We start from the raw sequence: 51,366 nt of genomic DNA on the forward strand, positions 1-51,366 counted from the left end.
CAAAGGGTTGGAGAGCAACATGTTGCTCACGAGCTACTGGTTGGGGACCACTGCCCTAAGGCTTCACCGAATGCAAAAACAGATACGATGGCTGAACAAACCAGAGCTGACTGCAAACTCTGTAATAAAAAAACAGTACTTGTGCTTTAAAGAACTAAATGATACATTATAAAGGAACTAACTGTATAATCTTTATTTTCTTCTACGTCCCTCCATGTCAGTACACATGGGGCATTGCCCCTCCCAGACCTGGAGGTAGGACCTATAACATAGCCAATCAAAATTAATCATGACCTATAAGACCACATGACCTCCTCCTCACCACAGTTATTTTTTGTCCTACTGGACAGGGAGGTAGGATCTCCCTCCTCACTTTTTATTTTTTGTTGAATTTTGAGAGAAATCAAACACAGTTTTTGTTTTTCTTTTGCATTTTCTTTTTGTTTATTTATTTATTTATTTTTTACCTCTGTGTAGACACAGAGGGATGATTCCCAGGTAATGGAGAAGATTTTACCTGATGCCTCAAGACGCATAATCTGTAAATTATCGCTTATTGGGAAGAAATGCAGGTGTGGGCATATCCATGGTCCTAGCCCTGTGCTAAAATAGCCCCCCTGCTATATGCCCAGCGAGGCACAAGATTAAATCTAGTGCTTTTTGGGAAGAGACACAGTTGTGGGCTTCCCACATTATTACCTGTGAGCCTTTTGTTTTTTCTTCTGTATTTTTATTTATTTATTTATTTATTTTTGCTTATTTTTTACCTCTGTGTGGACACAGAGGGATGATTCCCAGGTAATGGAGAAGATTTTACCTGATGCCTCAAGACGCATAATCTGTAAATTATCGCTTATTGGGAAGAAATGCAGGTGTGGGCATACCCATGGTCCTAGCCCTGTGCTAAAACAGCCCCCCTGCTATATGCCAACGAGATACAAGATTCAATCTAGTGCTTTTTTGGGAACAGACACAGGTGTGGGCTTCCCACATTGTTACCTGTGAGCTTTTTGGACTCCCCTTTTCTTTTGAGTTATGTGAGACTTTACAGAACTTCTGCAAAAGGGCCGTGGGTATGCATATGGGCTAGTTATAACTGCCTGAAGCTGGTGAGTATGATTCTTCATTATCTACTGTGTGTAGTGCACTGGGAAGTCTGCATGCTAATTAGCTAATTATGTCCCTCAGCTGAGAGCTATTGGGGCTTTGGCTGGAGTTTCCATCCAGCTAATTAGCCACTCTGATAAGGTGCAGGTGACCCTTCGCCCCGTTTTGCTATTGCTCTTTAATATTTTAAGCCTTGTATGGGTGACCCTGCATCCTCTATGCAGACACAGAAGTTATATTGGCACCTCCAGGAAGGGCTAGAGGTTGCACTGCTCAAGCAGTATGGCACCTCCTTCCTTCTTATGAGTCTGCTCTTAACAAGCAGTGTTCCACCTGGATGTTCCTGCTGACAAGCCTGAGCTATCTGGTAAGGTGCCTGTGTTCCCCTGACTTCTTGTATTATCTGAAGTCTTATGTTGTGAGCTGGCATCCTCTGTGCAAAATACAGTATTGGCTCTTGCTACACTTTAAGTACTGGCTGGTGAATCCCTCTGCCTAAGCAGTGTGGTATCTGGATCCAGAGATTTTGATTTCTCAGTATCCATTGTATATTTGAAACTTTAATTTCACTGGGAAGTCGGCATGTTAATATGCTTAATATGTCCCTCAGCTGAAAGCTATCAGGGCTTTGGCTGGAGTTTCCATCAAGCTAACTAGTCACTATCTGGTAAGGTGCAGGTGTTCCTTTGGCCCATTTGCTATTGCTGTTTAATATTTTAAGTTTTGTATGGGTGAACCTGCATCCTCTTGGCTGACACAGTGGTTATATTGGCTCATGTGCTCAAGCAGTATGGCACCTCCTTCCTTTCTTATGAGTGCTCTTAACAAGCAGTGTTCCACTGGACTGGATATTCCTGCTGTCAAGTCTGAGCTATCTGGTAAGCTGCCTGTGTTCCTTCTTATATTATATGAAGTCGTATGTTGTGAGCTGGAGTCCTCTGTGCAAAATGCAGTTACACAATGTACTAAGTCTGCATGTTAATAAGCTAATTATGTCCCTCAGCTGAAAGCTATCCGGGTTCTAGCTGAAGTTTCCAACCTGCGGACTTTTCATTGCTATCAGGTAATGTGCAGATACTCCTCAGTTTGCTTCTGTTGTTTCTATTGTCCTCTGTGCAGACACAGAGATTATATTTGCCTTTTATTACACTGGGTGCTTGCAGGGTTGGCTGGAGGCTTGCACTGCTGAAGCAGTATTGTAGCCCCTTCCTTCCTTACATTGAGTCTGCTCAGTGCTGTAACCTGATGTCATTGGGCCCCACAGCAAATTCATTTTAGGGCCCCTAACATATCCAGAGGTTGTGCTTTTTTACCAATACGTATTGAATTTGCTCTTTATTTGGGCCTCATGGGTCCCTATACCTTTTGGGCCCACCTGCAGCCGCAGGGTCTGCTTCCTCTTTAGTTACGCCCCTGAGTCTGCTCCTTAGAAGCAGTCTGCCACCAAGGATCTGTCTGGATTATTCCTACTGTCTAGCGCATATTATCTGGTTAGGTGCCTGTATTCCTCTGACTTCTTGTATAGTTGTCATCTGAGGTCTTAGGTTTGTGAGCCCGAGTTCTCTTCGCAGACACAGTAGGCAAGTGTGCTCTTATTACACCTGGTATTTCCAGGACCGGCTAGGGGTTTGTTCTGCTGTAGCAGCATTGTACCCCATTTTTTCCTATGATGTTTCCACACTTAACAGGCAGTGTTCCGAGTTATATGGTGTATTTTTGTGTGATATAGGCCTTCTCTTAGATATTCTATTCCCATCTGGTGGCTTTTGTTGGGAGCTCAGTTGTAGTTATACTACATCTACTGAGTTTTTGTGACGGTAGGTTTCCCTTCTTTAATTGTTGGTAGATTAAAGGGCACTTACTGTTATGTCTATTGGCACCTTAACATGCTTGAAGCCAGCTTGTAGTCTATGGCCCTTTGTGTGGCCTCGGGCATCTCGCCAGGGAGCTGGGTTTGTGTGGCCTCTAGCTTTAATTATGGTCCTTGGCTTGGGTTAGAGCCCTTGTTTTGGTCCATGGCTTTTTACCATGGTCCTCGGCTCCTGGGTCTGCTGGCCTTTTACAAGGGCCCTTGTTCTGCTGTCCTGTTGCATGAGCCTTTGGCTCATGTGGTCTTTTACCCTTGGCGCATTTGTTTGGTTGTCCTTTTACCTGGGTTATTATGGCTACGGACCTGTTTTCATGGCCCTTAACTTAGGTGCTTGCTTGCCTTTTACCAGGGTTCTTGGGCTGTTGGCCTTTTCTGTGGCCCCTGGCTAAGGGGGCTGCTAGATTTTATTATAGTCCTTGTGGGCTTGTGGCCGCCAGTCTTGGCTGTGACCTATGGTGCATAGGTCACAGCCAGGCTGTGGTGGCTGATGGTTACTATTCTTGCTGTGGCCCTTGGTGGGCATGTCTGTTTGCCTTGCGGCAATCCTTGGCAGGACAACAGCCATTGGTTTTGTCTTGTCTGCAATCCTTGCAGGTATGGTTCTGGTTACACCAGCAGTAGGCATGATTGACTATTTGGTTGGATCTAGCATGGGTTGTACCATCAGCTGGTGTTTGCTCTGAGTTTCACAGCCCATAGCTAATTTTGTTGCTGATTGGTATTCAGCAGCTGATGTTGGTCATATGTTGGCTTACAGCTAACCTTTTCTTCTGCCTTACATGCATTGTTTTTGGTCTTGTATGCCACTGCTTATTATCAATAAGGCTGGCTTGTGGACCAGGGTTTTGCAAGTTCAACAACTGACGTGCTCCGTTGTTGCATGTATGGAAATTGACTTTTGTGTCAGGTGCCAGTGCAGTTGGTTACCTTGTCCCTAAGGGTGGCATTCACAATAGCTGGCTTATTTACTATTGCTTGTGTATTCGAATTCCACTCTGGTTTTTTGCAAACACTTCAGCTGACGGGCATCTTGGCCTGCTAGTGTGACAATGGCCTTGCACATCTATATTGGAATACATAATAGCTGGCTGGTCCACCACTGGTTGCATGTATGGTGGCTGGCTCTCTGCCAGTGGATTGTGCATCATTGCTGGTTGGTACCAGTTTTTGTAGGCTATAAGCTTCTGGCATGCCTGATTTTGGATTGTGATCCCAGCTGTTGGCTGGTTCAGTAGCTTCTATGTATGGTCACGGGTTTGGTTCAGTTTTTGCATAAACTGTAGCATTGTGCAGCTTGAGCTGTAGTGGCCTCGGCTTTTGTGGGTGTTTTCTAGAACTGTAATTGGCTTGGGTCCCATTGCTTGCTTATGTAGCAGTTGGCTGGGGCAACAGCATAGCTTACTGGTAGATGGCTTTAAGTCACATTGGTTGGTTCAGCAGCTTATCCTTGTGCTGTTGTATACCCAGTTTAGATTTGGTGGTTGGTGGAGCTACTGGGCTGTACCAGCTTGGCTCTACAATGGTTACAATGATATGCTGATTTATGATAACCCAGAGTTGGTGTTCATTTAGTTAAAGGGATACTGTCATGGGAAAAAAAAAAATTTCCAAAATGAATCAGTTAATAGTGCTGCTCCAGCAGAATTCTGCACTGAAATCCATTTCTCAAAAGAGCAAACAGATTTTTTTATATTCAATTTTGAAATCTGACATGGGGCTAGACATTTTGTCAATTTCCCAGCTGCCCCTGGTCATGTGACTTGTGCTCTGATAAACTTCAATCACTCTTTACTGCTGTACTGCAAGTTGGAGTGATATCACCCCCTCCCTTTCCCCCCCCAGCAGCCAAACAAAAGAACAATGGGAAGGTAAACAGATAACAGCTCACTAACACAAGATAACAGCTGCCTGGTAGATCTAAGAACAACACTCAATAGTAAAAACCCATGTCCCACTGGGACACATTCAGTTACATTGAGAAGGAAAAACAACAGCCTGCCAGAAAGCATTTCTCTCCTGAAGTGCAGGCACAAGTCACATGACATGGGGCAGCTGGGAAATGGACAAAATGTCTAGCCCCATGTCAGATTTCAAAATTGAATATAGAAAAATCTGTTTGCTCTTTTGAGAAATGGATTTCAATGCAGAATTCTGCTGGAGCAGCACTATTAACTGATTCATTTTGAAAAATTTTTTTTTTCCCATGACAGTATCCCTTTAAGTCTTCATTAGGTATTATTAGCATGCAGTTAGTGGATCTTGGACTGATCTCTGGTGTAGAGGTGACTCTGGTCAGCACTGGTTTGAGCTGCTTCCATTAAGATGCAGGACCAGGCTAATGTGGGCCAAGTCTTTTTAGGGCCACTTGCTATTGCTGAGGATCGTGTATTTCTCCAGCACTGGTGATAGATGCATTCAAGTTGTGTTTAGTTTCTGATCTGATTGATTTCTTGGTGGTTTCTAGGGTGTTTTAGTTCTGAGATGGCTATTGCCATCATTCTGGTTTTGTCCTAGGCACCTTTTTTGTTTTAACAGTTGCAGGATTTTTGTTCTTCCCCAGGTGGGGTTTTGTCAGATAACCATATTGCAGGTATCCCTCTAGTCACTGAGGGAACCTTTTTAAACAGAATATGTTTAGTCTTAATCTGCAATGCTTGATCCTCAAGTACCGGTCTCTGTAATTTTGTGGTTGATTTTGTAGCTCTTGTTAATCGTTTACCATGTCCTAGGACATGTTGTTATTGTGCCTTTTATCTATCCTTTTCAGGAGATATATTTATCAGCTCCCCTGTTGGATGGATGTGATGCTGGCCTTTTCTCAGGGCCTCCTTAGCATCAGTTTGGTTTTTGCATTATGTTGGTTATTCCCACCCCTTGTTTTCGGTGCATGGCTTGGTAGATCCCATGTGTACTGACATGGAGGGACGTAGAAGAAATAGAGAATTTTACTTACCTACTTGACGTAAATTCCTTTTCTGGCGTCCTTTAATCTCTCGCTCATAGTACTGGACATTCTCAATTTGGTAGAATGTAGCGAAGGGGACAGTGTGTATCTGTAAACTACCTTTATTTACTCATTTTCTCTGTAGAGTCCAGGAGAAGAAGAAACGGTAAAAGAAAAATTTCCACAAAATGTGCAAAATTTAATGTATATCTTTATTAAATCTATATTTTAGTCAAAAATGATTACAAATGGAGGAATATTGTAATTTTGGCTGGTTAGTACTCTAAAATTAGATGTCCATTTCTATTCTTGCAAACAGTGAATCACAACGTTATTAGATTATAAAAAGATCTTAGAAATACAGTATCTGTAGCAAAGATATAAACATTTCCCTGTGTTATTTAAAAAGCACGCATTACAGAGAGGACTGATTTACACAGGTGATCAGATGAAATGGGGGGGTACAAACCAGATCCTGTCTATGGCAAGGATGTGTCACAAATGAAATGCTGGGATCCTGATTCTGGATGGTGAGGCTCTGCAGGAGAATGCTTACTCAAGTATGTGCCCAACAGACTAATATAAAGGAGATAATTTGGCAACTTCACTTGTATGAACGACGAGTTAAAATTTATTTTTAGAATTTTCTGGACTATCCTGCCCATTCATATTTACTGGCATGGTTTAGCCACAAGAAATAGTTGACACAGTTTTTGTTTCCATCCACTGCTGTACATAAGTAAGGGGAACCTCCTGGCACATCCATGTTTAATGGAAACCATCTGACATTGGTAGAATGGTGATTATCCAGTAATACAGATATGGGACAGGTATTTTTGTAATTGGATCTCCATACCTAAATCTGCTAAAAAAAAGAATTTAAACATTAAACCCAGTAGGATTGTTTTGCCACCAAATGATTAATTACATGTTAGTTGGGATGATGTGCAAGGTATGGTTTTATTTTTACGGAGAAAAAGGACATTTTTTTTTATAAAGTCAATTATTCAATTAAAATGGAGCGATGACCTTTCTATAATTCTAAAATTTCTGGATCATGGATCCCCTATCCATACCAGTTGATTTCTATTAAAGTCAACAAGAGGCAGCATAAACAGTTGCCATGTTCCACAAGCTTTATCCTCTAGTCTAGATGAATACAGGTGTAAAGTGTATAAAGCACAAAACCAATTTAAATTTTTGTCTAATATTCCATTGTTTGCAGTCTGATTCAGTGTGTGTTCCACTCCTAAAGGAAATGAAAACCTTTAAAATAAAAAAATGTAAAATTAATCTTTTTCATTAACATTATTACTTTTCAGTGCTTTTAAAGTTATTTGTAAAAACAATTGATATTGAAAGCAGCATTGCTTAACTCCTTAACTTTTTAAACAATGTTGCCACAGTGTTGGTTCCCCAGCAAAGACAGGTTTTTTAATCAGCTGCCTTTTCTTACATTGTATCAACAGTCTGAGCCATCGGGGAAGAAATACTGAAATGCTTTCAGTAGCAAAACTTATATGGACAACTTAAAAACCATAGAAAATTTGTAATGAATGTATATTGCAAAATTGCGTGGAATAATGTTTTCTTTTATTATGCAAATTTTTATTTTGGGGTTGCCCTTTAATAATGTAACTTTTTGCTTGCCTGTTAAGTGCCCAAGACATGTGAAGTGACATCTGAAACCAACCGATATATCCTTTATTCTGTTACAACACTTCTTTCCAATGTGCATAGAAGAGGGAAAATAGTATCTAATATAAAATCCCTCAATCTCTAGAAAACTTGCTAAGCGGAGGGTGTGAATTTCTTTTTAACCTATAAAAGCAAGCTAATTGTACTTCGGAAAAAGAAAGACTGATTAAAAAGGTAAGGACAGGATTATCAATTCTATTCTGCAATTACAAAATGCTCTTAACCCTTGAGGCTGTGGGTATCTTGTTTCTTACTGTCCATCTATAACAGTGGAAAAACAGAAGATGTGATTTTGTGGTTTTATCTTTAGACATAAGACGCTACATCTCTCCCTGGTGCCAAGGACTTGGCCATTGAATTACCTGTCAAACTTCTACTCCGAAGAGCTGTTTTTAACCCCAGGGACTTTAAAGGTCACAGACAATAGCAATGCTTTTGGCTTTCTTGTGATTCACCAAGAAACCAGATATCTTTCACTATAAATTTAGCATGTACTTCTGGTTTGATAATCTATATCCATAAGCATAAAGAATAACAGTTGATGAAGCCAGAAGAAGATCAGGTTCTCTTTATGAAAATGAGCATTATTACATTACACAAGTTCTCATTTTACAACTAATCTAGATGTTTCTTTATTTTTCTATGATATCTTATACTGTTCTTCAGTTGTAATATTTTGTAAAGGATCACTGTGTGCCAAAAATGAAATGCCCATTGGAAGGTGTCTGTATTGTTAGATGTCATTCTATGGCAACAAGAGTGTAAACATTGGCTGTTTGTCACAAGAGACAGCTGTGTGTTGGATAAGATGCATGTGCTAATTCACCACAAGGCGAGTAGAATATTGTGCAAACCATTTAGTGCTGATGAAACTGTCTTAAAACATCTATGTAGCATTAGTACATATCTTACAACTAATATTACTAATATTATTATAATTATTAAGACCCTCTATCATTTTCAGGGCACAGTACAAATGGTCTGCAGTTTTTGTGTTCCAACCTGAAAAAGAAGAACTATAAACAAAAGATCATATAATGTACAAGTCTGTACAATCCCATACACTACCCTGCAGTATCAGTAATGCATAGATCATATAGCTCAGTTCTATTTCAAATAAGGCACAGCTGTATAGAAACCTGCTTCCCATTCTATCACATGTGATCTCAAGTTGTATCCTAAAACTTTTAAAATAATATTTGAACAACCAATAAGCTAATAAGGTCAAACCTGTGTCCTTCCTGAAAGTAAATGAAGAATGGGATCTGCAATCCAGAGTAAAACTGGAAGGGTGCAGTTTGCCAAAGTTTGTTTAAGAAAACAATGAAACACCAGACTCAAGGTAGAAATCCCACAAGAAAACAATCTATATCTTAAAATTCGTACAAAAATAACATTGGCATCATTGTTCTTCTTGTTCACTGCTTGTTAGTCCCTCTTCATGGACAACATTGTCCACATGATCCATTATCTAAAATACAAATAAGGCATGGTTACTGACTAATACAGCTCTGAATCCAAACACAAACATTATCCATCAAACAGGAGCAAGTGGTGCTGTTTCTGCAACATAGTTGGTTGATACTTATAAAGTCCCAGGAGGCCCAAGGTGATTGATTTGTGGGCAAATACTTAAAGGAACAGTTCAGTGTAAGAATAAAAACTGGGTAAATAGAGAGGCTGTGCAAAATGAAAAAAGTTTCTAATATAGTTAGTTAGCTAGAAATGTAATGTATAAAGGCTGGAGTGACTGGATGCCTAACATAATAGCCAGAAATCTACTTCCTGCTTTTCAGCTCTCTAACTCTGAGTTAATCAGCAACTTTAAGGGGGGCACATGGGACATATCTGTTCAGCGAGTTTGCAATTGATCCTTGGCATTCAGCTCAGATTCAAATGGAACAGATGACCCATGTGACCCCCTGAAGTCTCTGATTGGTTACTTCCTGGCAACCAATCAGTGGAAACCAAGAGAGCTACAAAGCAGGAAGTAGTGTTCTGGCGATTATGTTAGACATCCAGTCACTCCAGTCTTTATAGATTACATTTTTGGCTAACTAAATTAGAAACATTTTTTATTTTGCACAGGCTATCTATTTACCCAGTTTTTATTTTTATACTGAACAATTCCTTTAAGTGAGCTTAAAGATTCAAGAAACCAGAGAAAAGGGTAATTTTTTTTTTTGGAAAGACCAAGAACTAGTTTCTTATGACTTCTGCTATTGGTCTTGCCCCATTTCTTGGATACATAAAACCAGCCACCCAAATTATACATAATACTAGTCTCAGATATATGCACAATAATATAAATAAATCAATGCAAAAGGCAAAGATTTAGGTGTATGAGTAGTTATGTGTGGATCAGTCATAACTCAAGGGAGAGTTTTGGTATGGAGGTCTGCCTGTAACTGCTCAAAATGCATTTACTGGGCACTTGTCATTAAGCAGTATAACGGAGCCATGAGGGAGAAGCAGACAGGGGCACTTTGTCTGCACATGTTCTAGGTATGAGGGCGGCAGCAGGCAGGAAATAGCATATGTGTCACAGACCCTAAAGACTGTCAGAAGGAACATACAAATAATAATAAATTGCGTGAAATTGTCTGGAGAACTGTGGAACAATGTAATACCTCATAGCCGCCTCCATTCCAAAACTTCTTCATTTCTTTTCTCCTCCAGGCAATGACAGAGCTGGTGAGAAGTGTGCAAGGTACCAAATACAAAAGAGCTGGCTGTCCCATCCTCATCAATGTCAGAACAATGAATGTCACAACCATCCCTACAGCATAAGCTGCACAAATAGATTTCATGTAAGAAAACGTAAATAAGCAAGAAAAAAAATTACATTTTTGCAGGCTTTAATGTAACCTAACTGCTTAACAACCCACAGTTCATATAGAAGTAAAGGTGGATCATACATCATGAGATAAAACAAAACGGGAGTATGATCAGCACATGTCCAAAGAACAATGTGGGCCATATAACAAGCAGGTGCTGAGAAACACTGGGCAACACCAACATAAGCTATGCTATTATAATACATAAAGGATAACAGCAGTCTGGTGTTTTAAGACACGTAAAGCTTACATTTTCCTACCAATGTATATAAGTTGGGCATTTCTTCCGCACCCAAGTCACATCATTTGCATATACCCCCTCCATTTGCCAGCGCCATCAAATTTTCCTAAAACAAATAGCAGCTTTCATCCGGCGGCCATTTTCCCTCTGACACATCATCAGTAACATTGACATCGGCAAACAGGGCATGTATTCTGTAACATTCATACAATGCAGAATGCATCTTTACACAGGCACAACATACTTTGATAAAAAGTTCTGCTGGGGTTGAGCGCTGTAATGGTTAAGCTGAGCTCAGGAGAGGAGGTTAAAAGAAAAAAAAATAGGATCAGACAGCTAGACTTTCTTTTGGAACCAGCAATGCCATCTTTTATTGGCTGTTAGACTGGAGGGTGTGTTAAGTATTCTGAGCTGAGAAGAACTGAGCATGCTCATAAGTCAACAGCCAAAGCAAATTCCTGAGGGAGTAGGCTGAGGCGGTTATAGGAGGAGAAGGATTTCTAAGTGATTAATGGGATGCTGCAGCCTTACGGTGAACCTTTTAAAAACCAGAATGGCAGTTAAAGATTCCAAAGAGGCTGTTCACGGATTAAATTTTTGTGGACGGGTTTACATGTCTTTAAACCCTTTGCATGCTTAGACCTGCTGATCTTGCTGTGCCATGCAGTGTCAAAATATGCTGTCAGAATAGATTAAAAAAACCTGGAAACACAGAATATCCTATACTGGCCCACTGGTCATAGATTCTACGTTGCATAGGAATTAAAAGAAAGTGTGGCCAAAATCTTTATTTCTTTACAGAAATAGGAGAAGCTGAAGCTGGTTAGTACCACTTCATTACCTCACACAAATAATGTATCTGTGCTCTGATTAGGGCTGCTGTGTCACTTATCTATTGTGTGTTTATTATGATGTGTGAAGGGATATCACAGATTAAGAGTAATCACGCTCCCTAAAAGTAAACCCCTCTGGAGAAACAGAGAGCTGCTATTGCTAAATCACCAACAGTAGTGGCTATCTGGTAATCAGTCTCCACAGAATAGAAATATGTAAGCAGTGCATAACATACCAATAGTGCAACAAATGTAATAGACCATGGAAGAAGTTGATCGTACATCAAACCTTCGGCAATATGCTACCAACAGACCTGGAAAAAGCATACAGAGGACACAGAGTTTATTGGTTTGTAATATTTCATTATAATACACAAAAGCCATGAATATCTTGTAAAATATATCCTTATAAACAGTGACTAGTGATGTCATCATTTATAAACTGTGAGTAGTGATGTAATTTTTGTCACATAACTGACTAAAACTTGTGTATTATAATAAATAATTGGATTGTTGGAAAATATGAGGATATTAGAAGTAACCTCAGAGTTCCATGGAACTCCTCTGTGACTTATAATATCCTTATATTTTACAATAGAGGGTACTTTATTCACTATATTATTCCAGGCCTAACATAAGGTATTTTACGGCAATGTCTTTTTTGATAATGAGAGCACAACCTACATAAAATCAGTGTTGGACTGGCCCATCGAGATACCAAGAAAACTCCTGGTGGTCCCAGGTGTCAGTGGGCCCTCCTGCTTCTAACCATTTAGCCTATTTCATGGTCATTCTCTATTTCGTTATGGGGGGAAATGCTTAATAATGGAAGAATATAGTAAGTAGATATAAAAGACTAGGAGAATTAAGAGGTAGAGTGTGGAGAGAATTATACCCCATGGATGGAAAAAGTCTGAATCTGAAAATCCGGCATCTCAGACCTGCCGAGTTTGTATATAAGTCAATGGGAGAGGTCCCAAAGGTATCCTGATTCAAAGATTTCGTGGTTTTGGGTAAAAATCAGAAAAATTCTTATGTTTAGAATTTTCATATGATTTTCAGGTTTTTTCGAGGTTTTTCCCGAACTGGAATTTTTCAGGAAAATGTATTGAAAAATAAGGGGAAATAACCTGTGCGGATTTGTTCGGAATATATTTCAGAAAATAATGAGATAAATTTGTATTTTGATAAATAACCCCCTTCATGTAACAGCAAAGAAGGAGATTAGTTGCCAGCGAGAAATCTGTACTACTTATAGGTGAAAATACATTTGCATTCGTGTCAATGTGAATCTATGGTGGTAAACATATGGATTATGTAACTGCTGATTCACATGTTTTACCACCGGTAATTTACACGGACACCACTGCTAAGTGCATTCAGCTTGCTGATATACATCAGGCCAAAAAATGTCTTGTGCCATATCTACCTAAGAGCTCTTACATGGGCATTTCAACCCACAGGGGAATGCAGGAAGAAACACAGCCCATTCTTCTGGATTGCCTTGTACTCAATCAGGCACATATAAGTGCTCAATGCAAGTGGAATACAATTTAATAAGCACAGTGTGAACAATAAAATAAGCTCATCAAACAGAATATATAGGTCACCACAGTTAGACATTATGTAACAGCAGTGAAAAAAGGAAATAAAGATAAAAAACAAAATAAAAATAATTATTAAGATACCTACCAGGCACAATAATATCCCCAAATCCTAGCAATGAAAAAGACATTTGACATAATGTATTTGCAGAGAACTCCAGCCTAGGGACCCTAATGACCACAGGTAACTGAAAAACAATTAGAATTAATAAACACACAAAACGAATGCAACAGTCTGTCTTTGCAGGAAGGATAGCGCATTCAGTGTACAGATCTAGACAATCATTTGCACAGGACAAAAATGTAAATAAAAAGAGCAAATACACCATTAACACATGCACAAATAAGTAATTGAGAATTTTGAGGACATAAGGGCAATGATGCACTGGATGTTTTTGTCACCTGTACAAAATTGACTTTGATGTTGGTGACAAAACAGAGTCTTAAAATATCTTTGTATTGGAGCAAATTAGAACCCCAGCTGGTAAAATGTACTTGTGTGAAAAACATGAGACATTTTTGTGTGATTGCACAGTTAACTGGTGTAGGCTTAAGTGCCAACAACATAACATACAAGTGTTCTCTCCCTAAAGGATGTCTTTGAATGTAAATGCACTGAAAATCTATGCAGACATGGAGACATCATCAGTGCAAAACATTTAATCCTAACATGAATATACCATACAAGAGAATAGTGGGGAGTTATCCAACCAAAAAGCTACAAATCACAGAATGGACAAAATGCCCAAAATACTTCACAATAAAACAAAATTATAACACTTACTTTTTCATTTGTGGAATATGGTTCATCAGGAACTTCCAAATAGGTGTCGCCATTCTAAATACAAGTAAAAAAAACATTTTATTATAAACCTAAGCGGGCGAACTCATTTTTAATCATGATAATCATGACAATAAAAGACATAGCAGATAGATATATAACACTCTATCTATATATAAATATATAGAAAGCACGACTCTTAAATATTAGGGATGCACCGAATTCACTATTTTGGATTCGGCCAAACCTCCGAATCCTTTGCGAAAGATTTGACCGAATACCGAACTGAATCCTAATTTGCATATGCAAATTAGGGGTGGGAAGGGGAAAATATTTTTAACTTCCTTGTTTTGTGACAAAAAGTCACACGATTTCCCTCCCCATCCGTAATTTGCATATGCCTATTAAGGTTCATATTCGGTTCAGCCGGGCAGAAGGATTCAGCCGAATCCGAATCCCGAACCGAATCCTGGAAAGCACAGCTCTCACAGGATTTGTGATTGTGGTGTTAGACCATTCTCATGTTGAGAAATTCTGTTAGTGCTGTGCTATTTTTGATGATTGTGTTGAGCTTAAAGTAAAAAAAAATACCCAGGTAATGACAGTTGTTGGTGCTTGCCCTTTATACTATGGTGAATTTATTAGTAAACATAAATTGCACAAGTTTACCTTTTTAGCATCTCCAGAGGGGCCTGAAGCAACTTCAACCATAATGCTTTCTCCATTCTGAGTATAAACAATGCAAAGAAAGGAGTCATAAGCAATTACAGACAAAACTACAAATATAAAGCCCATAAGCTAAAAGGAACTACAAATCCCAAAATTCCACAACAGCTTTCAACTTCTTAAAACTGCCTACAGGTGATGTTCCCATCATGTCGTGGGATCATGCGTTTGATGTGCTAGCTATATAAACCAACAGGTTGCAGATCAGAAATGCCCAACCTGCAACCCTTAACATGTTGTTGATCTACAACTCAAATGCATTCCACCTGCAGCTGAAGGATTGAATCAAATCTTGGATTTTTAGCCGACTTCAAATACGAATTATTTTAGGTTTATTTTTCTACTAGTCTAATTTGACCGAACTACAAGACAATTCTATATTTCAAAAATATAACAACAGTTTGTTCACTTACAGATTATACAGTATGTGTATACCTACCTTTGTGAAGAATGGCGTTATGAAAACAAAAAACACATCATACAATAGCAGGAGGCCAAGCAATATAACACATGCCTATAAGAAAACAAAGGACAAGGTAAAATAAATGTTTTGTGGATATGATCCTCAGAACGTACTAGGCATACATTTCAGCATCATATATAAAACAAGCATAAAACAATGGCTCTGTTGGTATCTTAAAACAATTACAACCACTGAAAAAATTATTTTACAAAACTACAGAATTCTTTATTTTACTTACTGAAAGTAAGCAACAGGGTTTCTTTCAATTTTAAGAAATTACTATCACAGGTTTGCTGGCCACAAACTTATCACCTACCACAGCCTTTCTATTGTGTTATAATTATCTAAAAATAATGGCACAAAGAATGATGTGTGTTTTTATAGATCTGTGACACTATAAACTCCTAGGCTAAGGTCACACAATACGAATTCTCTGCAGGCTGAGGCATGGCGCAGTTCTGCACCAAATGCAAGATCTTGTGTTTCAGTGCCAAAATCCACCGCATCTGCCTGCACCCGAGCGGAGGTAATGATTCTGAGTGCAGGCAGCATAACAGCAGATCCGTGTCTTGTGGCCCTGGGCCCAAGTGTCCTTTGTATATATGTATTACTAGTCAACTCAAAATTGTCCACAGCTACTTTTGCCACTCGATATTATGGTTTACATACCATTATTCAAACTAACTTTCCCTACATGCTCAATTGCTCACTGTTGCTACTCTCCTCTCCCAGTTTCCAATGGTGTGACGTGTGGGTCTGTTTTTGTAGACCCGTGCCAAACCCGTACCCGCCTGCCTGCCTCTATGCCAAGCCGAACCTGCTTTCCTGTGTTCTTTCCCCCATCAAGTTAAACCTGCTCTGATTTAATAGTCGCATAACCAAATGACTGCTTAAAATTGAACATCTACTTCTAAAAGGTGCCCACAGGCTGCCTGTATGGTCGAGACATGAAGAATATTCCAAACAAGTCCCAGCAACTTTTCTGGTATTCCGTGGGTGCCTACCCTGCTGCAAGACTTCAGTATCATATTCATTAATTTTAACCCCATTCATTTAAAGGAGAAGCAATCCCAAAAGTTAAAAAACCCTACCCCCCTACCCTACACAGACCCCCCGCCCTCCAGCCAGTGTTACCCTGGGCAAATTTCTCTAACTTTTTACTTACCCCTCAGTGCAAATTCAGGCATTGGAGTTCACGGGCGCCATCTTCAGCCGCTTTGATAATCCTTGGAATGAGACCGCTGCTTCAGCATTTTCGTGAGTTTCGGCGCATGTGCAGTTGTCGCGGAACCGAAAATTGCTCCAACTGCGCATGCACCTATCCGCCGGTCTCATTTCGAAGGTTGCCGAAGAGAAGAAGATGGCACCCATGAACTACGCTGGACAGAATCTGCAAGGAGGGGTAAGTAAAGACTATGGGGCATTTGCGCAGGATAACACTTAGGCTGGGGGGAGGAGGGAGGGGAATCTTTGTAGGGTGGGGGGTAGGGTTTTTTAGCTTTTGTGTTTGCTTTTCCTTTAATTACTTAATTTCAAACAGGACTGCCCTTCAGGCATTCAGTTAAATAATTTTTAAGAGTAATATTGTTATGTGTTTATGTGCATACATGTTTTGTGAAAGTCAATAGCCAATAATAAAATTGTTTAAGAAAGCGAGGCTATCACAAATAAATCTTACCTTAAAATTTGGCATTCTTAAAGTCTTAATGAAGTTAAGGCAAAAAGCAACTCCCAATATATCCTGCAATATCCATATCCATCTAGTTAAAAAAAACAACTTTTATTACATTACATTCAGTATTAACTTCCTAAGAGCTATACCATGTAAACATTTAATCTGCTATTAAAGGCAAGCCTTTCACATTTAGCTTCCTTACTGCTTATTTTATTCTAAAGTAATAATGTAGTATATAATTTCTCCACATATAAAAACATTTCAACAAGTTTAGTATGAATTTGATCTCAATAGCTAAAGCCACATGATAATATTCTACAAAAGACTAGAGCAGCTGGTCCATCATTACATTGGCTATTTATAGGACCATGTGAATAGTGTCACAAGTTTCAAGTGTTGTTCCATTTCTGTTATCACGTACCTATCTTCATTCCTGAATACCACCCAAGTCACAGACACAGCTATGCAGAAAGCAGCCAGAAAGAAAAGCCTCACTTCAGCGCTTTTATTGCAACATGAAATTCTGTTCAAATGCAAAAAGAGACATTTTGATTTTGATATTCAAAGTAAATCTAAACAAACCTGCAGATCGATTTAACAGATTCACTCTGCTTGATAACAGATCTAAACAACTGCCATAGAGGCTATAAATAAACAGAAAGGCTTTCAATTACATAATTTATTTGGCTTGTATTATTTTATACAAGCAGTTATCATGTACATTAGGCTCTTATAACAAGGGCTACACTGACATTTTCTTCCTCTGTACTCCTAAAAATAAAGCCTTTCGTGTTGAAACCTGATTTTATTGTACAGGTATGGGGTGTTGCTTATTCAAAATTATCAAAATTAAAGACCATCTCCCATATTAAGTTCATACAAAGCAAATAATTTTAATAGGTATGAATGATTTCCTTTTTCTCTGTCATATTAAACCAGTACCAGCAATTCTAAACCAGTACCAGTACCTAAGCTGCAGAAATCCAACTTGCAAAACCTATAGGGTTTATTTAATGTTTAAAATGATTTTTAGCAGACTTAAGATATGGTGATCCAAATTATGGAAAGTTCCTTATCCTTATCCCCAGGTCCAGAGCATTCTGATTAATAAATACTTTTGCCTGGTCATTGTTTGATCAGCTGATTTTATTTGAGCTAGAACACAAAGACTATAAAAGTCTTTCCTATAATTTTCATCATGTTTTCATATAGATGCTAAATACTGCAAATAGCAAACCTGGCATACATTATGATAAACATACATGAAGATTTTATTTCTTACTATTGTTCTATGAACATACCTGCATTTTCCATATGGGATGTTATGTATTATTGCAGAAAGGCAGTTGAACATGCTTGTCGCGGAGGCCAAGCAAAAGACAGCGATGATAACATACACTGCAAAGAGAAATTTGATGTAAACAAATTAACAAGAATGTGGAATCATAACACTTGGTCAGGGCCATATAGTGACAATGATAATATTGCAAAAAATAAAAATTTACCAACAAAACATCCCAACTGCTATTGTGTAAATGTTATGCAGTGATCAGAGACGTAGCACGATTTCCTGAAACTGAATGATAAATGTGTACCTGTTTAACATGGTCTAAGAGAAGTGGCCAATTGTTGTTACGCTTGAACTCACAATTTCCCATATTAACAATCTCTTTGTATCAGAAACCGTGTATCATTACTATATCTACAGTTAAAAAGACAGTGGCCCATCAACAGTCACACCTTGTTTTTCTATGCAGAATAAAGTTTTTCAGACAGCAAAAATCTTAAAACAATCAACTCACAATATGTATATAAAAAAAAATAATAAAGAAAGAGTTATGTTTCCTGGTAATTAAACTATTATATATATGGGGAAGGCATAAAAAGTCACAGCCATTTTTTTCATAATGGAGCATATGCCTCTTTCAGCAATAAAAGTGTAGTTTTGTTAATGGACAAACATGAATGAGTATCTTAGTAGGAGAGCAACAAAATTCTACACTAAATGTCTGGTAATGCACAGAAATCATGTTCCACAATAAAAAAATGTTTGCAGAAACTTCTTACCTAACCATTTATAAAAGAAGTACAGCAGCAGCAACATGACACAGCATATCACAACAAACAAAATGACCGTAAGGGGAGTAAAAGTCACATTGTCGTCCTTCTTTTTTCTTCCTTCGCTTTCAGTGCCGGCAGGCAATGGCCTCAGGTCTTCTCTAAAACAACAAGAAGAGAGAAATTAACTATAAGATTTCACAGCTGAGAAACTAGAGCCCTAACATCCACCAAGGATAAGCCAATTGAAGTAGGCTATACACATACCAATAAAACTCTACAAAACAAAAGTTTGACACGATTTTCAGTATGTTTATGGAGGCTTGATAGTCTCAACTGATACATATATGGACTATACTGTATATATCCAATGGTTTGTAGATCACACCAGTTTAAAAACATAAACTGCAGATACACTGGCAGATGAAGACGTGAAGAGGAGCCATATAATCTCTTCAATGCCTGCTGAAAGCCCAAATGAGCTGAACAACAAAAATGTAGCAGTACTATGCATGGTCCCTAACACATTAACTGCCAGTCAGTATCAGTAAGACGTTGTGAGTATTTGACCTGTGTCTGTTGGATACCATTTGTGATTAGGTTATAGTACATTCCGATTATCTTTTTGATAATCTTTTATATTTCAAATAAGCTTACAATATTATTTACATTTTAGCATTCCACTATTTTAGTGCATTCATTTGTGAATGTGGAACTAACATTCTATAATTGGTTTTTTTAACGGTTTTTATTTTGCATTTTAAATACACAAACAGTTTAGAGTAAGTTAAGGAAAGAATAGTCTGATGCACATATACATGTACATAGCTAGTAGATCATTAATGTAGAAGCTCATAAGACAAATTCAGCTATGACTGCAACAGTCCATACATGTTCATACATCACCCTTTATATTATGTGTAATTTCATATTGGTTGTCTATGTCAACTATAGGATGAATATCTAGCCAGGGGGACCACACTTTCTTGAATTTCCCTGGGCAGCCCCGAGATTCGTAGTTTAGACTAATGGAGGGAGAATTTTTAGGTTGGTCCAGTGTTCCACTTTAGGCAATATCTTTCCAATCCATTTCATCAAAATTATTTTCTATGCATAGAATAAGAGAACCCATGCCAAGGATCTGGTGGGAAGAGATCAACCACTAAGCCCAGCAGACATACCTCTGGGGTGCACACATTGGGACAAGCTAGGTTATTTTCTATGTATTTGACCCCTCTCTCCAGTATAATTGTAGTGGTGGACATTCCCATAGAACATTCTATACGTGTACCATGTTACTGTTACTTCTGGGGATCTGGTTATGGTTGCTGATCCCTCTTAGAATAAAGAAAAACATGTTTTTCTTTTTTACTTGCACTTTAAATAAAGCCCTTCAAAACGCTATGTATAATGTTCACACGTTTCCAAAAATTACAAGTATGCAATGCTATCATCCACATAAATATATGTTACACATAACTAGGGTTTATTTTTTTCAGAAAAGTAAAAAAATATGTGAGGGGGGGGCACAGACTGTTTTCATAAATCATTTCTTCTCTGAATATTTGCTTTAATACATGAGCTGCCGCTACCAAGTCATGGTAGCCATATTAGCCATTTTTAAATTGATTTCCTCAACAGAGGATACTCTATGGGGGGGTTATCTGTGAGTTATACACATGTAGTTTATATAATCTACATAAAACAAGCAGAGGAAGCAGATTTAATTGAAGTATCTGGCATATAAGAGACACGGTTGAATCAATAAAAGGAGATGGATACTAGACCTTGCATCCCACACTGTGCAACTACTTAAATAAAGTCTGGAAAATATGGGGTAAACTGAAGGTAAGTGGAGGCAAAGCATGGGGCCAAAACATCATTTGTATAGGGATTGTGTCATCCAAGATATGAGACCTATGCCCCTGGATGATGTAGGTCTCTAAAAAAATATTGCATAAAAAAGATCACTACTTCACTACATCTAAAGAAACCAGTTTTATAAAAATATACTTTTTAGTAGTACGTGCCATTGGGTAATCCTACATTACCATTGCCATTTTAAGTACTAAGGGTCACCCCATTGGGATCATATGATTCATGGTGCACACAAACAAACCAATGGCACACACACCTGTTAGGTCTCATCAGTCAATTACAGCAAAGTTCTGTCTTTTCATCCCACACTTCTTAAAGGACTTGTTCACCTTCAAACATGTTTCAGTCCAGATAGTTTCAGATTGTTCACCAGAAATAAAGACTTTTTCAAATTACTTTCTATAAGTGATCTTTTCTCTAATATTGAAGTGTAAAGTCTTGTTTTTCACCTTCTAAAGCAGCTCTGGGAAGGGGGGGAGTCGCCGACTCTGTTCTAAATTGATACATTTAGTTGATACATTTATCTTTGGCAGTGCCGCTCCACACCTACCAGGTGCCCCAGGTAACCTGGCCGGTCGCATCGCCCAATAGGCGCACCAAAAAGGACACGTGCGCATCAAAACAGAAGCAAACGTACATCAGACTGAAACACTAGAGCAGGGGTGCCCAAACTTTTTGCAACGAGGGCCAGATTTGGTGAGGTGAAAATGTGTGGGGGCCGACCATTCAGCTCGACATTCTTTGAACCATTAATATTAAACTACAGGAATCGAGTAACCGTAGCAGTAATATTTGGGCACATTAGTGAAATGATCTGCCACTTGGTCTATACTGCTGTCTGTGTGCTGAAGGTGTTAGTAATAGACAAGTACTGGAACGTAGTGACGCCATACTTCTTTAGTTTATTGTATTGGCACGTCCGTACGTCTATTGACACCTTCAGCCCTAAAGAAGTATGCGAAAACAGAGTGTCTCTATGTTCCAGTACGTGTTTATTGCTAACAACTTCAGCACACAGGCAGCAGTATAGACCAAATGACATTTCACTAATGTGCCTTAATATTACTGCTATGGGATTCCTGATCGCACTGTGCTGAGGGGCCTCATTATTATTAATTTCATGATGGAGGATGGAGATGCCTGCACTAGAGAAATGAACACTAAACTTACATTTTAGGAATACGGTAAAAATAAAAGATGGAAAGCAATTAAAACAAGTATTGTTATCTGTAAATAACTGACTATAGACTATAGACTACTTAATATGACGATCTGTCTGTTGTTAAGTATTAATTGTGGGGGTATAGTTTTCCTTTAAGGCTTGTCCAGAAGGGACTGTTTCTTGGCTTGTGAAGGCATGGGTGAAGACATAAGGAGCGGAGTTTGGTGCAGAGATGCATACTTGCCCATTTCAGCTGTGAAATCTGCTCTGTGTCTGCACCTGCGCTGAAGTAGTGGCTCCAGGAGCAGATGTAGGCTGAGAAATAACCCCGTTATTACTAGCACTAGCTGAGTCAACAGTATTTAAACTTTCATAAAATCATAACTTACAGCTCTGAGAGTCCACTCCAGTAACCACCGAGTGCTACAGTGAATACAGATATAAGAAAGATGAGCAACATGCTGAAATCGAATTTTGGTAATACAGGGGAGTACAGAGTAACTCTTACACTGCTCCCTAGGCTCTGTAAAAAAAAACAAAAGAACAAAAATGGGTACTTGGTTAAAAAATAAAAATACTCATCCTGACTAACATAGCTGTTTATTGAAAATATATTTAATTTTTATAAAGCCAGCAGTATAGCCAGCATTCAGAATGTAATTTTATACAGAAAAGAGAGAGTGTCTAACGTCTGAAAGTCAGGTACTTAAAATGAAAAGAAATTAAGAAAACTTACCGGTTTCATATCTTTGACATCTCTATACCTAATGTAGGCAATTGGGATTGTCAGGCTTTTATAATCACTTCTGTTGTCCGCTAGAAAAGGCTGTGGGGAGAGTAATGTACAGTGCCTCTTTAAATCTAATGAGGTGGCTTTCTAACAGACGATACACAATGCTTAAAGTTACATGCCTAACTCTTGTAGTACTAACAAACATACACACAATATCCATGCATGCTTTCCAGGAACTACCTTAATTCCTCAACCTACAAAGTTTTGCATCTCTGCGTAATGTTTATAATAATAGGTCAATAAGAGAGTAATCTTTCCATATGAAATTTAAACCAGTATAGAGCAGCGGCAAAAGCTCATTATTATAACATTTTATCTGGACAATTAAAGGAGAACTAAACACTAAAAATTAATGTGGCTAAAAATGCCAAATTTTATATACTGAACTTATTGTGCCAGCCTAAAGTTTTAGTTTCTCAATAACAGCAATAATCCAGGACTTCAAACTTGTCACAGGGGGTCACCATCTTGGAAAGTGACACTCACACGCTCAGTGGGCTCTGAGCAGCTGTTGAGAAGCTAAGTTTAGGGGTTGACACAAATTATCAAGCATAAAATGAGGTTGGTCTGTAACATAAACTGATGCTACAGGGCTGATTATTTAATTCTGATACTAGTTGCACTGATTTATGTGCTGCAATGTAGTAATTATCTGTATTAATTACTAATCAGCCTTATATTGTGACATTTATATTCTATGTATACTGTGAGTTTGTCACTAAGCTCAGTAAGTGACAGCAGCACAGAGCATGTGCAGTGAATCAGCAGAAAAGAAGATGGTGAGCTACTGGGGCATCTTTGAAGGCACAGATCTTTACTGCTAAAGGGTTGTGGTTGCCTTGGGCTGGTACAGAATCACAAAACATGATGTACAACATTTATAGCTACTTCTTTAGTTAAAAAGTCTCAGGGCTATATCACACTAGGCATGTTCTATACGCAGGGGGAAGAAAATGCTGATCATGTCCATTCTGCCACAGCATCAGCAGATTTCGGGTTTCAGTGTCAAAATCTGCAATGTCTGTCCGCTGATAGGCCAATTCTATGTGCACTTCGATGTCATGGCAGAATGAGTGGGTCAACATATATACAATGATGCTTAGTGTGACATAGCTCTAAAGCCCCTAGCATATAGGGCGATTTTTGCTAAAAAAAAGATCTGCATGGGCTTTGTTCACTTGTCATTCACTAGTAGAAGTAAAATAAGAAGAGGGTGTTTTGTTCTCAGCTAGTCTGCTAGGACAACAGCAGCAGACAAAACACCCCCTGTGTTAGGTGCCTAAAGTGCCTAAAAGTTGAAGTGACCTTTATAGTCAATGCTTTTTGCAACTGCAAAAAGTCTTTCAACATCTGAAGTGGGGATGTACTAATGTGTACAAAATGTAAATGAGCTAATTTCTGGGTGACACTCAAATCTACCACGTAACTAATGTGCCTACTTATATATAGGCCAGACTTGTAATTTAATGGAATGTAAAACAAAACAAGATGTAAAACTTACCAGTCCTTCTTTACTGGCAACAAGAAGTATTTTAGCTCCACCAAGCTGAGCAGTGGCAGCTTTGGCTAGTATCGAGCAGTTTCCAAACAAAACTACAACTGCCTTATCCTTTAAACGTGACAGAGGAACTTCTGCAGCAGTGCACAATGAAAGGGAGCTCAGGTCCTCCAGTTCATAGTAGGTCTAAATATATAAACAAAAGGTTTTGCTCACAGAAACTTAAAAAATGTAAGATATAAGATAAAAATAACTTTGCACTTGAAGGGGAACTTTTACAAAAACTAAAATGTAATATAAGCTTCATCTCATGGAAATATGAAACATTCTAATATAATTAATACAAATTAGTAAAAAGTTACTCTTCAATATCTCCCTCTCAGTATCCTGTCTCTCTCAATAATATTTTGATTGACAGATCAGTCTAACACACCTTTTAGAGACTTAACTGACTCCAGCACAAACCAAATCTAACAAAATAACAGACTCATAAATCTTCCATGTAGAGGTACAGGATTTCTGTCAAAGCTGGTTATTTTGAATGAGTGAGCACTAAAAAAAGAATGCAACAAATTTATTTTTAATTGATCATATTTAGAAAGAGGTTTTTTCTAGCTCATTTACTCAAACTATAGAAATGATGTCGGAAACAATGACTTTGAGGTCCAGCGTGGTCACATTTTAAGTGCCTTTGCAAAGGCATGGTTACTATTCATATGGTACATACAATTACATAATTTACTGAATTGTACAGCTATTGTAACTATAGAAGTTACAGGCACCTATGATTACGTATCCATTGATACAAAACGCGTTAGGACAGTTTGACTTTTAATAGAATGGAATAAACTTCTTTTTACCTCACTGGCTGGCTGCAGGAGTGCGTGCGCTTTCTTTTGATGTGATTAACTTTTCAATTGGCCTTCAATTTTTATTTTTTTTATAGTTTGTCAAGTTCTAGAAGGTCAGAAACTTGACAAACTGATGCCCTGAAAAGGCAGCATCCTGTGATTGTGCCATGTTGAAAGACACCAAGCTCAGTTTGACCCATTCAACTGCCAGATTGTTGATGGGGACTGCATGCCTATGTGTTTAATTATACTTCTGGGTCAGCAATGGGTATGCCTTAAATAGCCAAGTGCATTAATAACAAGGGGTTGTCCAGAAACTTTTAAACATACAGAGTTATTACAAATTAATTTATAAACTACTAAAACACTAAAAGAATATTAAAAAGCAATGAAGAAATCAAATTAGTAAACAACAAGCTTATAAATATAAAAAAATATATTTAAAGGGCATTCCCTGTAAAAATAAAAAATGATGCTACAAATGCTTTTTGTTTTTTTCCCAGTGCTGACCTTTACAAAGGATTAGGATTTTACTATGTACTATGTACTATGCAGTAAAACCCAAAATATAACTTTCCACCACCCCAGTATCAAACTATAGGGTGGTACATGTCTCATTTTGGAAATCTACAAACAGACAAAAAGGATAATACAGCATAACACATGGTTATATGAATGAACAGAAATTGAATAGAGTAGTGGCCCCCGGGTGCTAAGACGTAAGGCTGAAAACTGCTAGCCAAAAACATGGAAGCCAGCAGTCCGTCACTGCCTGCCTTTGTCCAGCCTCATTATCAGTACCCTGTATTACAGATAAGTACTGTTCTCACTGGAGGGGATACAGAAATGAAAGTCAAATCAAATAAAAAAATCAGTATGTGATAGCAACAAAAATATGTAAAAATAGTAGTCTCTTCTAGAAAAAGTCACAATGTCAACTGTGACCCACAGGAAGCACCTTTAACTCACAGAATTGATATAGGATGCTGGAAGTGGTGTCCAGGTAGAATTGTATGTTATACAATAATCCTTTTCAGAGGGAGGATCCTGATCTCCAATTGCATGTAAAATGCCTTGGTTTGCATGTACCTAAAAAAGCAAACAGAAATTTGTCAGACCTGCCACAGAACAAATAGTCTAATACATCTGTAAACTGGTTTGTTCTTAACAAGTTTTTTTTAAAGGGACAATTATACCTACAGTATGACATAGTCTGTTTTCTACCCGACGTATTACAGCTGGCACAGAGCTGATCATGCCACCTTACACTGATTAAAATGGAAACTACCTAACAATACCAGTGGTGCTTCCCTTTCAACTTAAAGCCCCATTGTCAATGGAAGGTGGCAGTGCCTTTTTCAGCTCTTATCCAACATATCAAAGTATGGATAAAACACCTCATGTCCCACAGCTTACTTCTTTTGCACCATCAAGGCATTCATTATTGGCATGGCTAGCACGAACACTTACTTAATGCTGCGAGAATGCCTAAATACTTCTAAAAGTTTAGCATGAAGATCAAATGGACTGGGATTTGGAGACAGACATTATTTTCTCTCTCTTGTTCACCTTTAACTTTTAGTATGGCGTAGAGAGTGATATTCTGAGACAATTTGCAATTGATTTTAATTTTTTATTATTTGTTGTTTTTGAGTTATTTAGCTTTTTATTCAGCAGCTCTCCAGTTTGCAATTGCAGCAATCTGGTTGCTAGAGTCCAAATTCCCCTAGCAACCATGCATTCATTTGAATAAGAGACTGGAATTTGAATAGTAGAGGGTCAGAATTGAAAGAGGAGTAATAAAAATTAGCATCAACAATACTTTTGTAGCTTTAAAGAGTGTTTGTGTTTTAGATGGGGTCAGTGACCCCCATTTGAAAGCTGGAAAGAGTCAGAAGAAGGTGGCAAATAATTCAAAAACTAAAGGCCAATGGAAAAGTTGCTTAGACTTAGCCATTCTATAACATACTAAAAGTTAACTTAAAGGTGAACCACCCCTTTAATAAATAAGAGCTCAGTCATTTGCTCACTCAAACCCAACTCTCTCTGTTTTTACTAATATGCAGTTGCATTCTCTGAGCAGCTGGCAACATTGAATTCACCATAAGCATTTATTATCTGATCCATTTTAAATCTCCTGAGAGATTTAGAAGAGATAGGATAGGTAATGTTCTGATACATGTAAACAGTGCTGATGTCACAGGTCTATAAACTGTGCCCAATAAGTTTATTAACCTATCCTCTTTTAAAAGTATTTAAAAAAAAAAGTCATAAATACCTATTACTTGGTTTACCCGCTAACTTGATGATTGTTGCTGATAAACATACAGATTAACAACTCATGTTCAGGAGCCAGGCCAGGGTGCAAAGTGCACAAAAACAAGAATATCTTGACAAAGATTGTTAACATCAGTCCCTGTTCCAGTAATGCTTAAAATCTAAGGTCCCAATCACTTTTAGATGGATAAGAATTTTATAACTTACCTTATGTTTTTGGAAAATGCCCATTGACTGAATATTAAAATATATTGCATGAAATTCTATTCTTGTTTATTTTGCTATTTGCTAAATTTCTTAAGTGAAAAGTAGTTCAAAACTGCTGTAGTAAACATTTGGGGACATTTTTCGACACTGACCAAATTTGCAACCCATTGCAACAATTTCATTGTTCCGCCAGCAGCTGTCTGAATAAAACGAATTACTGAATGTTTGCTATGGGTTATTGCCCAGTAGTGATAAATGAGCCCCACTGTGTTAAAAAAAAAAAATGGACAGTTACCTTTTATTTCACAAATTGTAAAATGTAGGAACAAAGATAATAGTAAATGTGGTATGAGCAAAGGTTGGACACTCTAATTAGTTTTGACCACAAATCATAGATGGTAAATGCCTTTTGTATCCAGCTGAGAGTCGTCTCACTTCTGGTTTTAAGGAATTTGCCCTTGGAGATCCATTTGAATTCCAAGATCTTTTTGGGCTGTTTTGTATGTTTAAGATATTCCCATAGATTTAAAATGATGTTTAATTCAGGGAGCTGTGAGGACCATTCCAAAACCTTTAGCTTTATTTTCTTCAAGTAGCTCATGGTGGCTTTTGGGGAATGTATAGTATCACTATCTCATTGTAGGATCCATCCCCTCTCCAGCTTCAGATGCCACACAGGTAGTTCTGGACGGAGAATCAAAATAGGCCCTGGCATTTCAGGTACACACAGGCCCAAACAGCCCCACCAGCCCACTAAATACTGACTTTCTATGGCACCTTATAGCAGCCCCTCTGGCATTTGCCAGAACCCACAGATTGCCAGTCCGGACCTGCACACAGGACCAAATAATAATTGATCCCTCTCCATAAACCTTGGCGATTGTGGCAAAGAGCAGATTTTTGTCTGGCTTGTCTAGATGCTGTTTTCCCTACTTCGGACATTAACATTTGTGATGAGGTTGCAAGTATAGTTTGCTCCTGATGACTTTTTTCCATACAGATCATGTTTATACAAGCAACGCTGCAGTGTGGAACAGTTCAATATGTGTCAGCCAGACCTTCCAGTAGGTCCTTTGCAGTCATATGAAGGTTTGCCTTTGCCTTTCTGGCCAGCATACAAGCAGTTATCTCTTAAAGGAAAAGTATACCCCCAAAATGATTACTTAAGCAGCAACTGATAGTTTATATCAAATTACGTGGCATATTAAAGACTCTTACCAAACTGTAGTAGCCCTTTTACATCTTTTCCCTTGAGCCACCATTTTATGATTTCTCTGTGTTGCCTCCTGACCAGAAATACTGCAGCTCTAACTGTAACAGGAAGAATTGTTGGAGTAAAAGACAGAACTTTGTCTTTGTTAATTGGCTCTTGTGACCTAACATGTATGGTTTGTTTGTGTGCACTGTGAATTGTAGGATCCAAGGGGGGGGGCCCTTATTTTTTAAAATGGCAATTTTCTATTTATGATAACCCAATGGCACATACTACTAAAAAGTATATTATTATGAAAATGGTTTATTTACATGAAGCAGGGTTTTACATATGAGCTGTTTTATGCAATATATTTTTTATAGACATACATTGTTTGGGGGTATAGTTTTCCATGCCTTGACTTCCACAGTTTCCTTTAAAGGAGAAGGAAACCTAGTCGGCGCAAAAACCCTCCCCCCCTCCCGTGTGTTGCCCACCCTCCCTCCTCCCCCCTGGCCTTCCCGTCCCGCTGGGCAAATGCCCCTAACTTGTTACTTACCTTTCTGCGCAGGTCTGGTCTATGGAGTTCACCAACGCCATCTTCTTCCTGCTTTGACCGGCGCATGCGCAGTAGGAGCATTTCGCCGGTACGATCTACTGCGCATGCGCCAAAAGTCACGAAGACTAAAATGCCCTAAAATGCCGGGGGAGGGTTTTTGCGCACTAGGTTTCCTTCTCCTTTAACTGCTATTTCTTGATGACTTATGGACAGTGGAAAATGCAAGCTATAAGCGTTTTGCAAACGTTTTAAAGCCTTTCCCTGCTTTGCAGGCATCACCTTCATTTCAGATCCTCACTCAGTTGCCAGCTCCTAAGGGCCATGACAGATGGTATATCTTGTCTCCGTACAATACATGACAGTCTGCATCCATTAATATCGCTGCATGTTTAAGACTTTACATGCGGCAATCACGGGCATCCATTTCTGCATGATTACCCGAGATCAGCGCATGTAAAGTGTTTTACATGTGAAAATTCCAGTGGATGCCCCCCAATTCCCCTGTAGCCTTACAAGTCCTGATTTATAGACGCTCAGTTGCAAACATAAGAAAATCATTTCCATTGGCACTGCCAACAGACCATTTTTTCACACAATAAATACACTAAAATGAGTTATAATGTTCCACACCTACCACATATGATGTACATTATTAATGTTCATTACTGTAACAATGACATGTTGCTAATGAGCCCATTATAAATACTTATAATGAGAACAGCTTTTGGCCATAAGATCACTAAAAATACACTGAATCTGGTGCTTATCTGCAAGCATATAGGACCTTCCAAAGTGGCTACCCAACAGATATCTGGCCAAAAATCAGCAGGTTTAATTTTTGAACCAATGTGGTCCTCTCCCAGAGAGCTCCAATTCCAGGTCGTTGTAATCTGATTGTTTGGTCCTGGGGCAAATAATTGCCAACCTTTAGTGGTGATATCGGGGGAATAATCAGCTCATTTGCCAAATGAGCGGATCTTATAATGTATAATGGCAGATTTATGAAAGTGTGGTATCACAGAAAAACTCACCCACTTTCTTTTCATTCCTATAATCCAGTGGGATTTTTAGATGCATATTTATCAAATTGCACTAATTTAACTCTAATTTAAAGGGGTACACTTTTTTCAGTTCAGTTGTTTTCAGATTGTTCCCCAATTAAAGATTTTTTTCAATTACTTTCCATTATTTATATTTTACTGTTTTTCCAAAATCTAAGTTTAAAGTTGAATGTTCATGTCTCTGGTGTTTGAGTCTGGCAGCTCAGTAATTCAGGTGCAGACTCTAAACTGTCACAATTTTGCAACATTTAGTTGAAACATTTCTCAGCAGCATCTCTGGAGTATTAGCAACTATTGTATCAATTGTAACAGCTGCCTGTAATGAAACCTAGAGATTCTGGGACAAAGATAAGAAATGTATCAACTAAATGTTTCTATTTAGATCAGTGTACAGGGTCGGCAACCCCCCCCCAGCTGCTTCAGAAGGTGAAAAATTACACTTTACACATCAATATTAGAAAAACGGTGACACATAGAAAATAGAAAGTAATTGGAAAAAGTTGTTATTTCTGGTGATCTATCTGAAAACAAGTAGTTGTTTGAAGGTGAACAACCCCTTTAAAAACGCACTGATAATATACGGCTAAAAATAGCATAGGAATGAATAGAAAGTGGGTCTTTCTGAGGTGAGTTCTTATTTCCCACTTTGATAAATCTGCCCCTAACTTTTGGTCGATATTAAGGGAAAGTCCACATTGTATGGCTGGCGGCATACAATCTCCCCAAACGCCTTCCCTGACTCTGCGCCGGCTTAAAATGAAAAAACTCCGGCGCTAATCACACACGGCGGTTCGTTTTCCGAAGTGGCCAGAAGTTGCCTCACGAGGAAACTTCGGGCGACTTCCGAAAACGATAGGCCGCGTGTGATTAGCGCCGCCATTTTTTCATTTTAGGCGGCGCAGAGTCAGGGAAGGCGTCTGGGGAGATTGTATGCTGCGGGAAGCTGATTATTCCCCCAATATAACCACTAAAGGTTGCCGATTATTTGCCCCAGGACCAAACAATCAGAATCTCCCCAAAACGCCCAGTGTGGCCTGACCCTAAGGGCAGAGACACATGCGAAGATTTGGGGAGATTAATCACCCGGCGACAAATTGCCTCTTCTTCGGGCGACTAATCTCCCCGAACTGCCTTCCCGCCGGCTAGAGTCTAAATCGCCGACGAGGTGGCACTCAGAGCGATTTGTTTTCCAAAGTCGCCCGAAGTTGCCTCATGAGAAAACTTTGGGCGCCATCGGAATACGAAGTACTCTGAGTGCCGTCCTGAAGGCGATTTAGAGTTTAGCCAGCGGGAAGGCAGTTTGGGGAGATTAGTCGCCCGAAGAATAGGCAATTTGTCGCAGGGAGACTAAATCTCCCCAAATCTTCACGTGTGTCTCTGCCCTAAGAAGCAGGAGAATGTTACCCTACTGTCCCTGAAACTAGAGACAGCTGCCAACTACAGTACAGTAGTAAAACAATATTAACAACATAAAGACAAACCTATATAGGAGACTAAAAAAAAAATCGCTATTCAGCTGTTTTAAAACAAACGTCTGCTCGGTTGCCTAGGGTTACTAGACATTGGCAAACGCAGCAATTTTAATTAGATTTTCCATATAGGCTTCTCCTGTTACCGTCTGGCAATCTGTGGGTTCTAACAAATGTAAGTTGCCATAGACAGGCACTATTTAGTGGGCTGGTGAGGTGCTGTTTGGGCCTCTGTGTATCTGAAATGCCAGGGCCTATTCTGAATCTCAGTCCAGACCTGGTTACCGTACATCAAATAGTGTAATCTACGAAGAGTTCCACTGCCCATCCCAAACAGCCGCCCAGTCCCATTACCTGAGGCCAGTGCAGCAGCAGCAGCTGTAGAGTGAGGCCCAGCAGGACGGACGAGCCCATTGTCCCGCAGCGCAGCTGTCAACTTAAACCAGGAACCGGGTCACGGATACATGTAAATAACACGTACAGTCCGTGTCTCGAAAGAACGGCCCTACAAATAGGTAGTGGCTGCCTCTTAATACTTGTCCGGCGCTTTTCACCATGGAGCCCGAAGGCCAAGCAAACGCCGAGGCGGATTACACCTTGTAAATCGTTGCCGCAGGCAGAGAATGAAAAGTGGTAATGAATGCCCCCCGGATTCTGCTACACACTGGTCGCGTCTGGATAGCAACAAGTGATGCTTGATAGGAGAAACTGTAGAGGCGCGCATGCGCATTGATTGTACAAAACAAAATCACTTCCTGCTCTCTGCACGATACAACGCATGCGCGGGAATGTATTGGAATTTGTGTGTGTGTTGTGTGTGTGTGTGTGTGTGTGTGTGTGTGCTGTCAGCGCCTTTAACTATTTGTAGCCGTAGAACTTGCTATTCCTTTGGATTGGCAGACATTTTGTACTTTCTCTCCCACTTTAGGGGAGAAGGCACTGGAAGGCACTAAATTTACCCAGGGCATAGGGAGGAACCAGACATTCTTGGACTAAACTGCCAGTAACAGCCCTGATAAATACTAGTCTTCACCTATTACATTATTGTCCCAGCCCCTATATTTCATCATCCCCAAGGTCGGATTTACATAGTGGGCATCCCTAGGCCCACTACCGTTGTCGCCCCTGTCCCCTCTAGGGGACAGGAGCAATGGGGATTGGCGCACTGGAAATTTAAAAAATAATTGTATCTCCAGAGCATCCCCAGTTTTTGAACCAATGTGGGTGTGGTTGGGCAGCATGCCGTCCCCCTAAAATCCTGCTGCCCTAGGCCCAGGCCTAGCCCTAGGTGGCCTTTCCACAAATCTGGGCCTGATCATCCCACCCCCTCAAAGATGTCTCTGTCCTAACAGAAAACAAAGAAAAGTGGCAACCCTAGCTCTAAAAATAAAAAATAAATTATTTTACATAATATAGAGACATATATCATAAACATAATTTATGAGTAAAAATTCAACTAATTCTGAAAGCTTTTCTCCTAAGGCACCAAATCTGTATATAGTTTTAAGTTTGTGTGTTTCATTTTATTCATACAGTGCACGACATGTTTCGAGCCAACTAGCTCTTCCTCAGGTGCTTATACAAATATAAGCACCTGAGGAAGAGCTAGTTGGCTCGAAACATGTCGTGCACTGTATGAATAAAATGAATCACTGAACTACTATCTTGGTTCTCCGGAGTCCTATGTTCTAATTGTGTAAGTCTGCAGGTCTGGCGGGGCCCTGACTCTGAAGTGGAACCAGACACGATAACGAAAGGATTACATCATCCATAAGAATATATCTTAACTTTGTGTGTGTAGTAGGGATGCCACCTTTTCTTCCGGTGCAATCCGGGCAGGGGGTGGGGCTGGGCATTGACACAACGGGGGCAGGGTAGTGACATCAGGGCTATGACGCATCTCCGGTCCTCAAGTCAATCAGATGAAAGGTTTTCCTAATTTGGAAAAAACAGGCAGGCAGTTTTGACCCGGGCAGCCCTTCAAAAAAGTGGGCAGGTGGAACCCTAGTATGTACAGTATTGGTACCGTAGTCAGGAGCCCACAACCCAGCCACCACCACACTGAAATCCCCTGCCTGCCCCTTTTCTGTGCCACCACACGCTACTAATTCCCTGATGTCAATTAGACACACATTCTTTCTAGGGATACTGTGGTATAGGGATACCCACAGTATCCCTATAAAGAATGTATGTTAATGGTGTGCAGTACATTTGATAAAGGGCAAATTGGCTCGAAACATGAAGTGTCAAATAAAAGATAATTTGCAGCAGAGTACTGCGTCTTCCTGGTCTGTTAGACCTAACACAAACAGTCTTTAGTTGTGCTGTGGTTTAAAAACTGTTGAGGCTTGTGACACACTGGCAGATTCCGAACTGCCTTTGCGTGTCTTCCCGTCCGAAAAGTTACCTTCGCTAAAGCACACGCGGCACTTCGTTTTCCCAAAGTCGCCTCTGCATTCTTCCTACAAACTCAAACATTCACTGTGTAAACTGAAAAATGTTTCAAGATTTTGCTTTTCTTTGAATCCCTGAACTAATATTTAGTTGTATAAGCAGTGCTGCAAGTCGACCAACTTCTGGCACCTGTTACATTTCAGAATTCTTCTGCATTTCTTGTTTTTGCCTCAGAAACAGTATTTTTTGTGTCACCCACAAGTTTTCTATTGGATTAAGGTCCAGGGATTGGGCTGGCCACTCCATAACGTCAATCTTGTTGGTCTGAAACCAAGATGAACCATGATTGCGCCACCATGCTTCACACGAAATATAGCTGCATACACAGTTGGCGACCTTGAACTCCGCTGGTCAGGATCTGCACCAAGGGGTAAGAGTTAGGGGCAGTTAGCGAAGGTACCACCTAGGCTGGGGGAAGTAGGGAGGGGGGTCTATGTAGGGTAGAGGATTTTAGTAGCAAGGGCTTGGTTTCTCCTTTAGAGAAGGGTCATAATAGACACTTGGAGGGGAACTTTAGTTCTTTTATCCAGTTGCTTCTGCTATCCTGTTATATTATGATGTTCTTAATAGTGATGAGCAACATTTTTCACAAAGTTTTGCCACGAAAATGACGCCCATATACTTTGATGGGTGAAAATTTGTTGTCGAAAAAAACAGTCGCCCACAGACAAATGTATTTCAGTGAAATTTCAAAGTTTTGCTCATTTTTAGCGAAGCAACACATTTTCAATGTTTCGCTATATTTTTTGGCGAAGTGAAACATGTCAGATTCGCTCATCAATAGTCCTGAATGTTATGATGAACTATGCTGTTTGAGGCTGGCTTAATACATGCAACTTTCTTGATGTATATTAGTTCAACAGGGCAGATGGATGGCTACTACTTAATGCAGAGTGTGAGGCAAATCTGACAAGTTTTCACATAAATTAAGCAAATTTATTTTAACACAATCAATGTAACATTTGCACTTTGTGTTGCTGTAATATAGATTTTAAACATTCAGGCAAATTACTGTATGTGTCATAATTAGGTTGTGCGTTTAGTTAAGAAAATGGTAAAAAAAACAAACAAATCAATTCTTGATCAGCAGTACTAAGGTTATTTTTAAGTTGTGATCATGGAGAGTTCTTTTGATACTTTTGATAAAGCTGCCGTTATTTGACTTGTGGTTGGGATTCTAAATTTAAACTACTCATGGCAAAATTATTTAACCTATCAGGAAAGCTTGTTTTTCAACAGCAAAAAAAGACTGAGAAGGAAACAAATCCCTTAAATATTTAAATTATATTGAGAACTATGAATCCATTGCAGAAAAACATTACAATCTAACTTTGTATAGAAAGTAAAACTGCGTCATAAAAATTGCTCTTTTATGTCATGACATTTATTGACCTGCTCTCTTGTAATATTACAATAAACTACGTTACCTCTGCAACTGAAAGTAGGCTCCACTGGGTAGCATTAATAATCCATCAGCCAAATTATGGGTAAATTATCCGATCCTAAAATGGAGAACTTCTGGACCACTGCCATTTGAAAGACAATAGAATACTGTAAGTACCGCAAAACATTGCTTGACAATAAAATATTATAACTATTATAAGTCAATCAATAGATAGGACTCAATGACAAAAATGGATGCACACTTACAATTTCAGTAAAATATTCTTTATTTGTTATCTCATTCTAGGTCAATGCAGGCTGCTCTCAGGGTTACAATCTACACAAACCATACTTTTGTTGAGCACAGTGTAAATAAACCGACAATTGAAGTTTCTTGGCAATAACAGAACACCTGAAAGACACCAGTATGTGAAGAAAAGGCTTTATGGCAGCAGATGCATGGCACAATGCCCTGGAGTGGGTGTACACCATTTAGAAGATGTGAATCTGTTGAGGCCTTTTGTGCACATAAACTACACACAATTAGGAAATTTCTAGCAACATGTATTGAAAAAGTAAATCAATCTAAATGTGCTTCTTTATAAAGCATTCTGGAAAGAAATCCAAAGTACAAGTCTGGAACTTGAGAAAACGAGACAAAAAAAGAGCCTAGATTCTAAGAACTTAACCTTGAGTAGATAATATATGTTTAAGTAGTGGAATGTTTTTCATTGGGCCAGCATCTGAATAATGCATCATGGCTTACACTTTCACAAGCCTGGTCTGGAGCAGCTTACGGAGTACATCTTTCTGCTGCAGCTTGTAGACTTCAGACAAAGCAAAGCTGTCTAGCACAGATGCCAACCTAGTTGTGTGCATGCACTGCAATAGAAAGCCTCTGAGAATAAAAGATTAACCCCTGGATCTGCCTTCCTCAGAGGTCAACTGTAGCTAAAAAAAACAAGTGGCTGGACCATAAAATACATTTTTATATGCAATCCAAAATAAAATGACAATATATATTTTCATGTTTTAGAAATACACTTTTATTCCCACCTGTTTTGGCAATTTTAGTTTAGCCCAGTGCTTCAACTTCTGTATAATTTATGCTGGTTCTGCTCTGATCACCTAAAAGTGAGATTGTGTGGCCTGGATAACTGTGGCAAATGTAGAGAATGTTTTCAATAGTTCTCTAAATATCTTAGCAATTCTGAAACATTGATTTATTAATAACTTTTTACATTCTATACAAATTAGGTAAAGAGGTTTTATATGACTTTAAAGGGAAATCAGATCAACTGTTTGGTTTTAGCTATTGCCAATTATCTGTGCATCCGCGAAAGACAGAAGAGAGTTATCTAGATGTACAAAAGATGCAGCTTTAGTGACTTAATAAATATAACTAGTTTATATATTATACTTTGATTTATTAAAAATATCCTAGAATTTACTCTGCACACTTTAAAGAAAATACTTGTTTCCTAAAACACGTTTAACGGGATACCGTGTCAAAGTATTTCTCAGAGGATATCATGAACAGCTATTTCCCTACATGCTTTTAAACAATCGTTCCTGAAACAAGAAATTAAAACAAGGGGGGATACAATATAGTTTCATTTAAACATGACTGCAGTTAAAAGAGAATATTAAAACCTGCAGTATCAATGTTCGCCAGTCTTACTGGGATATATTTAAGTGGAACTTTAGATGACTCATAACTGGCACACCTATTCCTTGTATTTCCTAAAACTATAAAAATATTTGTTGTTAACATTCTAGATAGACTATTATTGCTGTAAAAATGAACGAGTCGTTAATGGAATATTAATCCACAGTTTAAATTACCATCAGGTTTTGAATACGGATGTTGGGGATAACTGCAGCTATCAATTAGCTCAGAATTTGAATGCAGGGTGAGCACATGGTGCCTAGTTAACTCCAGTTAGGAAGCCTACAGAAAAGCTCCAATAATAGAATATGCTATTTTGACATTTAAAGGGCAACTATAATGGATAACAAATTGCCCTTAAATGAATAAGCAATAAACCCCAGAGTACACAGATTGGCTAAATCACTTTACTGCAATTTACAAAATGTAAATTTGTTACATAATGGTAATGATTAAGTAACTAGTGATCCTGGATTAAGTGATCCTGGTCAAAAGTTTCATATACTGTATGACTTTGTGAAAAGCAGAAAACTTTATTACAGCTCTAACCTAAGGTTTCATTCAAGCTCAAAGTTTAACAAAAAAAATGCTGTTTGTGACAATCTAACAAATAGAGCAGGGAATTTGCAACAACAACAGAAACTGAAGCAGAAATTCAACTCCCAGAGATACCAGTAAAGTTTCAGTTCTATATAAACTGGACTGCTGGTGTTTGCACTTTCACAGTACAAAGCAATAGCATTAATTCTTCCTTCAGTCAAAGCAAGAAGCACTAATGCCAGCTCAGAAATGAATAACTGAGGACATACAAAACTGCAGGTGCCATGCACATAACACTAATACAAATGCAGAAGTTGTGCCATAATGTTTAAAAGCAGAGTAATAAATTAGAACACTTCACATTTTCAGTTTTGCATTGAACTGCTGGAAGCCCGTTTCTGATTAAAGGAAAGGCATAAATGCACTCTCTCAAAATATATGTATTATTGCATAGGCTTTCCTTCTTCAACTGATATGTTCATTTGTGCAGTTCGCTGGTCCGGACAAAGTCTTCAGCCCTACAAAGCAAACAAAGACAGTGGATGTTATAACAACAAACTGCATTGCCCTTACTACTTGCAATCATAACAAAATAGCAGGTTGGCTACAACTAACTACAATCCAAATAAACACTAGCAGCACTGCAAAACATTCAAATTCTATATGACAAAAAGCATTGATTTTTGTCAAGGGGTCCCTTCACCCTAAGAAATAATTACAAATTTCCATCACTATATTTATTATTTTGCTTCCTTCAGTTTTGGAATTACACAATCCCAGCATGCAGACAGTAGCCATTTTGTGAACACTTAAGACACATTGCGTTTCAGCCCAAAATCTTATGTATGCACCAGAATGGGGGACCTAATGCCAATGCGTAATGCCCTACACAATTATAGAGCCTGAGGAGGGAAGGGGCAGGCAATATATGTTTGACAGCTCAGATATTTTAACACCTTTATAACAGGTATGGATGTTGTAATGAAAACATTTTTTTATGGAAAAAAAAAAATTTGGGTTCCATGTTTACTTTGCAGAGGTCTTTGATTATACAGCTTTTTATGTGCAGATGACAGGTCCGCTTTAAATTTCTTTTGACACATTTCGGGTTTAAAAATAGGCCCTCACATTTCAAACACACAGTGGGCCAAAAAGCGCCACACAGGCCAATAAAAAGCGACTGTCTATGGCATCTTACAGCAGCCCTAGACAGACAGTCTCGGCACTAATGACAAAGGTGCACCGCTATCTTGCTCAGTTACTAACCTATGTCTATCACAGACACAGCTTCAGGCAAATTTTCAGTCTTTGGGATGGGAGGGTAATTTATCAGTTATTATTCATTTTATGTTCCTTCATTAAAGGCAAAGTGCAATGGATTCAGGGTTGGTGGACAATAGCAAGACAGTATTCTTGATTTATAATTACTTCTGCCCAAACTTGTGTGGGGGTGCTTGTTAAAATAAAATTAAGATAAATAAAAGTAGGCCTTTAATTAGTTTTACATCACAGATTACTCACAGATGCTAAAGTGCAACTTCTGAGATTCCAGGGGTGTAACCGCCTTTTGATTTCATCTGATCCTGGAAAGATCCACCCTGTACAAGTGAATGTAAGATAGCGAAACCATTTGTAACAGAAAAGCAAGTAAAAATAAGAAAGTAAAGGTTAGTCCACAGAAAGAGGTGTAAATTTCTGTTTATTAGACCGGGCACAATGATTTAGGGCTAGTCCACACGGGGAGATAGCGACGCGTTTGCGGTTGCGGCGTCAAAGAGCCGCGACAGTCGCCGCGACCGGCGCAGGCGACAGTTTTGTATGGGCGCCTATGTAAAAACGCCTGTGCTAACCACACGAGGCGATGCGCTTTTCAACAGTCGCCTGAAAAAGCCTGGCGAGGCATTTTCAGGCGACTGTTGAAAAGCGCATCGCCTCGTGTGGTTAGCACAGGCGTTTTTACATAGGCGCCCATACAAAACTGTCGCCTGCGCCGGTCGCGGCGACTGTCGCGGCGCTTTGTCGCCGTGACCGCAAACGCGTCGCTATCTCCCCGTGTGGAATAGCCCTTAGCCTTTTACTGCATTACCATGTGTTTCACTTAGCCATATCTTTTAGCAATCGGTAACTTGCCTTAGTTTGTTCTTCCATTTATGGGAGACAATAGGTTTCTTGGGTAGGTTTCACCTGAAAACAACCTCCAGCCCACAATTGAGTGATAATATGCACACAGCTAAATCCTATTGTTTCTGACAGATATCAATGAGAATATACCATGGGGAAGCCCGGGGTTGATCACTAGTGCCCATTCTCTCCCCTTTCCACCTCTCTAGCCCAATCTTTCTCTCAGACTTGTAATATGCAAGCTTCCACTTATGTTCACAACTTTGCGTTTATCCATTTTCAATTTTGTTCTCCTCTGCCCCCAATTCCACATTATATATATTAGATGTTTATTATATATTTTACTCTCCCCCATCCCCAAGCACAGTGGTTTGTTCCTCCAGCCTTGGACCAGTCAAGGCAACGTGTTCTTCACTAAAATATAAAGCAATGTGTTAAGCTGAATTTCCAAATCATGAGCATGGCCTAACATGGTGGGTGTCTCAAAAACTGTAGAACTGGACTTACCATTGCAAATCCTGTGTTTGCGTCTCCTGAACCAACATGTGCAGTGTGTACAAAATTCATTGGCTCTCCAATCATACTCCGGTCAATGCGTCGTCGCCGTTTCTAAACATTTAATACATAACATGATCTAAGGAATCCTAGACCAACTGCATTGTAATGTAGAACCTTTATACTGAGCTAATGTTATACATTTAGACAAACACAGCTGATAAGGACTACCTTCAAATAAAATGCTTGCCTTTTTGCTATAAAAATAGATTTAAAATCAAGCAGCCAACCAATTAACTCGTTCATGATTATCCCATTTAAAGGTGACATGGACTGCCAGCTAAAGCTCAGAAAGCCTTTAATCAAATCACAAGTTAGTTTTTCTAAACTGTACTCTAGATTATGATGACTGTCTACTACTGATGATATTTTTTATTTACCATCATTCAGGGGGGGGGGGAAAAAAAAAAAAAGTGGGCTTTACAGATGTGGTAGACATTTCCCAAAAACACAAGAATTAAACTCACCGGTTGGGGTTGTTCACCAATGCAACAGCTGAAGCAGAAGAGAAATTCGGTCATTGCCCTGTCTCAGGCGTTAATGGCAGGCGCTTCCTCTAAAGAAATGTTTTTTCTTCCTGCCAAGCTCTATAGATGCTGCCACCACAAATGTATCCGGAAGAGAGAGAGAGTGAGAGAGAGAGAGACAGCAGAAGGCAAAATTATTGAAGACAATTTGGAACGCTGTTTATAATGACAATGCAGTGATCAAAGCAGCAACAACCTGCAAATAGAACAGCAACTTCACCACACATGCAATTTCATATAAAAAAACAAAAAAACTTGCAGCATCTTATCAGTAAACAAGCTAAGTAGCAGGCTGGATATTAGTCAGTCAGTTAGAGTAAAGGCAGCCCCCTCCCCCTCCTCAAATTTACAAAGAAGGAAATAGTGTTCTATTCCTGTTTGTGCTGAATGTTAAAATGATGTATATTTCTAATTCTCCCTAGTTATGACTCATTGCAAAAAGCTGCCATTATATGCTATGCTACTGGGTAAAACGACTTGCAGCACAAATTTCAGCACTGGTAAAGGGTGCAGCTGTTGCATGCTTTAGTGGTGCAAATAAGGATTTTAATAAGGAAAAAAGGGTAACCCAGTATACTGGAAGGTTTATTAGGGTGCTTTCTCTGTCTCACACTTGTTTCTACTGTAAACAACTCAACTTTCTTGTCAGCAGTGCATTGTAAATTGATGACTTGGCTGAAATCAGCTAATTAGAGCAAAATAGCAACTGTTCCCCTTTAATCTCTCTCTCCATTCTGCATATTTCTTTCATTAAGTGGGTGGGGAGGCTATTTATCAATTGACAGATTAATTTCCTGTCTATGAATAAGGCTTTATGTAGCAAAAGTACAATGTGCTCTGGTTTATAAGGAAATCTATCAGGCCCAGTACAGCACAACATCCACCCAATATTTATTTCACATAGAGCAAGACCAGGACATATGACATAAATTAACTTCCTCACTTTTACATCTATCACATGTTGGGAATGAGTCAATATAAATCCTGGGTGGCAATAAATATGAATATTTATTGAATATTTAGAATATATATTATTTTAAAGTCCTGTATTACAATAGAGATATAGGATCCCATATTCAGAAAACAGTTACCTGGAAAGCTCAGATTATGTAGAAGCACCAAGAACCACCCTATGTAGCTTAATACATAAGTAAATAAGTTAATAGGAATGACGAAAGAGGCATTTAAACACTTTGGGGGTTATGTAGTAAAAGTCACTAAGTTTACCCATGGGCACTAATCCATAGCAACCAATCAGCATGTAGCATTTACTGGTCACTTGTTTAAAAGCAGTCATCTTATTGGTTGCTATAGGTTACTGCTTCTGGGCAAAATAAGTGCATTTTAATACATTTGGGGGTTTAAGGCTGTAGAGACAGAAGCTGCATTTAATGACTATAAACACTTTTAATAAAGGCAAAGATAGAAAATGAGGAGAGCATTGTGACAGAGGCGAAGACAACCCCCAAAATGTTTTCTAAGTATATTAATAGTAAAAATATGCAGGTTGAGAGTGTGGCTCCTTTAAATATTGGTACCAATATGGTTCTAACAGATACTCAGTTATTCAATAGTACTTGGCTGTATATATACTGTATAGTGTTGTGGAATATGATGACACTAGTGATAGGCAAATCTGACCCATTTTGCTTCAATGAAAATTCGCCAAATGTACTGGTCTATGGGCGAGAAATTATTTTTGATGCACAACAATTTTTTTTTTCACCCACTGGTGTATGCGGTAAACCATGGCAAAAATTTCACTCATCACTAGTTGATGCATATGAATAAGTTTGCCAGTGGTAAAAAAAAAAAAAAAATGAAACGGGCACATATTTAAAACAATAACATACAAATCAATAGAAATGCAACAGAATCTGTAATATCAGTACTAGGACCAATACTCAGCAATGTAGTAGTTTTCCAAACAGCCGTTGCCTCCCTAAAGAGTAATAGCAATTTACCAAAGTGTGAAGTTTCTACTTGTCCAAAGTATACCTCAAATCGCCAAGTGTATTTGCAAAACACATTTCATATTCACTAAAAAACTGTAAATACACATTTATGAGAGAAATGTAGAGACTTTTCTCCTGGTGAAAATGTGTCAGTGATTTTCCCCATACAATAATGGTGAAGAAAATTCACTAGACAATGTATGCTACAAACAAAAGATGTATGTGCAGGTGCATAAGTATCTTAATGATAAGTTATAATTGTAGTTCACCAGCCTGAACCTGGAGCAATTTCTCTTGGTAAAAATCCATTCTTATTCGGTTATTGAAATGGCAAATATTCACTGGAGAAGAAATGTACATTTAAGCCAATACAAAGATTATTTTCACCAAAGCAAAGGAAAACTATACTGCCAAACAGTATAGAAAATATTGCATTAAACAACTCATAAGTAAAACCCTGCTTCACATAAACCATTTTCATAATACACTTTTTAGTAGTATGTGCCATTTGGTAATCCTAAATAGAAGATTGCCATTTTAAGAACAAAGGGATCTCTGGGATCCTAAGATTCACTGTGCACAAACAATCCATACATGTTAGGTCACATGAGCCAATTAATGGACAAAGTTCTGTGTTTTGCTTACACACTTCTTCCTGTTACATTAAGAGCTGCAGTATTGCTGGTTAGGTGATCCCTGAGGCAGCACAGAGAGTATCATAAAATGGGGGCTCAAGGGAAAAGATGTAAAAGGGCAATATTTACTTACATATACATTATATTCCAGTTTGGTAAGATTCTTTAAATATGCCACCTGATGTAAACTATCTTGTTGCCTAAGAATTCATTTTAAGGTTATAGTTTTCATTTAATTCACTAAAATTTGTCATAGTCTCCTTTTAGTAAATTGGAGATGTTATGGGAAAATATATTTTTGGTGAAATTACCTCCAATTTTCACTTTGAGCCTTTAGTAAATATGCCCCTTTGCCTATCATTGGTCCTAGCACAGATATACCACCAGGGTTCTAGCCCTGCTGGTCCCAGCACAGGCCTTTCACCAGGGTTCTAGCCCTGCACTGCTTAAAAACTCATTCAATGTCTCCAACCCTAACCTGGTGTTTTCGCCTATACTGCATTCAAGTGGTTTTGGGACAAAAATCTGCCTCTCTCATTTGTTTGCCATTTGAATTTAGGGCAGGTAGAAAGAGTGGTAAGCAGATGTACTTACAGAAATACTACAAAGGATCAAACTTCTGGTGTTCCAATGGCATTAAGTTGAAAAAGGTAACTTATCTAGGTTACTTGCCTTATATAGACTTGGGATAACGTCACATAGAACACTCCCAGACAAGACATATAATAAGTGGGAAGGCTCTATTCTCTCCTATTGGTTTTAACACAAGGAAACAGCTCAGTTCCTACGCTCAAACAGGAGTACAGTACAGGTGGGAATCTGGTTTGTGCACTATATTTACATGGTCTTCTAGCAGATATAAAGGTATGAAGATCCAAATTACAGAATGATCGGTTATCCGGAAAACCGTAGGTTCTGAGCATTCTGGATAATAGGTTCCATACTTGTACCAATCAAAACAGCCCTGTCTACCTGTCCCTGCTATAGTAAGCATGCTGCTAAAAGCAGTGACAGATCTCTGCTCAGAAGCACATGCTGCAGTCAATACATTTTACCAGTCTACTATCACTTCATTAACGATGAGACGCGTGCTGTGCAGTATTATAGTTTTCAAGAAGCCCGAGAGCTAGTGATGCGTGGATCAGTAAAAAGTTTGCCTATGCCCTAACTTGCCTAACCCTCTCTGATGCCACTGGAGGGGGTGGAGCAGACACACCTATGTAAATATGTAAAGGAAGCCAGGCAGAAAAAACCAAGAGTGCACGGACGTCACAGGTGGGGTTGGGGCCTAGAACAGAGTTTATCCTACAAACCTCCCCCCACTTGCTACCGGAAAAGTGTTCTGCCAGCTCACACTCACACAATACTGCCATGTGCCATTACTATTAGATGTATGCCACTTTGGGCCGCTTGCTACAAATCTCTCTGTTTTTTTCAATACATTGAGGTGCTTTCTATTGGAAAAAAAGTTATTTAAATTGTCTTGAGTAAACAGGTTTCCTTTCTCGATTTCTTATCAAGAGGCTGTGATCATCTACAGAAACAGGAAAATTAACATTGTTACTACCAAGGACAACATGCAATTCAGAGAGGAAGCTACAGACAGGAATCTTCTTTGGGGACCAACACGCAGCACACACCCATGTGGGATTGTTTTCCAACAAGTGCATGGCAACACAAGGAGAACAGGAATTATTTTGAAGATGGGAAGGGTGCATCATCACTATTCACACTTCCCAAATCAAAACTGGACACACAAATCATTAAAGCGGTATTTATATAAAACGGCATAATTAATAGTAGCAACATTTACATGCAGTGATTAACATCAGATCCTACCCTTAAATTCTTACAGTAGAAGGCTTAAATTCTAAGGTCTGTCCCAATCACAATAAAGACTTTGTAGTTATGCCGTTTCCAAGGATTTTAGCAAAAAGTTTTTGCTGTTTAAAAGAACCAACACCAAAAAGCACAACTCTTTAAGTAATAAAAAAAAGAATGTAATGTTGTTCTGCACCGGTAAAACTTCCATGTTTGCTTTAGAAACTCTTGTATAGTGTATATACAGGGTTGATTCTGCCTATGACTAAGTGCTGGGTAAGCATGAAACGCGTTAGGCGTTAGAGGGATTACTATACATGTTTTTTAACTACTGATGTGAATAAAATATATTTTTTTATTGAATAGCATGTTTTGGAGAAATTATTGAGATTGTGGTTTTGCCTCTTTTTGGTCACTAGAGGTCTCCAACATGCTTATTAATAGTATTTACTACTTCTGCTCCCAATTTGATCTAAATAAGTTATATACAGGGTTGGACTGTACCATTGGGGGCCCACCGGGTTCTAAACTTCCGGGCCCTCGCGGTGCGCATACCGGAGCATGGTGCACATGCGTGAATGCCGGTGCATATGCCACCACACCGGCCTGCTATTTGTTTATTGGGCCAGGCGAAAGGGGAGTGGGTCTGGTTTTTTCCTGGAGTCTGCCGGCCCAGTCTGACCCTGTGTATATAATCACATTATAAGTACATTAAGAGTTATCTACAGTGCATGTGGATAATTTTTCACTGGCTGCTTTTGAAATCGTTACTTGAAGTTCCTATACCTGACTGCTTTGCCAAATTGACTGCTCCATCTCATCGCACAAATATGGCAGCCCTCATAGAGGAACATGGAGGATGAGATAGGTAATGTAAAAGCATCTGGCAAATACTGTAAAGGCAAAATTATAAATACCACGCAAAGATAATGCTAAGATAGATGTAATTTCTGGTTTCAGTATCAGTTTAAACGCTAATAAACTGTGCAGCAATCAAAACATTTTCAAGAATGAATAAACATCCATTCACAAACAATTGGATCAGGGCAACGGGGAAATCAAAAATATTATATAGTGCAATATGTTCCTTTAATTTTGAAAGGCACCCTGTGTTCTGTTAAATAAAAAAAAAAAATTTAACTTTAAGTAAGACTTCCTCTCCCCATTACACCACTAGTTATTCACCGTCTCCTTCACCATTTGGCAGAAGTGCCTACTTACAAGACCAACAATGGGAGCCTCTGAGGAAGCCGACTGATGAGGAACCACGTCAGGCGGAAGTGACGTCACGAAAAGCTACAGGGAACGCCACTAGGAGAATGAGAGAGAAAAAGAAGTTTTGCCGGCTAAAACCCATCCTTGGACTTTTATTGACTGTATGTGACCAACTTCATAACAAATGTGAGTGTAAATGATTTTTTTTTTTTTTATAACATTTTATGATTAAGCAGAATTACACTATGGGATTCTATGTCCCCTTTCTTGAGCTTAAAGGTATATTGCGAGGAGAATCCACACCTTGGAAAGGTTACATGCAAACCCCTTATTGTTGGTCTTGTAAGTAGGCACTTCTGCCAAATTGGTGAAGGAGACGGTGAATAACCAGTGGTGTAACGGTCAAGGGGAAAGGAAGTCTTATTTGAAGAAATATGCACAACAAAAAAAATATATATATTTTTTTATTTAAAGGAGAAGGAAAGGTTTGAAATGATAATGTCTTTAAAATGTTTACCCCACATGCGCATCCTGAACCGCTATATTTTCGCTTCTGAAGACCTATCCATTATGTAGTAATCTGCCTCGCAAGCTCTCTCAATCTTCAGGCGTTTGCCAGCGCCATTTTAAAAGTGCCAACGTCAGTTCCCCTCGCAGCTCCTCCACATAGCGAATGCGCAATTTTTTTCACCCTTCACTTGACCCAGCGCGTCATCAAGGCAAATAATTTGCAGCAAAATAAACAGTAACAGCGTGGACGCAGATACCGAAGGTAGCTGCTCACCACCAATGTTTTCATACCTGTGTGTCTCCTTAGCTCCCAGACACTTTGAATCCGATTGGCTGGGGGGGCATGGGCATAAGGGTCAATGATGACGCGCGCACATCCTGATTTGCATGAGATTCATCATCCTTGGGAGAAAGGCAGCTTCCGAGTACATGCACACTACAACTAAATTATGCACAATGCGCCTCAAGACTGCCTCGGGCAGCAGGGATGACGATTCCTGAAAAAAGCGCGAATCACACACTGCAGTTTTCAGAGAGCGTAGCTGCTTCTACATGAGACCACAGAGAACTCTTTGAAAACGTCAGTGAATTCTATGTCCACAAGACTTTGTTTAGAAGCCTATTTCTGTTTTGCCTTTCCTTCTCCTTTAACAGAACACAGGGTGCCTTTCAAAATTATAGGAACGTATTGCACTATATATTGTTTTTGATTTCCCGTTGCCCTAGGCGCTGATCCATTTGTTGTTTGTGACAATTCACGCACAGCTGGGAAACTGTGGAAGGGTCGGCAAGAGAACACCAAAGGACAAACTAACTTTTCTTTCATTTTTCCTTTCTTCTTCTTATTGTAAAACCTCCATGCAGCTGTACGTGTGACTGCCTGCAGTACAAAATATATATATTCATAGGAAAATTAAAGCATTCACGGCAAATGTTAAATTAGAATAAATCTTTACTATAGATCAGTAGGTTCAGACATCTACGCGTTTCGGTCCACTTTGGATCCTGATGCCAGTCGTTTGAGTGCTTTCATTTTCCTACAAATATATTAATTTTTGGTTAGCACCCGGCGATTTTTCTGAAGGCGAAGTGAGTGCCGGTTCTCAGCATTGATTGTTTTTATATAGTGAATAAAGTACCCCCTCTTGTAAAATATAAGGATATTATAAGTTACCGAGGAGCTTCATGACCATATAAAAACACGAGGCCGAGTGGTTTTATACAGGTCATGGAACGCTGAGGTAACTTCTAATATCCTCATATTTTGCAACTGGGGGTACTTTATTTATTATAATATACAGGTTTCAGTGAGTCATGTGACTGAAATGACATCAGAACTCACCGTTTATAACTGATGACATCAGAACTCACCGTTTATAAGGATATAATTTACAAGATATTCATAGCTTTATAATACACAAAAGCCATGAATATCTTGTAAATGATATCCTTATAAACGATGAGTTCTGATGTCATCCGTTATAAACGGTGAGTTCTGATGTCATTTCTGTCACATGACTCACTGAAACCTGTGTCTTATAATAAATAAAGTACCCCCAGTTGCAAAATATACTCGGTCTTCGGCCTCGTGTTTTTATATGGTCATGAAACTCCTCGGTAACTTATAATATCCTTATATTTTACAATAGTAGGCACTTTATTCACTATATAATATACATATTTTACAGACGTTCTCTATGAACTAATAATGAATATTTTTTTGCAGTTCTGATCTCTTTAATGAAACTGTGAATCAACACCAAACATAAACCTAAATTTATAAAATGACTGCCCTAACTGCAAGGAATTAGGTGGAAAAAACCCACCATGCAACTCCTTGCTATGGGAAACCTGTGTAAATGACATTCCAGTTGCTCCCAGCAAGGAAACCCAACCTTCCGGAATAGGAAGCCGGCAAGTACGGATACTCATTATACCAAGTGGGCCATTCCGCTACTAGAGGGAAATAAAGTTTGCTCCGAGTTCAATCCTTGGTGGAGCAATATATCAGCGGCTAATAAAGCCACGGACTACACATTGGTGATTTGCTGGGGGGGGGGGGAGAGAGTGCTTACAGCGCTGGGAGAACCAGGTTGTAGGAAGCGACAAGCCGCAGGTCACACGCGATATGAAGACGTGCCGGTACTTACCCCGCAACGCCACACAGCACCCGTCACACACTGCAGCACCACTATGCACAGGATTCTGCAGCAATCAACATAAACCACACCCCGGGGGCGTAGTTAACCCAGTTAAGGAGCCACGTGATCAGAAGGCGTCTCTGAGCCAATTGCGTGTCAGCTCAGTGTTTCTTAGCAGGTGTAATGACAGGTTAATAAATATATATAAGCAGGCACTCTTTACTCCAGGCTGGATCGGTTGCGTTTACTACAGTGCTCCGTTTGGTTCATGTCAGCTAAGATAAGAGTACTGCTCCTAGGATCCCACCATAGCCTTTTTGTTGAATGCCGGTTGCTAGTGGGAGCCTAACATAATGGATGCGCTCTGTATGCAGTGGTTGGCTACATAAGATTCCATTTATGAATGGAATTTTAATTTGCCCAGCCAGGCAGTGTGCCCTCTTTCTCTCCCCCCTCCCATATAAGGCGGCAACTGCGTGTCATTTTCATTTCTGCTTTTAATTGTAAATTAATAAACTAAAGCTACAGTTAATGAGCTGCCTGCTTGTGAATGAACGCAATCATTTTTATGCAATGGGCAGTCAGTCTAGCTGGATTTTGTAGATATGTCACAGTGTTCCGCAACATCTGTTTGGGCCCAGGCCCGGATTTGCGGCAAGGCCGCATAGGCCTGGGCCTAGGGCAGCAAAAAATAGGGGCGGCATGCCGCCCAGCCGCATTATGGTGACGTGTGTGTCCCCATTCAATTACACCAGCTGCGCCTGGGTTTTTTGCGCCGACGCGCTGTGAAGGGGATGTGTAGGTGGGTGCTAGGACCGTGCGGCCGCACGGCCTAGGGGCGTCCCACAAAGAAATCCGGCGCTGTTTGGGCCCTGCAGGCCACGTTGGCAAGTATAGCAATCATAGTTAATTATACATGAATACAGCAGAAGATTACCTGGACACAGGGACATGTGGGCTGGCTAACAAATAGGCAATGGCTGACAAGCTGCCCAGGGCCACAAATAGGGTTATACAGAAGTGGCACCAGGGGGTCAGAGCACATACCTCTTTTGTCTGCCTACCCTAGGTATCATTTTGACTGGACTAGGAAGAATGCTTTCTGATGTAGTTCCCATTCCCCTGGAACTATGTGGGAGCGGCTTAGCTTGTCTGCCAGCGAGTTCAGAATGCCGGGAACATGTACTGCCTTCAGATCTGTCAGGCGGAGTTCTGCCCACGAATACATAAGAGTGGTCAAGGCTAATAGCTCTTTGGATCTAGTTCCACCTTGCTTGTTGATATATGTCACTGCAGTCATGTTGTCAGACGAGATCCGTACAGCATTTCCCTGGACTATGTGTTGGAATTTCAGGAGGCTCAAGTGTATGGCTTTTAGTTCCTTCCAATTGGATGATTTGGGTAAATCTTCCTCTTCCCAGATTCCCTGTATTCTTAGATCCTCTAGGTGAGCCCCCCAGCCTCTCTTGCTGGTGTCTGTTGTTATGGTTATCCATACTTTTGGAAGAAGACATATTTTAACGAAGAAGATTGTCTTTCTGTAGCAACCACTTGAGGGATGCCAGAGTGTCTGGGCTTAGACAAATGAGCTGCTTGGGATTCGCATAGTCGTGGTCCCATTTCGAGAGAAACTCCGTCCTAAGGGCTCTGGTGTGGATTTAGGCCCATTTAACACATTCTGAGGTGGATCTTAGTTTCCCCAAGATTTGTTGACATATTCTTGCTGTTGTCATGGGGAACCGAGCGAGAGAGAGGACTGCCCCTCTGATACCTGGAATCTTCGCTTAAGGATAGAGTCTGGGTATTTATCAGGACTCCCAAAAATTCTAACACTTGGGTGGGCTGAGTGTGGCTTTTTTCCTAATTGATGAACCAACCCAGGTTTTGTAGGAAAGCTGTGGTCATTAGAAGGTGAGACGTCAGAAGATTCCTGGAGGGGCCATGATTAGGAGATTGTCGAGGTATGTGAATATCTGTATACATGCTAGTCTGAGTTTGGCTACAACTGGTGGCAGAATCTTGGAGAATATTCTTGGCGCCGCTTGGGGAGAGTCCG

The 51,366-nt window shown here is 39.3% G+C and overlaps 2 protein-coding genes across 2 annotated transcripts; both read right to left on the reverse strand.

Moving 5' to 3' along the window:
* Positions 1-6,115: 6,115 nt before the first annotated feature.
* On the reverse strand, positions 6,116-32,504 carry sppl2a.S (signal peptide peptidase like 2A S homeolog). Its single transcript, XM_018255401.2, has 16 exons — positions 32,139-32,504; positions 25,989-26,108; positions 24,172-24,354; positions 22,614-22,703; positions 22,267-22,400; positions 18,847-18,998; positions 18,081-18,177; positions 17,201-17,302; positions 16,783-16,864; positions 15,081-15,155; positions 14,585-14,641; positions 13,919-13,972; positions 13,223-13,322; positions 11,767-11,844; positions 10,250-10,410; positions 6,116-9,090 (listed from the first exon to the last, which is right to left on the reverse strand). The coding sequence occupies exons 1-16, from the start codon at positions 32,196-32,198 to the stop codon at positions 9,022-9,024; spliced, it is 1,614 nt and encodes a 537-aa protein (XP_018110890.1). The 5' UTR covers positions 32,199-32,504; the 3' UTR covers positions 6,116-9,021.
* A 3,380-nt stretch (positions 32,505-35,884) lies between these two features.
* On the reverse strand, positions 35,885-41,116 carry cdc42se2.S (CDC42 small effector 2 S homeolog). Its single transcript, NM_001171718.1, is given in 4 exon segments — positions 35,885-38,348; positions 39,352-39,428; positions 40,459-40,560; positions 40,974-41,116. Coding segments are annotated over 3 exon segments (228 nt in total). The 5' UTR covers positions 41,028-41,116; the 3' UTR covers positions 35,885-38,348; positions 39,352-39,356.
* Between the last annotated feature and the right edge of the window lie 10,250 nt (positions 41,117-51,366).

The sequence above is a fragment of the Xenopus laevis genome, chromosome 3S (genome assembly GCF_017654675.1).
Source record: "Xenopus laevis strain J_2021 chromosome 3S, Xenopus_laevis_v10.1, whole genome shotgun sequence".
Classification (NCBI taxonomy): Eukaryota; Metazoa; Chordata; class Amphibia; order Anura; family Pipidae; genus Xenopus; species Xenopus laevis.

What these genes read in the sequence shown, in the direction of transcription:
- sppl2a.S (XM_018255401.2), bottom strand. Translation starts at nt 32,198, where the DNA reads ATGGGCTCGTCCGTCCTGCTGGGCCTCACTCTACAGCTGCTGCTGCTG. An exon ending in TAACGCCATTCTTCACAAAG is followed by an intron (nt 14,642 to 15,080) that starts GTAGGTATACAC and finishes GTTTATACTCAG; the next exon opens with AATGGAGAAAGCATTATGGT. An exon ending in TGGGGATATTATTGTGCCTG is followed by an intron (nt 11,845 to 13,222) that starts GTAGGTATCTTA and finishes TGCTTTTTCCAG; the next exon opens with GTCTGTTGGTAGCATATTGC.